At 35.2% G+C, this 63,354-nt stretch overlaps 8 protein-coding genes and 2 pseudogenes across 8 annotated transcripts; all 10 read left to right on the top strand.

Moving 5' to 3' along the window:
* The first annotated feature begins 1,993 nt into the window (after window positions 1–1,993).
* On the top strand, window positions 1,994–4,954 carry LOC107405866 (putative wall-associated receptor kinase-like 16). The gene is made up of 3 exons (XM_016012963.4): window positions 1,994–2,964; window positions 3,233–3,355; window positions 3,560–4,954. The coding sequence occupies exons 1-3, from the start codon at window positions 2,145–2,147 to the stop codon at window positions 4,744–4,746; spliced, it is 2,130 nt and encodes a 709-aa protein (XP_015868449.1). The 5' UTR covers window positions 1,994–2,144; the 3' UTR covers window positions 4,747–4,954.
* A 3,861-nt stretch (window positions 4,955–8,815) lies between these two features.
* Window positions 8,816–9,649, top strand: LOC132799110 (wall-associated receptor kinase 2-like). The gene has a single exon (XM_048465074.2). It carries the CDS (start codon window positions 8,816–8,818, stop codon window positions 9,566–9,568), a length of 753 nt encoding a protein of 250 aa, XP_048321031.2. The 3' UTR covers window positions 9,569–9,649.
* A 648-nt stretch (window positions 9,650–10,297) lies between these two features.
* Window positions 10,298–15,044, top strand: LOC125419322 (wall-associated receptor kinase 3). The gene is given in 3 exon segments (XM_060819850.1): window positions 10,298–10,756; window positions 10,904–11,634; window positions 11,637–15,044. Coding segments are annotated over 3 exon segments (1,242 nt in total). The 5' UTR covers window positions 10,298–10,617; the 3' UTR covers window positions 12,009–15,044.
* Window positions 15,045–19,606: 4,562 nt separating this feature from the next.
* On the top strand, window positions 19,607–29,928 carry LOC107406092 (wall-associated receptor kinase 2). The gene is made up of 6 exons (XM_016013189.4): window positions 19,607–20,441; window positions 20,581–20,700; window positions 20,877–22,054; window positions 27,469–28,195; window positions 28,362–28,490; window positions 28,625–29,928. The coding sequence occupies exons 1-6, from the start codon at window positions 19,607–19,609 to the stop codon at window positions 29,815–29,817; spliced, it is 4,182 nt and encodes a 1,393-aa protein (XP_015868675.3). The 3' UTR covers window positions 29,818–29,928.
* Window positions 29,929–37,361: 7,433 nt separating this feature from the next.
* LOC107404615 (putative wall-associated receptor kinase-like 16) lies at window positions 37,362–38,722 on the top strand (annotated as a pseudogene).
* A 4,355-nt stretch (window positions 38,723–43,077) lies between these two features.
* On the top strand, window positions 43,078–46,531 carry LOC107406178 (wall-associated receptor kinase 1). The gene is made up of 3 exons (XM_016013289.4): window positions 43,078–44,108; window positions 44,287–44,475; window positions 45,139–46,531. Exons 1-3 carry the CDS (start codon window positions 43,220–43,222, stop codon window positions 46,347–46,349), a joined length of 2,289 nt encoding a protein of 762 aa, XP_015868775.3. The 5' UTR covers window positions 43,078–43,219; the 3' UTR covers window positions 46,350–46,531.
* Window positions 46,532–47,181: 650 nt separating this feature from the next.
* On the top strand, window positions 47,182–48,328 carry LOC107405797 (wall-associated receptor kinase 5-like; annotated as a pseudogene).
* A 1,909-nt stretch (window positions 48,329–50,237) lies between these two features.
* LOC107404619 (putative wall-associated receptor kinase-like 16) lies at window positions 50,238–53,029 on the top strand. Its single transcript, XM_060814622.1, is given in 3 exon segments — window positions 50,238–51,166; window positions 51,226–51,394; window positions 51,815–53,029. Coding segments are annotated over 3 exon segments (2,247 nt in total). The 5' UTR covers window positions 50,238–50,266; the 3' UTR covers window positions 52,993–53,029.
* A 3,910-nt stretch (window positions 53,030–56,939) lies between these two features.
* On the top strand, window positions 56,940–58,430 carry LOC107405775 (putative wall-associated receptor kinase-like 16). Its single transcript, XM_060814620.1, is given in 4 exon segments — window positions 56,940–56,952; window positions 57,160–57,188; window positions 57,285–57,995; window positions 57,998–58,430. Coding segments are annotated over 4 exon segments (1,074 nt in total). The 3' UTR covers window positions 58,319–58,430.
* A 2,539-nt stretch (window positions 58,431–60,969) lies between these two features.
* LOC132799261 (wall-associated receptor kinase 1-like) lies at window positions 60,970–62,873 on the top strand. Its single transcript, XM_060816746.1, has 2 exons — window positions 60,970–61,141; window positions 61,535–62,873. The coding sequence occupies exon 2, from the start codon at window positions 61,543–61,545 to the stop codon at window positions 62,725–62,727; it is 1,185 nt and encodes a 394-aa protein (XP_060672729.1). The 5' UTR covers window positions 60,970–61,141; window positions 61,535–61,542; the 3' UTR covers window positions 62,728–62,873.
* The last annotated feature ends 481 nt before the right edge of the window (window positions 62,874–63,354 follow it).

Below are 63,354 nucleotides of genomic sequence, written 5' to 3'. Positions count from 1 at the left end.
TTTTACTATACTAAATTATATATAACTTAATTCTTGCTATTCCATAATAATAATAATAATAATTATTATAATAATTATAATAATCATGTTGTTGAATATGGAAAAGAATGAATATTTGCTTGCTCATCAAATATATATATCCAATGCTTGCGAAAAATGTAACTATGGTAAGACTAAAATGTTGTGTATGATACCATAAGGTAGCATAAAGAATTATGTAATTATGAGTCAAACAAAAGATTAAAAGTGATCAGTAAACATTAAAAAAAAAAAAGCGATTAGTCAATAATTAAAAAGTAAAAGCCGTAGTGTAGTCGAGATCCAAATTAAAACAATTGAGCTCAAGAAATTATAAGCAAAGCAGTCAAATAAGGAGGTTTTATATTTAAATTAATATGAATGTGGATTTGGTTATTTCCTAATCATATTAGCTGTTATTTGCTTAATTTAAACTCTATAAGATTTATTTAAACGAGTTTGATTACCAACTAAACGAATTACTTATATTTTATATTAGCCTATAAACTATGCTGACTAAACCCAGTCTTTTCAGTCTTTCTCCTCCGTATGTAAATAAGCTGGCCAATTTATACTTTAGTTTTTATGTGTAAGATGTCGATTCAAAAGAGTCACCTGTCCCACCATATTTTTGTGTTGTTTGTGAGATATCAATATTATATCAGTGGTAGGATTTGAGAAAACATATAAAAAACTGCACCTTGACTATTACCCAAAAAAATAAAAAAAATAAAAAAACGCACCTTGATTATATAGAAACAGAGAGTACCTTAGCATGATGTTTGCTGTATTTATGTATTTATGTATGTTTATTATATGTACATCTACATGCATTGCAAATTATTTTCATTTCAAAAATAGAATTATTTATTTATTTTTTTGAAAGGGTTGGGGTGGAGAGGAGATGGGACGTTGAATGGCATCTACTAGGTGAACAATATACTACCGGAATAGCTCCTCCAACCCTCATGAACCAAATTGATAAACACTCTGTTTCTTTGTAGTTACTATATATCTATATATATATATATATATATTATATTTGCTTTATTGATAAACAATAATTCTTTCGTTCTATATTTTGAAGATTAAAATTATATTTAATATATATATATATATCTATACACACACACACATATACATATATATACATTGATTTATTTCTGTATTGTACAAATTGCAATATTGCGAGACAACGCTTCGCTTGCTTAAATTATATGACCGCGACATCACAGAGAGAGAGAGAGAGAGAGAGAGAAGATCCATATTCATGTTCTAATTATTGTATAATATTGGATATAGAGCTTTATTAGCACTACTTGATCATAGGTTACTGAGCTTCAAAATTTTTTTAAATGCATATGGCTTGTACTAATTTCTCATTAAAGTTAATTGAGTTTTAGAACACTTGCTGTGGTAGTATTAAAATCACTCTGAGATTCGGGTGATTGAAACGGCACTGACCAAGCGCTAGGCTACGATATGCAATTTTAATTAACTAGCTAGATCAGTAAATAAAACTTAGTTGAATGAGCCTTAGCTACCATGTTTGCAAAATTGTCATTGCTAACTAATTTTGGAATAATACTAAAAGTTCAATTTCTTTTAGGATTTATTCAGAGGAGTAGTGAATAGAAAAATAAGAATTTATATATAGTTTATAAAATGATGACCCTAGAGCGAAGTCATTTTTTATCCATCCTCTAAATTATTAAGCATAGAAAAGTATGCTAGTTTTCAAATTTTTCTTGATATAGTTACAGTTTTCATACGTAGGTTCCAACCCATAAGTCATGATTATCGACCATATTTTATTAAGTTTCAAAGTAAAAAGAAGGTGGCCCCATAGCAATTGAAAAGAAGAAGCTCTTTGAAAATTATTGATCATACCTACGCGTTACATATCACAAATATGTTAATATATCTTGTTGGTTTATTATTATTTTTCCATATATATTAAAAAACTTCTCAACTCAGCCATGGTTTTGCAGCGTGGAATAAGTCTTTATTCTTCAATTGACTTACCAACAAAAAGCTTTCAAATTTAAACAGAGCGACAACAAAAGTTAAAGACCCCCCTTCTCTCGTCTGATCATCATCCAAGATTAATATCCAAATTGGCGGCCATGAGCATGAGGTTTCTTGAAATGATGCTTATAATGATATTGCCAGTGTTGCTGATCATATCATCATCATCAGCTGAACTAGTAGACCCACCCGATGATTGCAATAATAGTCAGAGTTGTGGAAACATGGAAATTGAGTACCCTTTTAGCACCTCAGAAAAGTGTGCCATGGCCAGCAAATTTTTCATCAACTGTAGCACAGGGGAACCAATACTAGGTAATAATCTCTTGGTTACCAACATATCCATCCAAAATCATGAGATAAGCATAGAGGGTTACGTTGCAAAGGCTTGTTACGATCAGAAGGGAAACAAGCCTTTCCTCCGGGTGCCTTCCTATACCATCTCCAGCTCCAAAAACAAGTTCATTGTCATCGGCTGCGACTCTTACGCCTATCTTCTTGGGAGGTACCAGAATGATAACAATAGCTACTCCATCGGCTGCACAACTACATGCACCGGCATGGAAAGAGTCTCCGCCAATGGTATTTGTTCCGGTATTGGTTGTTGCCAGACTGACATCCCTGCTGGCCTCCAGAACACTGAAATCAAAGCCTATACCTTTTACAACCATTCAAGGGTGAAGGATTTCAACAACTGCACCTATGCCTTCGTTGTCGAACAGGGTAGGTTCAATTTCTACCAATCTTTTCTTGAAAACTTCACTCCTGAGAGGCAACCACTGGTGCTTGAGTGGGCCATTGATAATGATACCTGTGGAGGGAATGCCACTGCTTATAACTTGGAAGGCCGCTCTGGATACTATTGCACATGCAACCATGGCTACTTTGGAAACCCATATTTATCCAACAGTTGTACAGGTATATGCTTAATATTTATATGGATGATCTTATCACTTTCTTTAAATAAGAATTTTATTTCATTAGCAATTGAACAAATCTTAAAACCATAGAAAATAAAATGTAATATCTTCTTGATTGATTAAGAGATTCACATTATTTGTCTTATGAACTTCAATGCTTCGTTCTATATTCCCATTTTCTGCCATTGATAGGCGATGATAGTTTTAGAAGTCACTAATGATCATTCATATGTTTCTTTTTGGGTCAATGGCTTGTATACATGCAGATATTGATGAATGTAAGACATCTACCGCTCATAGCTGCTCTGCAACCGAGAAGTGTGTTAACACACAAGGGGGTTTTAAATGCGAGCGAAAAGATCAACTACTAGTGATTAAAATCACCGTGGGTATGTATATAACACCAACATATCCTCTCATCAGTTAGTTTGCTATATATAGTGTACCTTATTAAATTATACACCGGAGATTTTGCATCCAATGGTAGAATCCTGTGATTGAAAATTAAGTAATACTATCAATGAAACTTATTAATTTTAGTACTTGTGATTTTATAAATGACCTCTCCCTCAAAATATTTTTTACAAATATAGGAGTTGCCGCTGGCCTTGTTGCCTCAGTCATATGCAGCTCATGGCTATACTTGGTCTTCAAGAAGAGAAAGCTGATCAAGCTTAAAGAAAAGTTCTTTCGGCAGAATGGTGGAATTATTTTACAACAAAAACTCTACCAACAACAACAATATTCCAACGAGACTGCCAAGATCTTTAGCGAACAGGAGTTGATAAAGGCTACCCTTAACTATGACACAAGTATGATTATTGGACGAGGAGGTTTCGGTACAGTGTACAAAGGATTTTTCGCAGACAAGAAGATTGTTGCCATCAAGAAGTCCAAGAATGTGGATCAATGCCAAATTGAGCAATTTATCAATGAGGTGATTGTGCTGTCCCAGATTAACCATAGAAATGTTGTTAAACTGTTGGGTTGTTGTTTAGAGACACAAGTTCCTCTACTTGTATACGAATTCGTCCCGAATGGCACTCTGTTTGAGCACATACATGATGCTAACAAGGCATCCAATTTGCATTGGAAAGTTCGTCTAGGAATAGCAGCAGAAACTGCTGGAGCATTGTCATATCTGCATTCTGCAGCTTCAACACCAATCATACACAGAGATGTCAAGCCCTCCAACATACTACTTGATAATCATACTGCAAAAGTTTCAGACTTTGGAGCGTCAAGGTTGGTTCCACTTGATCAAATTGAAGTTGCAACAATGGTGCAAGGAACTCTTGGATACTTAGATCCTGAATACTTGTACACAAATCAACTAACGGATAAAAGCGATGTGTATAGCTTTGGAGTTGTACTGGTGGAGTTACTTACAGGACGGAAGGCTGTGATGTTCGATAAGCCGGAGGAGGAGAGAAATCTAGCTCAGTATTTCCATTATTCCTTGAAAGAAGGTCGGCTTTTTGAAGTCGTTGAGAGTAATATAAACAAGGAAGAGAACAAGAAGCAAATTAAGGAAGTGGCAGAGCTAGCAAACAGGTGCTTGAATTTAAGAGGGGATGATAGGCCTAGCATGAAAGAAGTAGCAATGGAATTGGAAGGACTAAGAAAAACAGAGAAGCATCCTTGGGTTAATGAGGAGGTGAATATGGAAGAAATTGAGTACTTGCTTGCTGAGACATCAAATGCCAATGATGGCATCATTACAACTTCTGCATATGACAGCATTGGAGACCATGTAACATTGGAGTTCTCTGGGAGATGACCAGATATTAAGAATCACTCGTACTGCTGTGGATGTTAGATCTGTGTCATTTTTTTTTTTCCTTTAATAATATCTGTAATAATTGTTACTTTTATTTTTGTTTGAGACGTTAGAATAATTTTGTTTGATAGCAAAAGTAAAATTTCTTTTTGGTTAATATATGATTGGATTAGCTAAAGAAAATAAAAAAATTAAGATTATGATTGTATACCCTTCTTGTTTACTGGCCGGCCATTGTCTGATCTGATCTTGGTTAAACAAATTCTAAATAGAAATTTATATTTAATATGTCATTGTAGAAACTAATTAATATCCTCATATATTTTAGACATGGGAGACTAATTATATATATATATATATATTGGTTAAACTTTACCATGTAAATTGTATACATCACTAATTTAACTAAATTATGAATAAGAGATTTTTAATAGGAGATTTACTTTATATATATATATATAGATGGAGAGCTTTCACGATGGGGACTGTCCACAAGCAGATCTCATCCAAAGTTGATATTTTTGGGAGAAAAATATTGATTTTGTAGTATACACTATGTATATATACACAGCAAAACCAATACTTTTTTGTTTTAGACAGACCGGTCTGAACAATAAAATTACTATATATATATATATATATACAATTTTATTAAAAGACGAACCAATCCTCCACCATAAAGGGCATGCGCTCCATATGATGTGGGATTGATGTGCAGTGCATCGAAGCATAACTTATATATATATATATATATATATATAGAGAGAGAGAGAGAAGCATTCACCACACAATATGGATTTTTGATTTATTTTTCTTTTCAAAAAAGATCTTGTACTCTCCGAAAGTTCCAAACATTGAGAATGTAAAAGTGTAGAAGAAAATGAAGAATGGCAACACAAATTATTAATTTTATTATTTTGTTTCATTTTATTTTTGGTACTTGGCAATGGTGGGGTAGGCATTTAAAGGTAGGTTTGAAATAGTTTTGTATTAAAATGGAGGGACAAATTGGATAAGAAACTGAGATATGTTTAGGCCAATGACTATTCAAAGCCTAACCATGCACATATTTATGCATGTATCTACAGCTGGTCCATTTATATATCTTTGTTCCCCATTACAACTCGGTGTGGGAACCTTTTGACATGGTATCAGATAAGATCATGCATGAAAACAAGCAGAGCAGGAAACTCCATAATCACTATTTCTAGAAAATCAAGGAAATGGGAAAAACTTAATATTCTGTAGTAAAATTGATTACGGGAGCTGAAAATACAACCTTAACTTGAAAAACAATTCCAAACTGCAGTTAAACTGAAAGCGTGTGTGTATATATATTTAATAATATTAGACTTATCAAAATATTTATTAAATTTATTTATTAAATAATATAGCAGATGATATGATAATTTTTAATTGATTTATTTTTTTAATTAATTAATTTATTTAAAAATTTACTTTTTAATATTTAGGTTATTTGAATATACCAAATAATAACATTTTAATAAGTACAATTTGTTAAATAAATTTAATGAATATTTTAATATCTAAAACATTACTGATATATATTATATAGTTGGAGAAGCAAACTTAGGCATGGTAGGAAAAACCTGGATTTATATATTAACAAACATCAAACAGTGTTAAAAAAGCAACCATGACTCTCATAAAATCAACAGAATTCGAAATGTAGTCCTTTTTATCTTTTTAATATACTCTAAGTATAACTTGATTCTTGTTTGTTTCAACTATGTATCCATAACGATTCAAAAAAAAGAAGAAGGTTTCAACTATCGTATAATATATTTTTTTTAAAATTTAATATATACATTAAATAAGTAGTCTTGGTTTAATATGGAAAAGACTTAATTTTCAGGGGAGAGATACTTTTAATATTTCTATTTCATCTTTATACAGCCCTATTTAGGACGAAATGTCAAAAATATCCACATATATGTATATATATATATATATATATATATATATATATATGTATATTTATTTATTTTTTTTGGTTTCCAAACCCAACCCATTTACTGTCATGTGTTTTAGTGGGGATGAAAGGTGATCTGATGAGCAAGTATACTGGGTTTCAAAATCTCGTAGATCTACTGGAGGATATAATTGTCGACATTCTTCAAAAACTTCAAGTCAAAACTATGGTCCCGATGCGTTTTACCCAATTTTTGCTTCGCTAAATTAATGCTCGTAAAGTGAGTTTTTGTGGCATCACAATAACTAAAAATATCCCATTTTTTCCATGCTTGAGGGGGTATGGGAACATCTACAACGTTCGAAAACTATAGTAAACTAATTTTGTCAATAGTTTTTGGCTTCGAAACATCCATGATTGAGCAAATCGTTGGATATTGAAGACAGTCCGCGATTGATTTCTATTAGAGAAGAAAGAAAGAAAAAAAATGAAGATTTAAAAATTGGGCATTTTTGATATTTCAAAATAATGAAACTGTGTAGGTAAATTTGGCAGTGCGATTAAAAATTCTCTTTGTAGGACTATAATGGTGGACTTTATTGGGAGATAAATATCAGAGATGGACCCTGGAATGTGAATGATATTATATTGATTTTTAATTTTTAAAATCCTTTATTTTTTCTATTTTATTTTATTTTATTTTATTGTTTTTTGGCTGCCCCCTTTGCCCACCCCACCCATGACTCATCAACGCAGCATGTATTGGCTTGGGTAACAGCGCTCAATCAAGTGAGCTAGGCTGCTTCGGCTTATTTAATTACTAGTATGGATTAATTAGATAATTTATTGTCCTTTTTTGAACAAAAGATAATTTATCGTCTGTTAGTGTAAGATTTGAAAGAAGCACATAAGTATGATTTAGATAAGATTAGAAAGTGATGAGTGAAATAATAAAATAATAACTCTTTTGCTCTATTTTTGAAGTTATATGGAAATTATATTATATATATATATACACATTTATATGTATATATATTGAACTGTTGCTGTATTGCACAAACTGCAATATTACAAGGCAACGCTTTGCTTGCTTAAATTATAGGACCGTAATATCGGGAAATAAGAAAAAATCCATATTCATGTGTCAATTATTCAATAATTTATAAATTGATTAATTAACTCGTTATGTTAATTGGATAGGTAGAGCTCTATTAGCACTGCTTGCTTATACGTTATTGAGCTTCAAATTTTATTTAAATGCATATGGCTTATACTAATTTGTTATTAAAATTAATCGAGTGTTAGAATACTTGCAGTGGTAAAATAAAATCACTCTGAGATTGGTGTGACTGAAACATAACTGACCAAGCCTAAGCTAGCTACAATATGCAACTTTCAATTAACTTCTCCCCATATAATATGATCACTAAATAAAAACTAGGTGACCGAGTCTTAGCTACCATGTTTTTACAAAATTGTCATTGCTAATTAATTTTGGAAAAATATTAGAAGTTTAATTTGTTTTAGAATTTATTCAAACGAGTAGCGACTAGAAAGAATTTATATATAGTTTATACAACGACTACCGTGTAACAAAGTCAAGCACGTACGTCTTTGTCCATCATATTAGTTTTAAGTATGATAGTATTTTTTATTTATTTTATTTTATTTTTAAAATTTTCCTTGAGTGAGCTAGTTACATTTTTCAGACATAGGTTCCTACTTCCAACCCAAAAGTCATGATTATCCACCAAAATGTATTAAAGTTTCAAAGTAAAAACAAAGGTAGAACATAGCAAATGAAAAGAAGTCACAAATATGTTAATATATTTTCTCAACTTTCATCTATTTATTTTTTCATATACATTAAGAAAACTTCTCAACTGAGCCATGATTTTGCAACGTGGAATAGGTCTCTAGTCTTCCATTGACGTGCCTACAAAAAGCTTTCAGATTTCAACAGATCGGCCACTACAAAAAATTAATGACCACCTTCTCTTCTGATCAATAATTAGCTAGATTAATATCCAAATTGGTAGGTAGCCGTGAGCTTGAGGTGTCTTGAAACGATGCTTATGATGGTGTTAGCAGTGTTCCTGATCATATCATCATCAGCTGAACTAGAAGACCCGCCAGATGATTGTCATAACAATAAAAGTTGTGGGAACTTGGAAATTATGTACCTTTTGGCACCCAGACAGGTGTGCCATGCCCAGCAATTTTTTCATCAACTGCAGCACAGGGGAACCCATACTAGGTGAAAATTTGTTGGTTACCAAGATATCCATCCAAAATCATGAGATAGGCATCGAGGCGTACGCTGGCAGATCATGTTACGACCAGGATGGACAACTGATATACGAAAACCGGCCGACCCTGACTTTGCCCTTTTATGCGATCTCCAGTTCCAAGAACAACTTCATTGTCGTCGGCTGCGACTCTTATGCCTATCTTCTGGGGAGCTACCAGAATGACAACAACAACTACTCCACCGGCTGCACTACTACATGCACCAGCATGGAAAGAGTCTCTGCCAATGGTACTTGTTCTGGTATTGGTTGTTGCCAGACTGACATTCCCGCTGGCCTCCAGAACACTGAAATCCAAACCTATAGCTTTACCAATCATACAGATGTAATGCATTTCAACCCCTGCAGCTATGCCTTCGATGTTGAACAGGACAGGTTCAATTTCTCCCAAGCTTTTCTTGCCAACTTCACCCCTGAGACTCAGCCGCTGGTGCTTGAGTGGGCTATTGATAATGATACTTGTGGAGGGAATGCCACTGCTCATAACCTGGATGACCTTTCTGGATACTATTGCACGTGCAACCACGGCTACTCTGGGAACCCATATTTGTCCAATAGTTGCACAGGTATATATTTCTAGAATTCATATATGATGTGCACAACCAAAATTTGACAGTTTATCAAACACCGCATGTGCACTACGTATCCACCAATAGGTACTGGACACCAAGAAATCTCACAAAAACCTTAATCAAATAATATAATCACAAGATAAAGGCAAATCAAGCAGCAACCAACCAAGAACAATAAATCAAACATAAACAAAGATTAATAATGGAAAGAAAGAACAAAATACCTAAAAAAATTTATTACTTCAAGAATCATGCAAATCCTAGGAGAAACAACCCAATAGCTTTTCCTTACCCCTTTTTTTTTTTGGCCCTGCTGTCCCCTTAGCCCCTCATCCTGTGACTTGAACCGGTAACTCGAACCTGCGCCGTCCTGAACGCAGGTAGTGGCACTCTCCAATCGAGAGCGAGCTAGGCCACTTCGTCTTTCCTCTCTTTCTCAATTTTTTTTTTGGTTGGTTCCATCCGGTGACTCGCCAACCAAACCAGGCCACTTCGTATCTCTTTCTCAATTTTGTGTTTCCGCGAAAAATTATTCATTAAACAGGGACAAGAAGGTCTTTTCGGTGCGTCAAACGACCTGTGCTGCGCCCGCGCCCATGTGGCTGCATGGTGCAGCCCGCCCTTGTGTGCCCACCCTGCACGCTGCCAGCAAGCTGCAGCTGCCGAACAGCGCACCCTGCACCACCGTGCCGCGCTCCCACGCCCCTTTTGCTGCCCATTTCCTCCTTTCCTCATTTTTTCCTTCAAAATCACATATCAAGCCAGCTTAACTTCAATTTTGAGTCAAAAATTCAACAATATGGATGCTATTCTTATTACTTTTTCTTTAAATTATAATTTTAATTTTCACAAGCAGTTGAACAAATCTAAAAACCATGAAAGTAAAAAGTAAAATCTTCTTGTTTGATTAAGGAAAGGGACTCGCATTAATTATTTGTCTTGCAAATTTCGATACTTCGTTCTGTATTCCATGCCATTTTCTCCCACTAATTGGTGATGATAGTTTCAGAAGTGGTCACACTTACGACCATTAATATGTTTGTTTCTTTTTTGGTCAATGACTTGTATATATGCAGATATCGACGAATGTAAGACATCAACTCATAACTGCACAGCAACCGAGAAGCGTGTTAACAAACAGGGGGGTTTTAAATGTGAGCCAAAAGATCAACTACTTGTGATTAAAATAACTGTTGGTATGCATACAACACCAATGGGATACACACATTGCTGCTTTGTATCATATCTTCTCATCACCTAGCTTGCTATCGAAGAAACTTATTTTAGTAATTGAAATTATAATGAATGACCTCTCCCTCAAAATATATTTTTTACAAATCTAGGTGTTGCCGCTGGCCTTGTTGCCTCAGTCATATGCAGCTCTTGGCTGTACTTGGTCTTCAAGAAGAGAAAGCTAATCAAGCTTAAAGAAAAGTTCTTTCGGCAGAATGGTGGAATTATATTGCAACAAAAACTCTCCCAACAACAACATCAATATTCCAACGAGACTGCCAAGATCTTTAGCGAACAGGAGTTGATAAAGGCTACCCTTAACTATGACACAAGTATGATTATTGGACGAGGAGGTTTCGGTACAGTGTACAAAGGATTTTTCGCAGACAAGAAGATTGTTGCCATCAAGAAGTCCAAGAATGTGGACCAATGCCAAATTGAGCAATTTATCAATGAGGTGATTGTGCTGTCCCAGATTAACCATAGAAATGTTGTTAAACTGTTGGGTTGTTGTTTAGAGACACAAGTTCCTCTACTTTTATACGAATTCGTCCCGAATGGCACTCTGTTTGAGCACATACATGATGCTAACAGGGCATCCAATTTGCCTTGGAAAGTTTGTCTAGGAATAGCAGCAGAAACAGCTGGAGCATTGTCATATCTGCATTCTGCAGCTTCAATGCCAATCATACATAGAGATGTCAAGTCCTCCAACATACTTCTTGATAATCATACTGCAAAATTTTCAGACTTTGGAGCTTCAAGGTTGGTTCCTCTTGATCAAATTGAAGTTGCAACAATGGTGCAAGGAACTCTTGGATACTTAGATCCTGAATACTTGTACACACATCAACTGAATACTTGTACACACATCAACTAATGGAGAAAAGCGATGTGTATAGCTTTGGAGTTGTACTGGTGGAGTTACTTACAGGAAGGAAGGTTTTGATGTTCGATAAGCCGGAGGAGGAGAGAAATCTAGCTCAGTATTTCCATTATTCCTTGAAAGAAGGTTGGCTTTTTGAAGTCATTGAGAGTAATATAAACAAGGAAGAGAACAAGGAGCAAATTAAGGAAGTGGCAGAGCTAGCAAAAAGTTGCAGGAATTTAAGAGGGGATGATAGTATTAACTCAATACAGAAAAACCATTTACACCATCAAGAAAGACAGAAACACACAGAAAACACACACAGATTTTTACGAGGTTCGATCTAGAAAAGATCTACATCCTTGGTGAACTCCATCCAAGAAGTTCTTGCACTATGAACAATGAACAATGATCAATACAGCAACTTCTCTTTCTCTATGATGGTTATCTATACCCTGTAAACCACCCATGAAACCCCTTTTTACAACCACTCACCCAGAATGGCCTAATCGGTCTAGAGAAAGAGATGATAAACTCAGAGAACAAAGAAGTTTACAACCAGAAAAGAAAGAAGAACAAGAAGCTGAAAATTGCTTTTGATCGAGAGCTTAATTGAATGAATAAATTGGTTCTGTTTCTGCAGTTTCATATCCAAAATAGAAAACTAACTTGCTGACTCATCATAACCACCTTTTTAAGTGCAACGACACCGTTTCACAACTAAAGCCATAAGAAATGTTGACTTTTGACCTCCTCTCAATTGAATCACAACTAACATACTCCACCTTGATTCAAGTGAGAGGGAAAATTGTGCAAGACTCCTTGGACTTCTCAGTTCACTAATTTTAACCTCTCGCCAGGTTCAACTCTTAACAAACTTTTGCAAGTTTCAAGTTTGCTAACTGGAAGCACTTTAGTTCGCATATCTGCTGGATTATATGCTGTTGCAATCTTCTCCAAGCCAATAACTACTTCATTCACAACATCCCTTGTGAAATGATACTTCACCTCAACATGCTTTGTTTGATCATGATAAACTGGATTTTTACACAAATGAATTGAGCTTTGACTATCTGAATATACAATAACTTCTCCTTCTAAAAGCTTTAACTCTTGCAGCAAACCCATTAACCATAAAGCCTCTTTCATAGCTTCTACAGTAGCAATATATTCAGCTTCAGTTGATGATAAAGCCACTCTTGACTATAGCCTAGACTTCCAGCTGATACAATTATTGCAAAGTATAAATACATAAGAACGGGTTGACCTTCTTCTATCTCTATCACCTGCATAATCAGAGTCTACATATCCTTTGAGAACCACACCTTCTTTGCAGTGACTAAATATTAAGCCAACATCACAAGTCCCCTTAAGGTATTTCAAAAGCCATTGAAGAGCCTCCCAATGTTTTCTTCCAGGATTTGCCATATATCTACTAAGAACACTAATTGCATGAGCTAGATCAGGCCTTGTATAGATCATGACATACATGACAGACCCTATTGCACTTGCATAAGGCACATTATTCATGTCTTTCTCTTCTTCTTCGGTTTGAGGACACAAACTGGTAGATAGCTTGAAATGATTCCTAAGTGGTACATTTGTTGAATTTGCAGCACTCATAGAAAACTTAGACTATATTTTCTGAACATAATTTTTCTGATTCAAGAAAAGATGATTCTTTAATCTGTCCCTTTCAATATTCATGCCTAAAATTTCCTTTGCTAGTCCAAGCTCCTTCATGTCAAATTCAGCCTTCAAGTCATACTCAATGACCTTGATATTCTCCATACTTTGACCAGTCAATAACATGTCATCGACATATAATAGTAAGTAGACTGACTCATGATAGTTTTCACCCTTGTAATATAGACAACTATCATAGCTGACCCTTTTAAATCCAACTTTTAAAACATAAGTGTCAAATCTCCTATACCACTGCCGAGGTGATTGCTTCAAACCATATAATGACCTCTTCAGCAAGCAAACCATCTCCTTACTTGAGTTTGAGACCTCAAAGCCTTCAGGTTGCTTCATATATATAATCTCATCAAGCTCACCATGTAGAAAAGCTGTTTTCACATCAAGTTGTTCCAGCTCCCAAATGAAATGAGCAACTAATGATAAAATCATCCTTATAGTTGTGTACTTCATCACAAGTGAGAAAATTTCAGTATAATCTATCCCTTGTACCTGTGTGAATCCCTTGGCAACTAATCTTGCCTTAAATCTGACTGGATCAGCACTTGATATCCCCTCTTTCACTCTAAAAATCCATTTGCAGTCAACTACCTTCTGAGTTGCAAGTTTTGGAACTAACACTCATGTCTTATTCTTGTGTAATGACTCCAATTCTTCTAATATAGCCTTATACCACAATCTGGAATGCTTACTCTTCATAGCTTCAGAATAGGACTTAGGTTCCTCATCAACAAGTTCCTAAAAACATACTAGAGCAAACATAGTGGAGTTAGAAGAAATAAATGTGACAAGAGGTTTTACCACTCTCCTTTGCCTATCTTTGGCCAGGTGGTAATGTTGGAGAGGATTAGTGCCTTCAGCAATTGATTCTTCTTCAGTTTCTTTATTTGGTTGCTCATCTGCCAATTCTAGAAGTTGTATTTCAGCTTCAATTTCCATTTGGATTATTTGGTCCTCCTTTGCCTTCATATATGGCTCCACCTCAAACTAAACTGACTTATCCTTGGTAGAAAATACTGTCCCTGCATCTTTGTCACTCAAGCAGGGCATAATATTCATTAAAAATAACATCCCTACTTATGATGGTTTTAAAGCCTTTCAAGTCTCTCGCCCACGGCCTATAACCTTTAACTCCCTCGGGATAACCTAGAAAAACACACTTTAATGATCTAGGTTCAAGTTTCCCTTCACTTTGATGAGCATATGCTGCACATCCAAAGATTTTTAGCCTAGTATAGTCTGCTGGTTTGCTTGTCCACATTTCTTCAGGAGTTTTAAATTTTATAGCTGTTGATGGACACCTATTCACTAAATAAGTTGCTATCATGATAGCTTCACCCCAAAATGGTTTTGGTAGGCCATAACTTAGCTACATACATCTAACTTTGTCTAGTAAGGTCTTGTTCATCCTCTCAGCAACTCCATTTTGCTGAGGGATATAACTAACTGTCCTATGCCTAAGAATTCCAACATTTTTACGGAAATTGTCAAATTCAAGGTTACAAAATTCCAGCCCATTATTAGTTCTTAACACTTTTAAATTTTTTCCCTGTTTGGTTTTGAGCTGAAAAATGCCAATGTTTAAATTTAACAAAAGCCTCACTTTTATGTTTTAACAGAAAAACCCAAACTTTTGTGGAAAAATCATCCACAAGTGAAAGAAAATACTTGTTACCTCCATGTGTAGGTGTGTTGGCTGGTCCCCATAAATCTGCATGTGCATAATCCAGTATTGAGGTAGCTTTATGTGTTCCTAGCTTGAAACTCAACCGATGCTGCTTCCCCAATATGCAGTGTTCACAAAATTCCATCTTGCTGATTTTGTTCTTGCCAAACAACCCTTGCTTGTTGAGAATCTGAAGAACTTTCTCACTGATATGTCCTAATCTCTTGTGCCAAAGCTGAGTCTCATCCTGATTTGAAGCCATAGATGCTGCATTAATTCCAGTTACTGTTTTTCCTTGCAAAACATACAACCCATTTCTCTTGATTTCTCTCATGACAGTAAGAGCACCTTTACTAATCTTCGTTAACCCATTTTCAGATTTATAGCTAAAACGTGATTCATCCAAGACTCCAAGTGAAATGAGGTTTCTTTGCAGCTCAGGAACAAACCTTACATTGCTCAAGGTTCTTATCACTCCATCACTCATTCGTATAGGAATATCTTCAATTCCAGTCACATTGCAAGCTTGATTATTGCCTAACAGCATTTGACCACCATTTAAGTTTCAAAAATTAACAAACCAATCTTGTCTTGGATACATATGGAAGGTACATCCAGAATCTAGAATCCATTCTTGACTGATTTGATCCATTAAGACAGCCAAGACATCTCCAATGTCATCCTCATTGCTTACTACAGCAGCATCTCCATTCTCAGAATGTTTCTCTCTATTTTATTTATTTATCCTCTTGTAGCAATCTTTAATGAGACGACCTTCTTTCTAGCAATAATAACATTTCCTTCCTCTATTTCTTGACTTAGATCTAGATTTATCTCTAGATTTTCCTTTAAGATTGTTATTAAAGACTTTCGAGTTTCAAACAGGATTTCTTCCTCTAGTAACCAGACCTTCCCCACTAGTGTCAGGCCTCTAAATTTTCATTTCCAGCTCTTTTGCTCTCAAAGAATTTATAACAATATCTATAATTAAGATCTCTCTACCATATTTAATTGCATTCTTAATATCCTTATAACTATCCGGAAGAGAATTCAGTAAAATCACAGCATGGTGTTCATCAGTGAACTTTTCATTACAGTTGGCAAGATCCAAACCCAATTTATTAAACTCATCAAGATTCTCCTTTAAGTCCTTTGTTGGATTCATCTTGAAACCAAAGAACTTTTCCAGCAAATATATTTTATTTGGCAATGATTTAACCAAATATAATTGCTCTAATCTACTCCAAATTTCAGAGGTAGTCTTAGAATCATTTACCTTCCTTCATATGCTGTCAGAGAGATGTAAAATTATAGTGCTGTAGGCAATTTCATTCATGTCTTTCCTCTGCTCTTCCGTGAGACTCTCTGGAAAAGACCCATCTATGGATTTGGCAACTTTTTGTTGCACTAGGACTGCTTTCATCTTCTGCCTCCATAAAAGAAAGTCTCCTTTTCCATTGAAGATCTCTAACTCTACCTTTGACCCCATTAAGCCTTCTGGTTCGTCACTCAGGAATTTCTTCAAACAGATGGTAGGCACACGTTTCTTTCTTGTGAATGAGTAGTAGAAACAGCTCTGATACCACTATTGAATATTAACTTAAAACAGAAAAATCATTCACAGCATCAAGAAAGACAGAAACACACAGAAAACACACAAGGATTTCTACGAGGTTCGATCTAGAAAAGATCTACATCCTCGGTGAACTCCAAAAAAGAAGTTCTTGCACTATGAACAATGAACAATGATCAATACAGCAACTTCTTTTTCTCTATGATGGTTATCTATACCCTGTAAACCACCCCTGAAACCCCTTTTCACAACCTCTCACTTTCTCAAAAAACCACTCACCAAGAATGGCCTAATAAATCTAGAGAAAGAGATGATAAACTCAGAGAACAAAGAAGTTTACAACCAGAAAAGAAAGAAGAACAAGAAGCTGAAAGTTGCTTTTGATCGAGAGCTTAATTGAATGAATAAATTGGTTCTGTTTCTGCAGTTTCACATCCAAAACAGAAAACTAACTTGCTGACTCATCATAACCACCTTCTTAAGTGCAACGGCACCGTTTCACAACTAAAGCCATAAGAAACGTTGACTTTTGACCTCCTTCAATTGCATAACAACTAACGTATACATTACTGATGGGGAGGCATTTATGGGGTATTTAGTAAAAAGGAAAGTATTGAAGGAAACTGATTATTGGAAATCAGTTTTTTGGGTTCAGTTTCTTGAAAATGAGTTTTCTTATAATTTTTTTTTACAGTGTTTAGTTAATTATAGAAGAAAATAGGATTTACAAGTAATTAAATAAATTGGTATATTAAATTTAAAGTATAAAATTATATTTAAAAAAATATGCAATATCAGTTTCTCAGATAATTTTAAAATGACACTTCTTTAGTAAAATTCACTTTTCCTGTCAGTTTTCTACATTACGAGATTTATTTTCCACTGGAACTTTTAAATTTTTTCTTTTAAAAATTATCTAAACAGGAGAAAATTTCACTTTCCTAAGGAATTTTAAATTCCCACTAACTTTATCACTATCCAAACACCCTATTAAAAGTAGGTTGGAAATGGTTTTGCATTAAAATGGAGGGACAAATTGGATAAGAAACTGAGATATGTGCTTCTTATCCCAAAAAAAAAAAAAAAAAAGCTGAGATATGTGTAGGCCAATGACTATTCAAAACCTAATCACGCACATATTTATGTATGTATCTACAGCTGGTCCATTTATGTACTTTTGTTCCCCATTACAACTCAGTGTGGTAACCTTTTGGCATTGTATCAGATAAGATCATGCATGAAAACAAGCAGAGCAGGAGACTTCAAAATTACTGTTTCTAGAAAATCAAGGAAATGGGAAAAACTTCATGTTTTATTAGGGAGCTCAAAATACAAATTTTATACACTTGAAAAACAATTCTAAACTGCAATTAAACTAAAAGTGTCTGTATACATATTATATAGTTTGAGAGACAGACTAAGGCATGGTAGGAAAACCTGGATATATTCACAAACATCAGGCAGTGCAAAAATGGTGGAACTTTGAAAGACACTAGACAACCGTGACTCCAATAAAACCTACAGAATTCGAAATGGAGTCCTTTTTGTCCTTTATAACGTACTAAAGTATAACTCGATTCTTGTTTTGTTAGCTATATTTATAATGATTCAAAAAAACAAAAAAGTTTCAACTATCATATAACATATATTTTTTAAAAATTTAATATCTACATCAAAGATGTAGTCTTGGGTTAATATGGAAGAGACTGAATTTTTAGAGACTCTAATGGTGAACTTTATTGGGAGATAATCGTAGATGGACCGTGGAATACCAATCATATTATATTGATTTTTAATGTTTAAAATCTTTTTTTTTTTTCTATTTTCGACAATTTTTTTTTAGAAGCTTGATCATTAATTACTAGTACGGATTAGTTAGATAATTTATAATCTTTTTTTTTCCGACAAAAAGATAATTTGTCCGTTAGTGTAAGATTTGAAAGAATTATGTAAGTATGACTTAAACAAGATTTAAAAAGTGACGAGTAAATCATCAAGTGTATAGTATCCCCCACCTGAAGGACCACACTTTTTATGCATATTATTAGTTTGTATCTATACCTCTATTTCTTTCTTTTTTTTTTTTTTTTTTTTTTTGGATATTGCGATTTTTTCTTTTCAAAATTGAAGCGATTCATTTTCTTTGTCGAGAAAATAAAAAGTTACAAAAAATTTGGTGCACCTGGTTACGGCCGGTTTGTGAAGAAAAGGTAAGGCAATATAAATTTAATGACAAAGTAGAAGAGGTGGACGTATCCAAATTATAAAAAAAAAAAAAAATTTGCAGCTGAAGAAATTATAGGCTAGCAGTCAAAATCTCACATTAAGGGCGATTTTTTTATTTAAATTAACGCGGATTTAATTATTTCCTAATCATTTTTAAGTGTCATTATTAATTTAAACCCTGTCTATATGATTTATTTAAACGAGTATGACTACCAACTAGCTAAAAAAAGGGCATATATTATATAGCCTATATGCCATTTTTTTAGCTAGTTGGTAGCTATAAATTGACGATGTTTCTCTCTTCTATATGTATATAAGCTAGAGCTAGTTATTTTATTTTTTTGGGTAACTAGAGCTAATTAGTTGATAATTTCCTCTCTTTGCACTAATATTTTTAGTTTTTTATTTTTTATTTTATTTTATTCATTATTATTATTTTATTTTATGTAACTTGCAAGATTCCGATTAAAAAAAAGTCACTTGTCCACCATGTTTTTGTCCTATTTGTGAGATATCAATATTATATTAGTTGGTGATCTGAGAAAATTTATAAAAAAACTGAACACGTGGATAGATTTTCAACTAGCTAGCATAGCAAGTAATTAATTACAAATTAACAACAAAAATGAATGAGTCCTCAACTTAGCCATTGACTTGGATGCAGCGTGGGACAAGTCTTTAGTTATAGTCAAAAGAGACTTCCATTGATATGCCTATAAAAGGACCACTAATCCTTGGGAGGTTTCCATTCACATGACCAAAATTTCAAAAGGGCGACCATGGCCATAATGATCTTGGCAGTGTTCCTTATATCGTCGTCGTTTTCCTCACCATCAACTTCAGCTCAACTCTTAGATCCATCGCCAGCTGAATGTGATCGTCGGTGTGGAGATGTAGACATTCCATACCCCTTTGGCACCACCGAAGGCTGTGCCTTGGAGAGCAAGTTTCTGATCAACTGTAACAAATCAACCGGCGAACCTATACAAGGTAAAAATCTGTTGGTCACCAACATATCCATCGAACATCACGAAATAAGCATCGCCACGTATGTTGCCAGAGCTTGTTACGATCAGGATGGACGACGTGTAAACAGAAACCGGCCTACTCTCAGGGTGCCACCCCAGTATACCATCTCTAGTTCCAAGAACAAGTTCACTGTCATTGGCTGCGACTCCTATGCCTATCTTTATGGCAACTACAACAACGATGATAACGACTACTCCACTGGTTGCACTACTAGATGTGGCAGCATAGCAAAAGTGTCGGCCAATGGATCTTGTTCAGGCATTGGTTGTTGCCAGATCGACATTCCCGCCGGCCTCCAAAATGCCGAAATTGCTACCATGAGCTTCGATAATCATACAAAGGTTGCGGGGTTTAACAACTGCACCTATGCCTTTGCGGTGGAACAGGGCAAGTTCAATTTCGCCCAAGCTTATCTTGCCAATTTTCCTCAAGAGAGGCTGCCGCAGGTGGTTGAGTGGGCTGTAAGTAATGATACCAGCTGTGGAGGGAATGCCACAGCTCAATACTTTGACGACTTGTCTGGATACTATTGCCAATGCAACACCGGCTACATTGGAAATCCATATTTGACTGATGGTTGCCAAGGTATGACATTACTTATTTACTAATTGCTTTCTTCCAGTATTATTATTTTGTAATCTCAATATTATTTCCTATTATTTTTGACACAAATAAGCATTGATGACAAAACAATTCAATATATATATATATATATGTTTTGCAGATATTGATGAATGTCAGACTTCCAATCGCACTTGCACTTCATATGAGGACTGTGTTAACCGACAGGGAAGTTTTATATGCAAGAAAAAAGGCAAACTGGCTGTCATTGAAGTCACCATTGGTATGTAAATTTATATCCATATATGTTTGCATGCGTAAGTATCATTTAGTCTAGATATATGCATTTCTGTGTATGTTCGTGTCTTTGGTATTCTTCTGACTTGGCTTGTTTGTTAACATGCATTGACTAATGAACTAATAAAATTGACATGTCACTTTTTTGAAAAATTAATCTAGGTACTGCAATCGGCCTTATTGCCTTACTTATAGCTAGCTCCTGGATATACTTGGTTTTCAAGAAGAGAAAGCTAATGAAGCTTAAAGAAAAGTTTTTTCAACAGAATGGAGGATATATTCTACAGCAAAAACTCTCTCAGCAGCAGGAGTACTCCAGTGATACTGCAGCCAAGATCTTCACTGAAGAAGAGTTGAAAAAGGCCACCCTCAATTATGATGACAGCACAATCATTGGCAGGGGAGGTTTTGGTACAGTCTACAAAGGATTTTTAGCAGATAATAAGATTGTTGCTATTAAGAAGTCCAAGATTGTGGATCAGACCCAAATTGGGCAATTTATCAATGAGGTTATTGTGCTTTCCCAAATTAACCATAGGAATGTGGTTAAACTCTTGGGGTGTTGTTTAGAGACAGAAGTTCCTTTACTTGTTTATGAATTTGTCCCAAATGGCACCCTCTTTGAGCACATACATGATGAGAACAGAGCATTCAATTTGTCTTGGAAAATTCGTCTAGGAATAGCGGCAGAAACTGCAGAAGCATTGTCGTATCTGCATTCTTCGGCTTCAACACCAATCATCCATAGAGATGTCAAGTCCTCCAATATACTTCTTGATAATTACAATGCAAAAGTTTCAGATTTTGGAGCTTCAAAGTTGGTTCCAATGGATCAAATTGAAGTGGCAACAATGGTGCAAGGAACTCTTGGATACCTGGATCCTGAATACTTGCATACTAACCAATTGACAGAGAAAAGCGACGTTTATAGCTTTGGAGTTGTTCTTGTTGAGCTACTAACAGGACGAAAGGCTGTGTCATTTGATAAGCCGGAGGAGAAAAATTCAGCCAAGTATTTTCTTTCTTCATTGAGAGAAGGTTGGGTGTTTGAAGTTATAGATAGTAATATAAACATGGAAGAGAACAAAGAACAAGTCAAGGAAGTGGCACAGGTAGCAAAAAGGTGCTTGAATTTGAGAGGTGATGAAAGGCCTAGCATGAAAGAAGTAGCAATGGAACTACAAGGACTAAGACAAATGGAGAAGCAATGGTGGGTTAATTCGGAGTCAAATAATATGGAAGAAATTGAATACTTGCTTGGTGAGACGACATCCAGTTCATACCAACAGTACAGAGATGTTAGCAATATGACTGCAGCATACGACAGCATTAGGGACCATGTCAGTTTGGACTTCTCTGGGAGATGAGCAAATTAAGCGTATATAATATTAATGCTATTGACGTTTGATCACTTATCGTCATATTGTTATAATATTTATTCTTTTTTAATATACAATTTTGTTTCCAATTTTGCAATATGGTAGTTTTGAAGAAATTCATTAGTTAGACTTTTTTGTTTGGAAGAAGCTCTTATTCATATGTATATATTTCTATAATATTGGTTTTTCCCAAACAAATAATATTAATATATATTGTTGAAAAATTTGTTTAAAAATTAAAGTATTATTTTGGACTAATGAGCTGTCTCATGACGGATCTCGGGAAGAATCAGCCGGTGGATAAAATTAGACAGTATCCTTCAAGATCAAGAGTATGTCTTCTGTCATAATCCTAATTAATCTTGTGAGGATATCCAAAAACTCATAATATAAGGCAAATCAATATAATTTTTTTTTGTCACTACAATAATTTCTAATTTAAAAAGAGAGGGATGTGATATATCAAATTCACAATCTTATAAATATGGATGTGAAATACAATACCAATTAAACAAATTTTACTTGATTTTGAATGATAATTATTATATAAATATATTACATTTCTAATACCCTAAAATCCTAATGTGTACTTTTTGTATATATATATATATATATAGTCTACTGTGCTTCATAGCAAAATTATATATATTATATTATTGATTTTCCGTTAAAGGTTTGATGGCACTGTGCAACTTGAGCAACTGTATTGCGCATGCTGCATATTGTAAGCCAACGTTTACCAGCTCTTCTTTCCAGGATGAAAATATGCAGGGCCTAGTCAACTTGTTTGTATTTGTTAATCATATGGGGAGAGAGTTAAAAATTGAATATTGTAGACTAGGCTTGGTCAGGGATGTCTTAATCACACGAACCTCGGTGTGATTTTAATATATCCACAGGAAGTATTATTATTATTATTATTTATTTTATTGCTATTTAGATTATTATTTATTTTAAATTGAGTTTAAGTTTAGAATTATTTAAACTTTTTATTTGTTATAATAAATTGTTTGTTGTCTCTATCAAATTAGTACTAGCCATAAGCATTTAAATACAATTGCAGCTCAACAAGTTTTGTCTTATATATACAATAATTAAATAATCAATATGGATTCACTTTCTTATTTTAATCAACATGTGTAATTAAATAATCAATTGTTTGTGCACTTTCTGTTTTACCCTTTTAATTATTCATTTTCTTCATCCTGCTGATCGATTTCTACTTGCTTTTGTTGTCTGATTTGTTTAGAGAGAAATGAAGCATGTTTGGATATGGGTTTACTTAATTTAATTGGGTTGAAGAAAATGATGGGTGATGGGTTTTGTTGAAATGGAATTTTACTTCTCTCAAAATATGAAGGTGTGGAAAGCTAAAGGGCCAAAAAGCCAGTGCACACATATTTACCGCGGAAGAGCCCAAAAAGCCTGTGGCAATAAAGTCACCTTGTCATTTAAAAGTATGCTAGTTTACACTTAAATTTCCTCCTTGAGATTGATATGGTCCTGACATGGATTCAAACCCACAAGTCATGGTAGCGCATAACATTGTATGAAGTTTCAAAGCAATAACAAGGTAGCGCAGAACATTAATTAAAATAGAAAATATGCATGGATGTAATTACATACATATCAGGTTCAGGAATCTGTTAATGCTATTATTATTATTATTATTATTATTTTTCACTTGAAAGGAATGTGTATAAGAAATCTGTTAACGTAGCCTCTCCAATGTACGACATGTGTTTAACAAATGAGGTCTTCTCTCTCATGGTGGCAAGGTTGCCATCTCCTTTAAAGAGACACCAAAAGCATGAAAACAAGATATAAAGTTATGAGTTGTGGAGGTTAGAGTTTCTAATCCCTAGAGATTGGATGACTAAATTTGTATGGTGAACTAACTTAGAAACCACAAGACTATAAAAACACGTGTCCTGGAGGGAATCTTACTCTAATATTTATATTAAATATATATATATATATATATATATTGTTTCATTTCTTACCCTAATGTTTATGAACTTAAGTTTGAGCATTCAATATGAGGTTATATATACATTCGAAATGTTGAACTTGCTTTTTTTTTTTTTGGTAAAATAAAATGTACATGCTTTGAGTCTATTAGCGGGTGATATTGGGTCAAAATTGTCCATGGGTCATTCATCCCAACCCCAACAAAAGTTAATAGGTGCTACAGCGACTCTGAAAGCTCAAATATGGGCTTAAGCCCACTAAGGGAGCCCAATTTTGAAGGTCCAACTAAGCCAGCATGCCAAGCGAAGTAAATTTAATAAAGAAGGCTATGTGAAAGGAGAATCAAACCTAACGTTATTAGTCCAACCAAAGCAAGGACGATCGTAAATAGTAAGTAATGAAGAAGCAGGTTCTAAGTATTTAATATAAACAGTAGTTATTGGTCCAACCAAAGCAAGGACGATCGTATATAATAAGTAATGAATGAAGAAGATGACTCTAAGTATTTAATATAAACAGTAGTTTTCATTTCCAATTATTGGAACCGATTGAAAAAGTCATGATTGTCCTCACGCCATGACTTGCATTATACTGAGGAATAAGTCTTGGTCTTCTTCTAGTTCCCAGCTGGCAGCTGGGATATGCCTAGAAAAGAATATTATAAGCTTAATCCAACAAAGCCAAGCCGCAAGCTCAACCTGGAAGGTCCAACAAAAGGGCTGGGACCCACCCAAAATTTGAGGAAGGAGGGAGAGCCGCGTGTGAACGGAAAGGACATAAGCATTAAAGCATCGATGCAATTTCCAACGTAAAGACTGGAGAAATGAAGTCAACTTTACCAAGATTAGTCCGGCCATGCAATTGCAAGGACGACGATAATAAGGAAAGAGAGGGGTAAAGACGGAGAAATGAAGGGGAAGATGAGATGGGAAGAGAGAAGAGAGAGGGAGCAGAGGTACTCAGGCTACAATAATATTGTAGCCAACCTTGACGTACGTGCCCGAGTTTCCAAAATGAAAATTACGTGTAGGACTCAATAAACTATTTTTCATTTTATAGCCATCATATGGGAAGAAATTTGAAATAGCATATTGTAGAGTAGTCTTGGTCCTCATGTTTCAATCAACACCAATCTCATCCTCTCAGTTTGCTTTTGGTAATAATATTATCCAATTAATTTTAATAACAAAGAGTATAGAGACGTTAGCAATACAACTGCTGCATACGACAGCATTAACGACCATGTCAGTTTGGACTTCTCTGGTGGTTGAGCAAATGAACCATATATAATAATAATGCTGTGGACGTTTTATCACTTATCGTCATGTTGCTATAATTTTTATACTTTTTGAATATAAAATTTTGTTTCCAATGTTGCAATATAGTAGTTTTGAAGAAATTCATTAGTTAGACTTCTTACTTTGGAAGAAGTTCCTATATGTTAATATGTATATATTTCTATAATATGGTTTTTCCAAAGGAAATAATATTAATATATATTGTTGAAGAATTTGTTTAACAATTAAAAGTATTACTTTGGACTAATGAACTGTCTCATGACGTGGCTTGGGAAGAATCGGACGGTGGATAAAATTAGATAGTACCCTTCAAGATCAACGGTATGTGTTCTGTCCCATTCCTGATCACGTTAAGGACATCCAAAAACTTATAATATAAAGCAAATCAATATAATTTTTTTTATCACTATAATAATTTTTAATTTAAAAAGGAAGAGAGTGTGATGTCTCAAATTCACATTTCTCATAGTCTTATGAGTATAGTGTAAAAGTAACACCAACTAAATCAATTTCATTTCATTTTAAATGATAATTATTGCATAAATATATTACATATCTGATATCTTAATGTATAGTTGTTACATAAATAGATATACAGTGCGATGTGCTTCATGGTAAAATTATGTATATATATATTATTGATTTTTCGTTGAATGTTTAATGACACTGTGCAACTTGAGCAGCCGTATTGCACATATTGTAAGCCAACGTTTACCAGCTCTTCTTTCCAGAATGCAAATACCCGGGACTTAGTCAACTAGTTTGTATTTGGTGATCAGATGGGGACAGAGTCAAAAATTGAATACTGTAGACTAGGCTTGTTCGGGTATACCTCAATCTCACGTACCTCAGTGTGACTTTAATATTACCGCAGGAAGTATATTTTAATATTAATTTATTATTATTATAATTTTTTTGAACATTATTTACTTTAAATTGAGTTTAAGTTTAGAATTAATCATAAGTTTTTATTTGTTATATAATGAATTGTTTGTTGTCTCTATCAAATTAGTACAAGCTATAAGCAGTTAAATAAAATTGTTTGTGCACTTTCTGTTTTACCCTTTTAATTATTCAACCTCTTCATCCTGGTTGATCGATTTCTACTTGCTTTTGTTGTTTGATTTATTTAGAGAGAAATTAAACATGCTTGGACATGGGTTTAATAATTTAATTGGGTTGAAGAAAATGATGGGGTGATGGGTTTTCTTGAAATGGAATTTTACATCTCAGCAAACTATAAGGGTGTGGACAGCTAAAGGGCCAAAAAGGAAGTGCACAAATATTTACCGCAAGAGCTGAAAGAGCCTGTAGGAATAAAGTCACCCTGTCATTGCACAAATTAGACTTTAATTGTTTTAGGATTTATATTCAGAGGAGGAGTACGTTGTCATGGCTAGGAAAAACCAAAGTGAATGGAAATCCATCGAGATAGTGATAGTTTTGATAGAGTCCAACCACCCATAAGTCATGACTATCTCCACCATATGAAGTTTTCAAAGCATTAACGATGTAGGGCATAACATTAATGAAAAGAGAGAATATGCATGTATGAACTACACACACACATATATATATATATATATATATCAGGATTCTTTTTTTTTTTGGCTATGGCCCCAGGTCTCCCCTTCTCTGCCCAGCGTCCACTGGCCGGCTGTGGTGCTCTGACCACTGAGCTCCCACGCGAGTCTTCTATATATGTCAGGATTCAGGAATCTGTTAATGCCATTATATTATTATTTTTCACTTGAAAGAAAATTCAATGCAGCCATGACTTGTTGCTCGCGTGGAATAAGTCTCGAGTCTACTTCCTTTTTTTTTTTTTTTTTAATATTTTTTTTTGGGATCAAACTGTTCAAAACTTCTTCCATTGATGTGCCTATAAAAAGCTTTCAAAATTAATTTCCATGTAGCTACTGATCACACAACAAAAATCAAAAGTGATATCTTCTCCTCTGACCCCGTCATCAGCGAAATTCCCAAATGGGGCTTCGTGAAAGAATATTGCATATTATCATCACTATTAAACATATAATCGTCTTGGTGTTTATGATGTTCGTATCAGTAGCAGCAGCTCAAGAGATTAATTGCTATAATGATCAGTCATGTGGCAACATGACAATTCCCTACCCCTTTGTCATCTCAGAAAGCTGTGCCCTGGAGAAGAAATTTTTCATCAACTGTAGCACCAAAGAACCAATGTTAGGCGAGAATGTGTGGGTCACCAACATATCCATCCAAACCCATGAGATAAGCATCACGTCATATGTTGCTAGACTTTGTTACAAGACGAGTGGAACCGGAGAAACAAACCGGCCGTCCCTCAGGGTGCCCAAGTTTACCATTTCTAGTTCCAAAAACAAGTTCACTGTCATCGGCTGCGACTCCTATGGATATCTTTATGGTAATGGAAAGAACCAAAACTACTCCACCGGTTGCTTCACCAGATGTGAAAGCCTCGATACAGTTTCGGCCAATAATTCTTGTTCTGGTATTGGATGTTGCCAGATTGATATACCTTCAGGGTTTAAGAATATTTCATTGGAGGCCTATAGCTTTTCCAATCACAGTGGGGTGATGGATTTCAACCCCTGCACGTATGCCTTTGTTGTTGAAAAGGACAAGTTTAATTTCTCCCGAACTTATCTTGCCGAGTTCCCGGAAGAGAAGCAGCCGTTGGTGCTTGAGTGGGCCATAGATAAGGCTGCTAATCAGTACATGTGTGGAAAGAATGCTACTAAAGAAGATAAGGTGGGCGACGGGTCTGGATACTATTGCAAATGCAACCAGGGCTACGTTGGAAATCCATATTTGCCTCATGGTTGCCAAGGTATAATACGTTTATTATTATTTTGCAATTTGTATTTCACTCCAATTTCTTCTCCCCCCCCCCCCCCCCCCTTTTTTTTTTTTTGACCGTTGATGATGATGATCATTTTATAATGTAGTCTTGCGAGTTCCCTAATTAATTGATGCTATTTTCCAATGATTTTCAGATTTCGATGAATGTCAGAATAATCATCATAATTGCACTGTAAACCAGTACTGTGTCAACACAGAAGGAAACTATACCTGCCAACCAAAAAATCAACCAGATCAACTTCTTGTGATTAAGATCACCATTGGTATGTAATGAATAAATTCCATATGCATATATATATATATATATATATATGTATATGATATACAGTTCCATATTATATATATGTCTTCTTCTCAACATCGATCTAAAATCAAATCAATTTTCTTACAAATATAGGTGTTGCAATTGGCCTTGTTGCCCTAGTCATATGTAGCTCTTGGCTACACTTGGTCTTCAGTAAGAGAAAGCTTATAAAGCTTAAAGAAAAGTTCTTCCGGCAGAATGGTGGATTGATTTTACAGCAAAAACTCTCCCAACAAGAAGACTATTCCAACGAGACAGCTGCCAAGATCTTCAGTGAAGAGGAGCTGAAAAAGGCTACACTTAACTACGATACAAGTACGATCATCGGACAAGGAGGTTTTGGTACAGTCTACAAAGGATTTTTGGCAGACAAGAAGATTGTTGCCATCAAGAAGTCCAAGAATGTGGATCAAACCCAAATTGAGCAATTTATCAATGAGGTCATCGTGCTGTCCCAGATTAACCACAGAAATGTGATTAAACTCTTGGGTTGTTGTTTAGAGACAGAAGTTCCTCTACTTGTATATGAATTCGTCCCTAATGGCACTCTCTTTGAGCACGTACATGATGCTAACAAGGCATCCAATTTGCCTTGGAAAGTTCGCCTTGGAATAGCTGCAGAAACAGCTGGAGCATTGTCATATCTGCATTCTGCAGCTTCAACACCAATCATACATAGAGATGTCAAGTCCTCCAACATACTTCTTGATAATCATACAGCAAAAGTTTCAGACTTTGGAGCGTCAAGGTTGGTACCACTTGATCAAATTGAAGTAGCAACGATGGTGCAAGGAACTCTTGGATACTTAGATCCTGAATACTTGTACACAAATCAATTGACAGAAAAAAGTGATGTGTACAGCTTTGGAGTTGTACTGGTGGAGTTACTAACAGGAAGGAAGGCATTGATGTTCGATCGGCCAGAGGATGAGAGAAATCTAGCTCAGTATTTCCATTGTTCCTTGAAAGAAGGTCGGTTGTTTGAAGTCATTGAGAGCAATTTAAACAAGGAAGAAAACAAGGAGCAAATTAAGGAAGTGGCAGAGCTAGCGAAAAGGTGTTTAAATTTAAGGGGGGATGATAGGCCTAGTATGAAAGAAGTAGCAATGGAATTGGAAGGACTAAGAAAAACAGAGAAGCATCCTTGGGTCAATGAAGAGGTCATGAATATGGAAGAAATTGAGTACTTGCTTGCTGAGACTTCCAATGCAAATGACGGTAGCATTACAACTTCTGCATATGACAGCGTCAGGAACCCTGTATCATTGGACTTCTCTGGGAGATGAGCACATTCGGCATATATAATATCTAATGTTATGGACATTGTATCACTTGTCGTCATGTTGTTATCATTTTTGTTCTTTGAATATAAAATTTTTGTTTTCAATGCTGCAAAATTTCTGTAGAAATTTGTTAGCCCCTATGTATGTATGTTTATATTTCTCCGTCATTGTAATTTTTTTTCCCCCTAAAAATTAAGATATATAATAATATTGTTGAAGAATTTGTTTTAGAATTAAAGTATTATTTTGGACTAATGAGTTGTCCCATGATGGGCTTTTGGAAGAATCAGAACGTGGATAAAGTAGACCGTCTTAAGGATCAAGGATATGTATTCTGTCAAAATTTTTTTCTTGTACGATATTTGAAAAAACACCATATAAAAAAAAAAAAGAAAAAGAAAAAGAAAAAAAATTATTGACTGACTGGGTCATAACTCATGACAAGAAGACTATCAAAGAAGCAAACATGTTTTGAAACTGATTTTGGTCGGAATTTTTTATTGTATTTTTATTTTTGTATTTATTCTCATTATTCTTATTTTCATATTAGCTCTGTTGAAGTTTTGTGAAATATATGCTGATTTGGTGTTAAGGTTTGATGGCATTATGCAACTTGAGCAACTGCATTTCACAAGCTGCAATATTGTAGGCCAACGTTTCCTTGCTCTGCTTTCCAGAATGAAAACATGCAGGACTCAATCAGCTTGGTTTTATTTAATGATCTTATTTAATGATCATAAAGTTAAAATCTGCACGTTACTGTAGACTTGTCTTGGTCAGTAATGTTTCATTCACACCAATCTCAGTCTGTTTTGAGGAAGTATATTCTAACACAAAAATTTGAAATTAATTTAATATCAAACAATTAGAATTGAATGTACTTAATACAGTGATTAAATGATTAATGTGGGGACTTACTTATTCATTATCAGATAATTTATTGTCATTGCTAGCTAATAAATTCTGATTTTAATTGTTTTAAGACTTATTCAAACGCGGTGTATATGGTTTTTAAAATGAATCGGGAACAAAATGCAGTCTCTCTAACAAAATGACTCTGTAACAAAAATTCAACTTACTTGTAGCGTGGGATAAGTCCCGGTCGAGTCTTTCATTGATGTGCCTATATACAAAAAGCTTACCTATTTCCATACTCACACAACAAAATTAAAATCTCCTTCGATAAGCCAAATCCAAATTGGCAGTATGCTTATGAATGCTGTGCAGCAGCTGAGCATGGTGTTGGCAGTATTTTTCCTGATCATATTCATAACAGCATCATCGCCATCAGCTCAATACTAGACCCGCCTGATAATTGTGATCGTATGTGTGGAAACGTAGAGATACCTGACCCATTTGGCACCTCGGAAAGCTGTCAATTGTACCTCTGAGGAACCAACACTCGGTGATAATCTAATAGTCACCAACATCTCCATTGAAATCATGAGATAAGCATCATGTCATATGTTGCTAGAATTTGTTACAAATGGAAATGCAGCAACCGACCCTGTCTCAGTTTTCTCATGTTTACCATTTCCAATTTCAAAAACAAGTTCACAGTCATGGGCTGCGACTCTGTTGCATCTCTTTATGGTAACCAAAACAATGATAATTACTCAACCGGCTGCTTCACTAGATGTCCAAACCTTGATACCGTGTCCGCAAGGGATCGTGTTCAGGTATTGGATGTTGCCAGATTGATATCCCTCCTGAACTCAAAAACATGTCGGTTGAGTCCTTTAGCTTCGACAATCACGAAATGTTTCGTGGTTGAAAAAGATCAGTTTAATTTCTTCCATCTTATATTGCCTATTTCACCGAGGAGTTGCTGCCTTTGGTCCTTGTGTGGGACATAGATAGTGATGCCTGTGGAGGGAACCCGTCTGGATACATTTGCAAATGCAACAATCGCTACGCTGGAAACCCCGTATATGCTTCATGGTTGCCAAGGTATGTACATATAATTGTTTGATTAATTTACTGACTACTTAATTATGAATAAGGCTCTGCACCATTAATTATGAATAGGGCTCTGTACTATTAGGTACATATTATTTGCGCTATTTTCCATTCCTCTTTTTTCCATTGATTGATGATATATTGATCATTTTTTTTTTCAATGATTTACATGCAGACATTAATGAATGCAACAGTACTTCTCAAGTTTGTGGTGCAGACGAGAAATGTGAAAATAAAGAAGGGAGTTATGTTGGAGACAGAGGACTAAAGGAGAAACCAAGAAAATTGATTTTTATTAATATAAAACAATTGGTACACTCTCATGTATAAAGAGAGCAACACACTCACTCACACAAATGAGCAACACACACTAACACACTCACACTCACTTGATTTTTGACTTACACTAGGACACAAAACACCTTTTCACACTCTTCTCACTCAAAGGACACACACTCACACTCACACATAAGCACTCTCTCTTTTTTCTATTGCTTTTGGACATGACACTTAACTCATACATCATCACCTATTTATAGAAGAGAAAGTCGGTTGTGGATACTTCTAGAAATATTTAATTATAGATATTTTTCTCACCACTTCCAAGGCACTAGTTGTTCTCCATTTTTAAAGAGAAAACAAGATAACTCTAGATTCTTCTAGGGAGCTAAGTCGGCATTGATATTTATCAATACTCCCCCTCAATGTCGACTCTCTTGATTGATTCTCTATTCACCATGTTGAGCATTTCTCTTAACTTTGTAAGCTTGGTAATATTGAGTGCTTTAGTGAATAAGTTTGCCGCTTGATCTTCTGTTTTAACGTGTTGCATTTTAATTTCTTCTAACAGTACTTTTTCTCTGATAAAATGATAATGTATCTCCACATGTTTTGTCCTTGCATGAAATACTGGATTCTCCGCCAATTGTATTGCTGATTGGTTATCACAATGGAGAGAAACTGCATAGTCAACTTGTTGATGTAAATCTTTAAGTAGTTGTCTTAACCACATACCTTCTTGGCCTGCCATAGCAGCTGCTCTATATTCTGCTTCTGTAGTTGACAGAGATACAGTTGGTTGTCTTTTACTGCACCAAGATACTGCTCCTGAACCAAGGCTGAATATATATCCAGTAGTCGATCGTCGTGTATCATGATCTCCAGCATAGTCGGCATCACAGTAACCAACCAACTTGCATTCCTCTCCTCTTTTATATAGAAGCCCCAAGTTTATAGTGCCTTTAACGTACCTTAATATTCGTTGGACTGCTTCCAAGTGAGGTTTCTTTGGACTTTGCATATACCGACTTACAACTCCAACTGCAAATGAAATATCTGGCCGCGTCAGTGTTAAATAGATAAGACTTCCTACCAATTGTTGGTACATAGTAGCATCCTCCAAGTCTTTTCCTTCATATGCAGATAGCTTAGCATTCACCTCCATTGGAGTTGATATTGGCTTGCAATCCAACATTCCAAATTTTTGTAATAGATTCTTTGCATACTTTTGTTGACCAAGAAATAAACCTTTCTCTGTTCGGTCAACTTCGAGTCCAAGGAAGTGCTTGAGCTCCCCAAGTTCCTTCATCTGGAAGCGAACTGATAAATTTCTCTTTGTTTGAGAGATTTCATCTTCATGATCTCCTGTGATAATTAAATCATCCACATATACTAGCACTACTGCTAGTTTTGTTCCTTCAGTCTTCACAAATAAACTAGAATCTGCAGAAGATACTATATATCCACTTTGAAGAAGGAACTCTGCAATCTTACCGTACCATGCCCGCGGAGCTTGTTTTAGACCATAAAGTGCCTTCCTTAGCTTGCACACGTATTCTGGATTAGTTTTGCTTTCAAAACCCTTTGGCTGTATCATATAAATTTCTCTGTCTAGATCTCCATTCAAGAAGGCATTCTTCACGTCCATCTGCCACAGCTTCCAGTCTTTACTTGCTGCAAGTGCTAGTAGAACACGTACGGTAGTGATCTTTGCTACTGGACTAAACGTCTCATCATAGTCTAGTCCATATTGCTGTGAGAATCCTCGTGCGACTAAACGAGCTTTATATCTTTCAATTGATCCATCATGATGAGTTTTTATCTTGTAAACCCATTTACAGGATATGGGTTTTACAGTTTTAGGTTTAGGCACCAAATCCCAAGTTTGAGATTGATTTAATGCAGAAATTTCTTCTTCCATAGCCTTTCTCCATTCATGATATTTAGATGCTTCTTCATATGATGTAGGTTCTTTTATATCCTCCATTTCTGTTATTACTACATTAGCGTACCTGGGATTTGGTCTTCGTTGTCTGCTAGATCTTCTTGGTTGTGGAGTTGTCTCTTCGTCATTTTGTTGAAGATTCGACCCGATGTTCTCTGGTATTCCTTGATGTACACCAGACCGCCAGGGACTTTGAGATGATATCGTAGGCTCGCTGCTACAGTCGGCTCGTCTTCTCCTTCATTTGTTAGCTGGCATGCTTCATATTTTTACTCCCCCATATTTTGTTGCAGCTTGACCTCAATCTCCTTTGAATTTGGCAACTGTGTATTTTGAGGTGCCCACCAAGAAGATGCTTCATCGAACACCACATTTCGTGAAGTATAACATTGCCCAGTATTAGGGTCACAACATCTCCACCCTTTTCTTTGGCTATCATATCCGACAAAAATGCATCTTATTGCCTTCTTATCAAACTTCATGCGTAAGTGAGAAGGCACAAACACATAGCAAACACAGCCAAAGATTCGAAAGTGGCTTACTGTGGGTTTTATGTTCCACAGTTTTTCAAAGGGTGAGAGGAATTCTAACTTTGCTTGAGGGAGCCTATTAATCACATGAGCTGCTGTATTCATGCACTCAGCCCAAAATCTTCCTGGAACATTTTTTGCATGTAGCATGCTCCGACATGTTTCTGCAAGATGTCGGTTCTTTCTTTCCACAATACCATTTTGTTGCGGAGTATTTGGACACGTCAATTGATGTCTTATTTTGTATTCTCTTAAATATTGTATAAATTCTCTTGAGGTATATTCTCCCCCATTATCTGTGCGTAGGCATTGTATCCTTTTGCCTAATTCTCTTTCTACCTTTTCCTTAAATTGCTTAAATTTTGAAAAGGTCTCAGATTTTTCTTTCATAAAGAAAACCCAGACGTACCTTGAAAAATCGTCAATGAATGTCACCATATAATGCATGCCTCCAACTGATGACTGCTTGATACGCCCGAAGACATCAGAGTGAATGAGTTGCAGAGGCTCTTTTGCTTGGAACTTTGAATCTTCAAATGGTAGTTGATGTGCTTTGCCGTATTGACACCCTGCACAGATTGTGTCGACACCGACATCGAGTTGGGGAAGACCCTTGAGCATTGACTTTTTCATCATCACCTTCAACTTTTTGTAACTGACATGTCCTAACCGTGCGTGCCAAAGGTCTGATGTCTCGTTCCTTCTTGTCTTGTTTACGTAGGCAGACTCTGCTGACATCACATAGATAGATTCCAATCGCCGCCCCTTCATTGTTGGTGTACCAGAGATTTTAAGGTCTCGATACACCTTAACATCCTCAGGTCCAAACAATACATAATTTCCTGAAGATGTTAGTTGAGCTACTGACAACAAATTCTTCTTCATTCCTGGCACATGATAGACATCTTGCAGTTGAACTTGATGGCAACTAAAACGAGGCATGATTGCTGCCTTACCAACGTGAGCTATCGGCAATCTTGAGTCATTTGCCGTTACCACCATACGCCCTCCTTTATACTCTGTCATGCTTTGCAGCTTCTCTTTATCTCCCGTCATATGATTTGAACTTCCAGAGTCTATAATCCAATCATTTTTATAATCAATGCGTCTAGGGATAACCACTGCGAGTGCCGTTTCCCTTTCTTGCATTGAACTTGAGCCATCCATGAGCTCAGCAGTAGCCAAAGATGCTTCAACATCCCATTCATCTTCACTTATATTATTTTGAGGCTCTGGGATAACTATATTACTTTCTGTAAATTTCTTCCTTAGTCTACAGTTTTTAATATAATGTCCTTTTCTTCCACAGTTGAAGCATCTTCCATCATCTCTTTTATTTTCAAAAAATCGTCCATTATTTCTTTTATTTTCTAAAAATTGTTGTCTATTTCTATTATTCCGTTGTTCTCCTCTAAAATCTTCTCCATGTTGATTTACCTTATTAAATTTTTGTTGTTTGGGTCGGCCTTTTCTTCTGCCGCTAAAGAGCGCTTCTTCATCGCTCTTTAGTGAGACCCCAGCCATTTGTTTGATCATATTTTCTTGATCAATAAGTAAATTTTCTAATTCAATCAATGAAGGTTGGACTGGCCAACCTTGAATGGCTGAAATAAATCCTTTAAATTCGGGTCTCAACCCATGTAAAATTATTCTCCTCATTCTAGATTCTGTAATAGGAGAACTAGGATCTAACTCAGTAATTTCGCGACTAAGAGTTTTTACCTTGTTGAAATATTTCTGGATTGTCATGTCGTGCTGTGTTGTTGACAGTAATTCACTCTCGAGAAGCTGCAACCTTGTGTCGTTCTTCCTTGAGAAGAGTCTTGCAAACGTGTCCCAGGCCTCTTTTGGCACTTCAGTATCCCGTATGTACTCCAACATCTCTTCTTCAACTGTAGATTTAAGGGCAAACATTGCCTTACCAGCTTTGACATTCCACTTCTTCAAAGCCTCAGCATCCTGTGGTTGCTCGACTTCACTGCCAGCTATGATCTCCCAGAGATCTTGGCCCTTCAAATATGACTTCATGCACGTTGACCACGTGCCGTAATTCTGACTATTGAGCTTCTTAATACCTCCACCAACTTGAAGGTCTCCCATTATGGTTGCTGAAAATTCCCGCAGCACTACGTAAACTTAGTCTTGACTGCGTGACCACGAACAAGAAGCTCCCACAAAGTCGAACTTGGACCAACCACGCTCTGATACCAAAAATGTTGGAGACAGAGGACTAAAGGAGAAACCAAGAAAATTGATTTTTATTAATATAAAACAATTGGTACACTCTCACGTATAAAGAGAGCAACACACTCACTCACACAAATGAGCAACACACACTAACACACTCACACTCACTTGATTTTTGACTTACACTAGGACACAAAACACCTTTTCACACTCTTCTCACTCAAAGGACACACACTCACACTCACACATAAGCACTCTCTGTTTTTTCTATTGCTTTTGGACATGACACTTAACTCATACATCATCACCTATTTATAGAAGAGAAAGTCGGTTGTGGATACTTCTAGAAATATTTAATTATAGATATTTTTCTCACCACTTCCAAGGCACTAGTTGTTCTCCATTTTTAAAGAGAAAACAAGATAACTCTAGATTCTTCTAGGGAGCTAAGTCGGCATTGATATTTATCAAGTTATACTTGCAGGCCAAAAGATCAACTCCTTTTAAATAGAGTCACCGTTGGTATGTATTATTAACTAGCTAGGAAATTAGATTAATTTTAAAGGGATAAAATATATATAAAGGAATAAATTTACATGTATAAAATTTATTTAATTCATATATATAATAGAGAAAATTTCAATCCAATGTTAGACTGTAGTAAGATTAAAAGGAAGGAATTAGCAGCAAAACTTGATTATTCAACTTGAGATCGATTAGTATATAAATGACTCATCATCAAATATTTGTTACAATCCCAAGGTGCCGCAGTTGACATCGTTGCCTTGGTTGTGAGTAGCTCTTGGCTATAATTGGTATTCACGAAAAGTAAGCTCATTAAACTTAAAGAAAAGTTCTCTCGACAGAACGGAGGATTCATTTTACAGCAAAAACTTTCCCAACAATAAAACTACTCCAATGGGACAGCTGTCAGAATCTTTACAGAACAAGAGCTAAAAAAGGCTTCACTCAACCATGATGTTAGCACAATCATTGACCGACGGGGTTTTGGTACAGTGTAACGAGGATTTTTAGCGGATAACAAGATTGTTGCCATCAAGAAGTCCAAGACTGTGGATCAAGGCCAAACAGAGCAATTTGTCAATGAGGTTCTTGTGCTGTCCCAGATTAACGATATGAATGTGGTTAAATTCTTGGGTTGTTGTTTAGAGACAGAAGTTCCTTTGCTCGTTTACGAATTCGTCCCGATGGCACCCTCTTTGAGTACATACATGAGGAGAACAAGGCATCCAATTTTACCTTGGGAAGTTCGTCTACAGATAGCTTCAGAAACAGCTGACGCATTATCATATCTTCATTCTTCGGCTTCTAACATCAATCATCCATAGAGATGTCAAGTCCTCCAATATACTTCTTGATAATTATACTGCAAAAGTCTCGGATTTCGGTGCTTCAAGATTGGTTCCAATTGATCAAACTGAAGTAGCAATAATGATGCAAGGCACTCTTGGATCCTGAGTACTTGCACACCAACCTGCTGACAAAGAAAAGCGATGTCTATAGCTTCGGAGTTGTCCTTGTGGAGCTATTCAGAGGAAGAAAGGCTTTGTCATTTGATAGGCCAGAGGAGGAGAGAAACCTAGCCAAGTATTTCCTCTATTCCCTGAGAGAAGGTCGGTTGTTTGAAGTCTTTGAGAGTAATATAAACAAGGAAGAGAACTACGAGCAAAATTGAGGAAGTGACAGAGGTAGCAAAGAGTTGTTTGAATTTGAGAGGGGATGATGGGCCTAGCATGAAAGAAGTAGCAATGGAATTACAACGACTGACAAAAACAGAGAAGCATCCTTAGGTTAATAAGGAGGTCATGAATATGGAGGAAATTGAGTACTTGCTTGCTAAGACTTCCAATGCAAATGATGGCAGCAAGACAACTTCTGCATATGAGAGCATTAGGAACCATGTAGTGTTGGACTATTCTGGGATCTAAGCAATTAATTAAGCATGTATAGTCATGTGGACATTGGATCTGTGTCATACGTCATTTTTTTTTTTAATTTTTTGCAATTTTTTATTTCAGTGCATAATATAATTTCTTCTTCTTATTTTTTTTTTTTGACTGATTACATGCCCCCAGGTATCCTTTATCCTCTGGTAGACTATACAGCATAGAAAACGTAGGTGGGGTTGCTATTATCAACTGAGCTACCACACTCGTCTATATAATTTCTCTTTTGGTCATAGAATATTTGTAGTTTTTCCCCTATGCAACATAGTCTATCTGGAAAATGTCAATAAATATCTTTCCATATGTGGTGAGGCGTAATAATTTTCAAGAATAATCAGTTTTGTATGCTTATTTCCTGCCAAACATTACCTAATTAGTCAAGTCTACATAAAAACCATCAAGCAAAAGGGGATTTTTTTTTTTTTTTTTGGTTGAATAAGCAACAGGGAACTATCTAATAAACAAAAGGACATAAAATTGCAATAAAATACCCATAGACATAGCTTATTTGCTTGCAGCAATGGAATTATGAAGAATAGAACATTGACCAATTAAAAAGAGAAACAGACTCAGATTTGCTCGCACTTCTGAAATTCCTAGATCCAATTTTCTTATGGCATTTATTCGGGATCATACTTCGAAAAATAAAGACCAAAACTTGAAAAAAAAATAAGAAAAAGTTATGATGACAAAAGTCAAATAAGAAATTATGATGAAAAAAGTTAAATTGTTGGCGCGGTACTCTTTCTTGGAATATTAAATACAAATAATTTTCAAACAAGGGCGTCCAAAACTGTGCTTTAATTGTGGAATTTTTGTGTCGTTTGTACGACGTCTCTAAGAAAATGCTTTTGTCCCAAAAATACTGCTATAATTTTTTTTTATTTTTTTTTAATAAATTGGAGAGAAGAAGAATGTTGGCATTGGGCTTTGAATATAGAAGGTGTGGACATCCCAAGAGGACGATAGCTGTTATACATGTATCCAAAGCCCGAAATATTTTGGGCTTAATGTCACGGGCCTAACTTTTCCAACACTCCCGTGCGGCACTTAGTACCTCCCTTGCTAAGTAAGCCTTGCTCACAAGCTATGAAAATGCGGAAGCTAAGAGTGAGAGAGTAGGAAGTAGGAGAGTTTGAGAGAATGTGGAGAATACTTGTATTACTAGAATGCTTGGATTCTTGGATATCTTAGATGTGTTACAAATGAGAGAGTCCAACCCTTTATATAGAGGGCTTGGCATGTAGGAAGATTCTAGATATGTACATATGTCACCTATCTAGTTAGGGTTCTAGATTATTCTAGGGTTATGTACAAGATATTTACATGGATATTCTAGAGAGATTCTCATCTCCATTAGTCTAGGTTTCTCTTGAATCCTCTAGAATATTCCGGGCTTCTCATGGATCTTCATGGAGAGTGTAGAACCTTCCGGTTAAACCTCAAGGGTTTTACTCCTTTTTCGCGGGACGTGACATTAAGCCAGCAAGGCTCAACCTGGAAGGTCCAACCAAAGGGCTGGACCCCCACCCAAAGTTTGTGAAAGGAGGGAGAGCTGCGTGTGAATGGAAAGGACGCAAGCATCAAAGCATTGATGCAAGTTGCAGCGTAGAGACAGGAGTACCGAAGTCAACTTTACCAAGATTAGTCAGACCATGCAATTGCAATGACGACGATAACAAAGAAACAGAGGGGTAAAGGCAGAGAAATTAAGGGGAAGAGACGAGAGAGAGAGAGAGAGAGAGAGAGAGAGAGGAGAGGTACTCAGGCTCCAATAATATTGTAGCCAAACTTTGACGTACGTACTTGATTTTCCAAAATGAAAATTACATGTAGGACTCAATCAAGTATTTTTCATCTTTTAGCTATCATATGGGAAGATATTAAAAATTGCATATTGTAGACTAGTCTTGGTCACTGATGTTTCCATCACACCAATCTCATCTTAGTTTGATTTTGGTATTATATTATCCAATTGATTTTAATAACAAATTAGTACCTGCAGCTCATAGGTATTTAAATATAATCCACAGCTGATTAAATTATAAGCAAGCAGTAATAGAGTCTTGAGCCAACTCCTGCAACCATGATTGGTTAAATTGTATATATGATTAATAATTCTCAATGCTTAACTGACTTTGTTTTAGGACTTTTTCTTAGGATTAATTATTTATTTGTAATTATACAATTTAATTATTTAGTGTAGTTGGCTCAATTGATATACTTTTTACATCTTTATCTATAAAGTTCCCTTTTAAATTATGAATCATTGTAGATGATAAAAAAAATAAAAATAATAATAATAATCAAACAAAAACTAGCTATTTTGAACTCGATCAACTCGGTTATGTCAACCTTTACATTTCCTACTTTTCCTATACAAGCACTTAAAGGCTTGATCTAGTGGTTTTGCGCTAATTCTAGTCTTTTAGAATTGGTGAAATTTTCTTTTATTTAGTTAAGAAATATATTGTATTCCTTGATAAAAGAAAAAAAAAAGTTTTACTATTTCAATTTTTGAATTAAAGGAAAAAAATTAAAAAAGAAAAAAAGAAAAAAAGAAAAAAGAAAACTCTACTATACCAGTTGCCAAGCTAATTTTAATTTTCAAGGAAAACAACTGGCCATTTATATAACCATGGTGTAAGTTAATGTGTATATATATATATATATATATCTTGTGGTCTTCTGGTTGAGATGGTTTGGCATAATTTTGATCATTAATGAAAGGTCACCAAACCAATGATCATTAGCGCAGCCGATGACTTAGCAGCGTGGAACAAGTCTCTGGGTCTTCTTCCCATAATCAAGTGTTGAGTCTTCCCTCGATGAGCATAGAAAAAGGGAGCACCATACTGACAGGGTATGATTAATTTCCTCATCATCTGATCCAAAATGGCAGCCATGACCTTCTGCTTTGCTGAAAGGACGCTCATTATCATATAACTACCGATCATGATCTTCATATCAGCAGCAGCGGCTCAACAAAGACCCGCCTTCCAACAATATTCATTATAAGATGCTCTTTATTTTTATTTTTTTATAATCATTTATTATTATGTTTATTTTTCTCATTCTTTAATTGCATTCCTCTCAATTATTTATAATTAAAAGATAAAAATATAAAAATTAGTAATTAAAACATGAAAATTGCTTGAGAATTTGTTCCAATATTAAATGAAGTTATATAAGAGCATATCCAATGAGCTCTCTACTAGTTTCACTCTATCCAAAACAGAGATCTAACTCTAATTCTTAATCTCAAACAAGCTCTTTATATTCACAAATTAAAATAGAAAATGTGTTTTCTTGTTTGGTGGATAAAATAAAGAATATGTTTGATTTTATAACTGTTTGATTTTTCAAATGTAGAGAGTTAAATTTATTTTTTAAAGTTAAATTTTTAATGCTTTATTTATTATATTGTATTTTTCTTTGTACTACTATCATTTTATGTTAATTAAAACAACAAAAAAGAAAATATTCTTTCTATGCACCACTATCACTTTATGTCACCGACATGCACGAATAACTTATTGACTTTGGTTTATGGAAAATTAAATAAATTATAATTGAATAAATATCCGTGGAGTTTTTTTTTTTTTTTGAACAAGTTGTCAAGTGACAACTCATCTATTGCTTGCAGCGTGGACTAAGTCTCGAGTCTTCCCCTACACTACAAAATGATGGCCATATATATGTTTAATATTACTAGCTTTTTCAGTCATGACAAAATAATCTCCTCTGGTTAAGACAGAAGACCATATGCTTACCGGAGAGGATGCTAATAAAAGGCCTAATTATTATTACATTCTTTTCTGCGAAGAAGGAAATTACACATTGTTATACCTCTCTAACTACCCATGAATTATATGTTAATTACATAATTTCTCTCTCTCACTCTCTCTCTAAGAAGGAAAATTCGATGAAGGTTTCCATGGTTAAATAGGTCTTCAAACTGAAAATTTGTTGTAGCAACTTAATGCATGTATATGAAGCATTTTTGTTGATGTATTTATTTTCACTTTTTTTACAAACCAAAAATAAAATCTTGTACTAGTGCACAGATTTTAAATTTTTTTTTTTTTTTTCGGTTGTCAACATTAGTACTATTTTAAGTTGGTTCGAGGATTTCTGTTCATACTTGATAGGAAAGTCAACTTCTAAAATGGAAAAAAAAAAAAAAAAAAGCAATTTCGCAGAAGCCCGCTCAACTGGTTAATTTGATAAGTTAGCTTGACTGGTTCATCATAAAAGATATATATTTATATAACAATTAATATTGTTTGACACGAAATCTATTTCCTTGAATATTCAGAATATTAATTAGATTCCTAATAGCTTAAATTAGCGTCCCCCAAGTCATAATCCTAATCAGGAGTCGGTCTTCGTTGTCAGCTATGTATACTTTAGTGGATTCCAAATAATAAAATTATAAGCAGCAAAGCTAGTTCTTCCTTCTTCTTCTTTTTTCTTTTTTTTTTTTTTTTTTAACATATATATACAAACATATTTTGATTTGATCCCAGCGAAAAACCATGGCTTTGAAACGAAGGAACTTGCAGCAACTGCTACTGGTAGTACTAGGAATATTATTATCACTATCAGCAACAAAAGCAACATCCCAAATAACAAAACCAGGCTGCTTAGAAAGCTGTGGCTCCATCAGCATTCCTTACCCTTTTGGCATCTCCAATGGGTGTTATCATGATGAATCTTTTCTGGTCATCTGCAACAGCTCTTTCAATCCTCCGAAACTATTTTTCCCTCAAAGTGATGTTCCCATAATCAGCAATATATCACTAGATGATGGTGAGCTTCGAGTGGCGAGCCCCATATCCCGGGAATGCTACAACAAGCTTGGCAATCTCACAACCACTCCAGATGAGTCCACCACAACCATGGGCACCAATTCCAGATTTCCCTTATCGACGCGAAACAAGCTCACTGCCGTTGGCTGCGACACGCTTGGCCTTATAATGGGTCTGAGTGGAAGAAACTATACTACTGCATGTGCTACGATGTGCAATCAAATTGAGGATGTCACAAACGGTACTTGCAAGGGGGTTGGTTGTTGTCAGATGTCTATTCCTGATGGTGTAATCGATTATTTTATTTCTGCTTCAGGATTGACCAATAACCACACTGATGTACACAGTTTCAATCCCTGTAGTTTTACTTTTGTAGCTGAGGATTACAACTTTTCGTCCTTGGATCTTCTCAGCTTACGGAACCGGGATACCGTTCCTGTGGTGCTGGATTGGAGTGTTGGAAATGAGACTTGCGAAATTTCTGAACGGGACATGTCTTCGTATGCATGCATCTCAGCGAATAGTGAGTGTCTCAATTCCAGCAACGCCGGCGGATACCGCTGCAGGTGCTCCCAAGGTTACCATGGAAACCCCTATTTGCTTGATGGTTGCCAAGGTAGGTGCTTAAATCATCCTAGCTAGCTCTAATTAATTGATTTCTCAATATTATAATTCATTTAATTTCACACCTTTCGATAAATTAATTACCTAATTCTATTCATAGGCAATATATATATATATGATTGCTTATTCTTCCTCATTTGAGTGCCTGATCTTGAGCTCTTAAAATTTAGATTTGGATGAGTGCGAGAGTAATCCAAACCCCTGCGCTCACGAGGCAACATGCAAGAACTCAATTGGGAGGTTTAATTGCTTATGTCCCAAGGGTTACGAAGGGGACGGGAAGAGAAATGGAACAGGGACAGGGTGCACAAAAATTGGTCGTAAGGATCAGACTTCATTAAGACTTGGTATTGCGCTGGGTAAGTGTATATTGGTCCTTTTTTTTTTTTTATAAATTTTTATAAATTTTTTTTAATTATTTAAGTATTTGGGTCTTCCATCAAAGTCACTCAACCTTACCATATTATGTAGTAAGAAACTAACTATAATTTCAAACTTTGGAGGCCCAGTCTTTTGGTCCACACACTCAACTTCTATGTGTTTCACATACAAGTAACGTGCATATACATGGAAGTTTATAGTTAAGATGTACAATATTTAAAATCCCATATCTCTATATAAATCATTGTATATATATGTATCCCATGATCACGAGTTACTGGAGATCACATTAAAAACAACATTATTAGAATAAAATTTACAAACATGAGTGTCATAATTAAGGGTTTTTTTTTTTTTTTTTTTTTTTTTTTTGTAGTTTATTTTTCGCCTATGCATTAGGATTGATTTTGATAGAGACCTTTTTCCAGTACAGCTGTTTGATTTTAATAAACACCGTTTTTTCTCTTTGAATTTCCTCATGGGCATAAATGACTTTCCTTGAAATTACGAAGTACTAAAGATTTAGGTCAATCAAAATCTAAAATCTGAATTGGTCATTTTTAATTTATTTAATTGTTTGGTTATTATATATTATTGGACGATTTTTCGATTTTAATAATAAATTCAGTTACTATATGCAGGTATATGTGTTGGCCTATTGGTACTAGTAGTTGGAGGTTCATGCATTTACTGGGAATTGAGGAAAAGAAAGCTCGACAAACTTAAAGAGCATTTCTTCCAACAAAATGGTGGAATTTTGCTTCAACAGCAACTCTCTCAGTACAGAGGCTCTGTAGATATGGCCAAAGTTTTTACCATAGAAGAACTCAATGAGGCCACCAATAATTATGATGAAAGTAGGATTCTCGGCCAAGGAGGATATGGGACTGTATACAAAGGAGTGTTAGCAGACAAAAGGATGGTTGCCATTAAGAAATCCAAAATTGGTGACCAGAGCCAAATCGAGCAATTCATCAATGAAGTGATTGTTCTTTCCCAGGTTAACCATCGAAATGTGGTGAAGCTAATTGGTTGTTGCTTGGAGACAGAGGTTCCCTCACTAGTCTACGAGTTTATTACAAACGGGACACTTTCTGATCATATTCATAACAAAGGCAAGTACCCGTCGCTTTCTTGGGAGTTGCGTCTGAAAATAGCAACGGAAACTGCAAGTGCACTTGCATACTTGCATTCCTCAACTTCCATGCCAATCATCCACAGAGATGTTAAGGCTGCTAATATACTCTTGGATGACAGCTACACAACTAAAGTTGCTGATTTCGGAGCTTCAAGGCTGGTTCCTCTTGATCAAACCGAATTAACCACTTTGGTGCAGGGAACACTGGGATATTTGGACCCTGAATACTTCCATACCAGCCAACTAACAGAAAAGAGTGATGTCTATAGTTTTGGAGTTGTGCTGGCAGAGCTACTAACAGGGGAGAAGGCACTTTCTTCTAATAGGGGAGAGTGCAATAGAAATCTGGCATTGTTCTTCGTGTCATCGGTGAAAGAGGATCGTTTACTTCATATTCTTGAGAGTCATATAGTGGCTGACGATGAAAGAACTATTGAACAGGTGAAGGTGGTGGCTAATCTTGCAAAAAGGTGCTTAGGGGTGAGAGGAGAAGAGAGGCCTAGTATGAAAGAAGTCGCATCAGAGCTTGAGGGACTAACCAAGGAAATGCATCCATGGAGACAACATGATCTGTTACGATCTGAAGAGGCTGAGTATCTTCTAAAACCTTTTGATGTAAGTGAAGATGAGCATGGCGCCAGTTGCAGCACCACAACTGCTGGGTTCGATAGCATGAAAAATCATATAATAATGCCATATGACGATGGGCGATAAGCTGTTTTTATGTAATTTTTTAAGTTTTTATTATTATTTAATTATTTTAGAGGGAGGATTGCTTACTATGTACGTATATTTTATATCATATTATGTAAATGAGAAAAAATGGAGAGAAGTAATTTGCTTAAAATGTAAATGTATTTTTAACTACTACTAAAGATTTAAAATTGGTTGTTACTATTATTATCTTCTGCCTTTGTTTTTTTTTTTTTTTTTTTTTCCTGTACAACGTGGCCATTTTAGATTCTAGTGCAAATTAATATATATATTTTTTGATATAAAAAATCTTGTCTATCTTTTTGATTCTGTCAACTGTGTGTAAAGGATCAACGATAATGGTAATAATAAAATATTATATGTTTCTTGCCCAAAAAAAAGAAACTTGCACAACTCACATGAATTATATATAATTTGCCGCACGACTACATAAGCTCGCCATCTATTTCTTAAAAAAAAAAAATAAGAAAAAAAAAAAAAAAACATCTTTTGTCAAGACGATAATGATTTGGTTGGACATGTTTTCAGTCCAAATCCTAGAATTTGCAACGTTTTCTTTTTTGTAAACCAATTAAACGTTGCATGGAAAAGTACTTAACTTTTGAAAGGGCAAGCGAAACAAAATTACTTTCAAAGGGACTCACCTGGTTACCTTACTTGGACTCGTTCATCAACCAAATATGTTATTATCCTTAATTATAAGACAAATTTAATTTACGTCCAATCGATTACACTAGTGCTGGTGAGACAGAAACTTAAAAGTAAAACCAGTGAAACAAATTAATTAGTTTTACTTTGAGACTTACCACTATTTGTAAATTATTCTATATGAGGTGCTGCAATTGGCCTTTTTGCCTTACTCGTGAGTATCTCTTGGCTATATTTGGTCTTCAATAAAAGAAAGCTCGTCAAGCTTAAAGAAAAGTTCTTTCAGCAGAATGGGGGATTTATTTAACAGAAAAAAACTGAACAAATCGGGTACTCTAATGAGACAGCCAAAATCTTCACGGAAGAAGAGTTGAAAGGGCTACACTCAACTATGATGTGAGCACCATCATTGGCCGGGGAGGTTTTTATACAGTCTACAAAGGAATTTTAGCAGATAAGAAAGCTTTGATTGCCATCAAGCAGTCCAAGATCGTGGATCAAAACCAAACGGAACAATTTATCAATGAGGTTATTGTGCTATCCCAGATTAACCATGGGAATGTGGTTAAACACTTGGGGGTTTTGTTTAGAGACGGAAGTTCCTTTACTTGTATATGAATTCATCCCTAATGGCACCCTCTTTGAGCACATGCATGAGGAAAACAAGGCATCCAATTTGCCTTGGGACGCTTGTCTACAAATAGCTGCAGAAACAGCAGAAGCATTATCATATCTGCATTCTGCAGCTTCAACACAAATCATACATAGGGATGTCAAGTCTTCCAACATACTTCTTGACAATTAGACAAGGTTGGTTCCGCTTGATCAAACTGAAGTGGCAACAATGGTGCAAGGCACTCTTGGATACTTAGATCCCGAATACTTGCATGCAAATCAATCGACAGAGAAAAGTGATGTCTATAGCTTTGGAGTTGTACTTGTTGAGTTATATAACAGGACGGAATGCTTTGTCATTTGATAGGCCAGAGCAGGAGAAAAACTTAGCTAAGTATTTCCTCTATTCCTTGAGAGAAGGTCAGTTCTTTTAAGTCCTTGAGAGTAATATAAAGAAGGAAGAGAACTACGAGCAAACTAAGGAAGTGGCTGAGCTAGCAAAAAGATGCTTGAATCTAAGAGGTGATGATAGGCCTAGCATGAATGAAGTAGCAATGGAATTAGAAGGACTGAGAAAAACACAGAAGTATCCTTGGGTTATGGAGGAAACTGAGTGCTTGCTTGCTGAGTCTTCCAATGCAAATGATGGTAGCATTACAGCTTCTGCATACGACAGCATAAAGAACCATGTAGAACCGGATTTCTCTGGGAGATAAGCAATTGATCAAGCATAATACTGTGTATATTGGATTGGTTTCCTATTGTAATTTTGTAATATTTGAATCTCTACCTTTGTTTCAGACTTTATAATAATTATGTTTCAGGGAAAAATTTAATTCTATTCTCTTTTTAGTTCATAGTTTTTGTTCTTCCTTTTGGTCATATACATGTATATGTTGCTTTTTTTTGGGGTAAGATGGCCATATGTTGTTTACCTTCATACATAAGGAGAATAAAAAATTCATATATGGTTGGCCTAGTGAAAAAGAAGAAATATTATGATTGGATATCTGATCTCGAGTTTATAAATGAGGTTATTGTTTCCTGAGTTAACCATGGCAATGTAGTTAAGCTCTTGGGATGTTGTTTAGTGTTTGGAGACTGAAGTTCCTGTTCTTGTGTAGAGTCGAATGGTTAACTGATCCCAAACAAGCAGATATATAGCAGATGATCAAGATCCAAACCAGCAAGCATATATTTAATATAAACCAGAAAGATAACACAGGAGAACATAGATGAAAAATAAAGAACAAGAAGGAGAACACCAAGATATAACGTGGTTCGATTACCAGATGGATAATCTACATCCACGGGGCTAGCAAAAGGAGAGATCAAATATTATTGATAGAGAGAAGTGCTTACAAGCTCACAACCAATCCCTTTGTTGTTTGTCAAGAACAAACCTCCTTCGTGACCCGAGAGCCACACTGATATTTTCACACTTCACTGCTTTCTAACTTAATGGTTAAGATTCGCACACTTCCATTCACACATTCCTAACAAATACTAGAAACATGTATGGACAGCTAGGAGCTAAAATATTTATTTAGTCAACAGGTCTGAAGCTTTCTCAATACCTAAAATGCTTTTAGTGCCACATCAGCAACAACTTGTTTACGACTTTGTCCCAGATGGTACCCTCTTTGAGCACATACACGATGAGAACAAGTCATCCAATTTACCTTGGGAAGTTCGTCTTGGAACAGCAGCAGAAAAAGCTGGAGCATTATCTTAATTATCTGCATTCTGCAGCTTCAACACCAATCATCCATAGAGATATCAAGTCCTATACTGCAAAGTTTCAGACTTTAATCGTGATTGGTTAAATTGTTTATATAATTATAAGCAAGCAGTGATAGAGTCTAGAGCGAACTCCTTCAATCGTGATTGGTTAAATTGTAGATATAATTTAATAATTCTCAATGCTCAACTGACTTTGTTATTAGGATTAATTATTTATTTGTAATTATACAATTTAATTATCTAATGTAATTGGCTCAATTGATATATTCTTTATACCTTCATCTATAAGGTTGTCTTTTAAAACTAAAATTGTTGTGAATGATAAAATAATAATAATAGTAATAATCAAACAAAAATTGTTTATTTTGAACGCGGCCAACTGGGCTATGTCATCAGTTACATTGCCAACGTACTATACAAGTATTCAAAGGCTTGACTTAGTGATTTTACACTAGTTCTAGTCTTTTAGATTTGGTGAAATTTTCTTTTATTTGATTGAGAATATATTGTATTCCTTGATCAAAGAAAAAAAAAATTTCTGCCATTTAAAATTTTGAATTAAAGAAAGAAAGAAAAGCTCTACTATACCAGTTACCAACGTCGTTTTAATTTTCAAAGAAAACAATTGGCCATTTATATAACTATGGCGTAAGTTAATGCGTGTGTGTATATATATATATATTGTGGTCTTGTGGTTGAGATTATTTGGCATAATTTTGATCATTAATAGAGGGTCACGAAACCAATGATCATTAGCTCAGCCGATGACTTAGCAGCGCGGAACAAGTCTCTGAGTCTTAATTAAGTGTTGAGTCTTCCCACAATTAAGTGTCGAGTCTTCCCTTGATGCATAGAAAAAGGAAGCACCATGTCTACGGGGTTTGATTAATTTCCTCATCATCTGATCCAAAATGGAGGCCATGACCATCTGCTTTGCTGAAAGGACGCCCATTATCATACAACTACTGATCATGATCTTCATATCAGCAGCAGCGGCTCAACAAGATCCGCCTGACTGCCAACGGTGGTGTGGAGACGTAGAGATTCCGCACCCATTTGGCACCACCGAAAGCTGTGCACTGGACGCCAAATTTCTCATCAACTGTAGCAATGGAGAACCTATACTGGGCGAAAATCTGGAGGTCACCAACATATCCATTGAAAACCATGAGGTGAGCATCATGTCGTATATCGCTAAACTTTGTCACAAGAATGGAGAGGAACAAAACCGGCCGTCCCTCGAGGTGCCTAGGTTTACGATCTCTAGTTCCAAAAACAAGTTCACTGTGGTCGGCTGCGACTCCTATGGCTACCTTTATGGTAATTACAAAACTCAAAACAACTACTCCACGGCCACGGGTTGCTTCACTAGATGTGTAAACCTTGATAGAGTGTCTGCCAATGATTCATGCTCGGGCATTGGGTGTTGCCATATGGACATCCCTCCTGGACTCAAGAATATATACGTGAAGCCCTTTAGTTTTTATAACTACACAAAAGTGATCATGGATTTGAACCCTTGTACCTACGCCTTCGTTGTTGAACAAGGCAAGTTTAACTTCTCCCAAGATTATCTTCTAAACGGATTCACTCCGGAGAAGCTGCCACTGGTGCTTGAGTGGTCAATAGATAATGATACGTGCGCTGCCGCTCGTCATCAAGCAATTCCCTCATTTTGCCCTTGCGAAGGGAATTCCACTACTCATTACCTCAACGACAGCTCTGGATCATACTATTGCAATTGCATACGCGGCTTCAATGAAAATCCATATACGCCCCTTGGTTGTCAAGGTTCCTATACCTTAATTACCTATTATTAAAATTTTCCTAATTGTCACTACTTTCTTCTATAATTTAATTATTTAAAAAAAAATTAATTGTATTGTTTTGTTTTCGTGAATTAATGATTTTTGCAGACATTGACGAATGTCTTGCTTCTAATAACTGCACTGAAAAGGGCCAGGAGTGTATTAACCAAGCAGGGACTTATACTTGCAAGAGTACAAAAGATGGACAACTTGTTGCAAAAGTCATATTTGGTATGTATTCATATATATATATATATATATATATAATCATATTTTGTCTTCAACACATATAGACCTCATAGTAGCTAGCTAGCAGACGTTCATCTTGATCAGTTCATTCAATATTCATGAAATGCAAATATATGTATAAATTATGACATGGAATAAAAGGGGGAGTATATAAACAACTAATTAACTTTATATTATTGTGGTGGTGGACTACTTTCCATTCAATTAATACACATACAAAGGAGTGAAATTTTCCATCCAGTACTGGTAGAAATTAATTAGTGGATGCATAGCATGATTAAGATTCAAAGTAAGAACTGTGCTGAAATTCAATATGAATTTTTGAGGTTGTTTATAAATGACTTGTTAGTTTATATTAATTTCTCAATATATATATATATATATATATATATCTATATCAAGGTGTTGCAATTGGCATTATTGCCTTCCTTTTGAGTAGCTCTTGGTTATACGTGGTCTTCAAGAGGAGAAAGGTAATCAAGCATAAAGAAAAGTCCTTCCGGCAGAATGGTGGATTTATTTTAAAGCAAAAACTCCCTCGAGAAGAAGACTACTCCAATGAGACAGCAAAAATATTCACTGAAGAGGAGTTGAAAAAGGCTACAGTCAACTATGATGCCAGCACCATCATAGGCCGAGGAGGTTTTGGTACGGTCTACAAATGATTTTTACAAGATAACACAATTGTTGCCATTAAGAAGTCAAAAATTGTGGATCAAAGCCAAACCGAGCAATTTATCAATGAGGTTATTGTTCTCTCCCGAATTAACCATAGGAATGTGGTTAAACTCTTGGGGTGTTGCTTAGAGACAGAAGTTCTTTTACTTGTATATGAATTCGTTCCTAATGGCACCCTCTTTGAGCACATACATGATAAGAACAAGGCATCCAATTTACCTTGGGAAGTTCGTCTGGGGATAGCTGCGGAAACTGCTGGAGCATTATCCTATCTTCACTCTGCAGCTTCAACACCAATCATCCACAGAGATGTCAAGTCTTCCAATATACTTCTTGATAACTACACTGCAAAGGTCTCCGACTTTGGAGCTTCAAGGTTGGTTCCAGTGGATCAAATTGAAGTAGCAACAATGGTGCAAGGAACTCTTGGATACTTAGACCCTGAATACTTGCATACAAATTATTTGACAGAGAAAAGCGATGTTTATAGCTTTGGAGTTGTTCTTTTGGAGCTACTAACAGGACGAAAGGCTCTGTCATTTGATATGCCGGAGGAGGAGAAAAATTTAGCCAAGTATTTCCTTTATTCCTTGAGAGAAGGTCGTTTGTTTGGAGTCATAGAGAACAATATAAACAAGGAAGAGAACAGAGAACAACTTAAGGAAGTGGCTGAGCTAGCAAAGAGGTGCTTGAATTTGAATGGAGATGATAGGCCCAGCATGAAGGAAGTAGCAATGGAATTAGAAGGACTAAGAAAAACACAGAAGCATCCTTGGGTTAATGCAGGGGTGAATATGAAAGAAACTGAATACTTGCTTGCTGAGACATCCAATGGGAATGATGCAACTGCTGCATATGACAGCATAAGCAACCATGTCGCACTGGACTTCTCTGGAAGATGATCAGCAGAGCAACGCATATATAATTCCCCGCAGATTGGATTAATTAGCGTGCTATTGTAATATTAAATCTTTTACTTTTTTTTTTTTTCAAATGTTTAAATAAGTTTGTTTTAGAAATAAAGCAAAGCACAATAATCTTTGTGGTTTATAATTTTTGTTTTTTGGATGAATAGAAAGCTAAAGGCTACTTGGTAGTCGCTCAATTTTATTTGAAAAAGTTGTATATATTTTAGAGTAAAACATCATTTCAAGTTATTCAGCTTTAGATTAATTTCCACTGGCTTCGCTCGATTGGATTAACGACAAACTTGCATGTCGTTTTTTTGAGGCTAAAATAGGTATGCTCTATGGGTGCAAAGAGTAAAATTATAACTATATAGTTATTGTCTGTAGAATGTAGCGTAGGTAGTAAAAAAATGTAGTGTGCCTAGAACCATTCATTTTAAAAATGTACAAATTTAATTTTTAATTTCTTCAACAAAATATTCTTACATTTTCTATGCAGCATTATTATTTTATATTTTTCCATACATAATAAAAACAAATTTAAAAAGTATTGTTGAAGTGGTTTTATGAATTCCACTATATATTTTTAAATATTCTTTAAGATGCTCTTTAGAAAATTAAATATGCTTTTCAAGATAAAGATTATTATTAGAAATGCTCTAATATATAAAAAATGAATTTGACTATTTATATTTAGAAAGTTAAACTCACTTTTTATTTTAAAAAATTAAAATAAAAAGTGAATTGGAACTATTTTATTAGAGCTTCGTTCTTTAAAATAAAGAATATAGAAAGGACAAAGAGTCTTTTGGTTCTTTAAAGACATTTTATTATTTATTTTAAAAAATCATTCTTATTTTTTATAACTTTAATGAGTTTTTTAAATTGAAAAATAAAAATAAAAAGTAAGATTTGATTCTCTATATTTGAAGCGCTAAACCTACTTTTTATATAAAGTTTTTAGTAAAAGCATTTATTATTATATAATTTTTAGTGCACACTTACAATTAAATTTATTAATTATAATTCAGATTTCAATTTTTTTTAAAATACTACTTTGATGTAGGGAGAAAAAAAACAAAAGAGAGAGAGAGAGAGAGAGAGAGAGAGAGAGAGAGAGAGAGAGAGAGAGAGAGAGAGAGAGAGAGAGAGAGAGAGAATGTGAATTATAATGGTTTTTTGGGACATGCTAAATGAAGAGAAATTACAAAGATTACTGTTGGAGTTGGATAAAAAAATCACATTCTCTATGTTTTAAGATTTTTCAAAATATCAAAAATCACACTCTTTATATTTTAAGATTCTTCAAAATATTTTTTATTTTGAAAATTATACTTTTTAAAATAAAAAACACTATTGAAGATGCTTTTAAAGGGTCAAGGGAATCTTTAAATTAAATGTATTATGTTTAAATAACTGATGAATTCTTTAATATTGATTTTTTAATATAAAAATTGGTTTAACTCTTTAAATATAGAGAACAAAATCTACTTTTTATTTAAATATTATATTGATATAATTTAATGTAACACATATTCTCAAGCCAATAATGTAATAGTTAAACAATAATTCATATAAAAAAGAAAGAAGAATTATAAATAGAACAATAAATGTTTATATAGATTTTTAAAATAAAGGATATTGTTGGAGCGCTTTTTAAAATTTCACTCTTTTTATCAAAAGTAAATAAAAGTTTATTTTTTCTTTTCTTTTTTATCAAAAGATACTTTTTATTTTAAAGAGTTTATTTCTTCTTTCTCCCTGAAAAAAAAGTTTATTGAAATCCTTTTTTTTTTAAAATTTAATTTGAGCATTGAAGTCTATAATACAACAATTATTGTTTCCTGAAACAACTTTCTGAATCCCCCATCTTCAAAATAAAAAAAAAAGTCTTACTTTGTATTAATTTTACTTAATTTGAGGTTACTTTTTGAAATAAAAAAATTTAGGACCTAGTCATCCAAATGATGTTGCATTCACTAATTATTCTAATTAAGAGAATGTACTACTTAATAAATGCAACGTGTGTAGTTTACCAATTGAGCAATATCATTTACAATAAATAATTTTCTGAAGGTGGAGAGACTGTATATTTACCCTGCAATTTGCTAATTAATTTTTTTTTCAGCTAATTAATCCGTTTACAGTATTGTTAAATATTTAATTGGGTTCTTATTCAATAATATAAGACTAGCGCTTACTTGCGCTTGCTGCTTTATTTTTTTTTTTTCCGATTCAAAAACACAATAACACTTTTATATTAATTTCAGATAACATTAATTAATGCAACTAACGGCTATATATATATATATATATATATATATGACTTTGACGATGTTTTCCATATAGATTCAACCCAAAAAGTCATCATCACCAACCAATGATATTGTTCTAAGAGTTTTGAAGTAATTAAATTACCAGCTAAGTACCACGACAATTCAAAAGAAAACCAACTCGCAAGTTATATAAATGTCATCCACGAATAACTTATTGACTTTGGTTTATGGAAAATTAAGTAAATTATAATTGGATAAATATCTGGGAGTTTTTTTTTTTTTTTTTTTTTTTTTTGTGAACAAGTTGTCATATGAAAACTCAGCCATTGCTTGCAGCATAGACTTAGACTTAGTCTCGAGTCTTCCCCTACATTAGAAAATGATGGCCATATATGTTTAATTTTACTAGCTTTTTCAGTCATGACAAAATAATCTCCTCTGGTTAGGATAGAATGAAGTTCATATGCTTACTTGAGAGAATGCTAATTTTCATACAACAGCTAGTGATCATCATGATATTCATATCAGCAGCAGCAGCAGCATTAGCAGGTCAGCCAGATCCGGCTGATGAGTGCCGACGGTGGTGTGGAGACGTAGAGATTCCGTACCCATTTGGCACCACCGAAAGCTGCGCACTGGGCACCAAATTTCTCATCCACTGTACTACTGCCGGCCAACCTATCATAGTTGGCCATCTAGTTGTTACCAACATATCCATAGAAAACCATGAGATAAGAATCGAATCGTATATCAGTAAAGTATGCTACGAGGATGGATTGGAAATTATAAACCACAAATCTCTCACGGTGCCTTTGTTTACCATATCCAGTTCAAGGAACAAGTTTGTTATTGGCTGCGACTCCTACGCCTATCTTTATGGTAATTACACCGAACGTGTATTTAACTACTCCACCGGCTGCTTCAGTAGATGTACAGACCTTGACAAGGTGTCGGCCAGTGGATCATGTTCGGGCATTGGTTGTTGCCAGATTGACATCCCTCCTAGACTCCAAAATGCATACGTGCTTGCCTCTAGCTTTGACAATCACACTAAGATTGGGTTCAACCCCTGCACCTACGCCTTCGTGGTTGAACAAGACCAGTTTCGTTTCTCCCGAGACTATCTTCGAAACTTTTCACAAGAGAGAGTCCCCCTGGTGCTTGACTGGGCAATAGATCATGATATGTGCGACATCAAACCAGGTGATCAGAGTCAAAATTAAAAAGTACCATTTTGCCCATGCGGAGCCAATGCCGATACCCGTTTGCTGAACGATGGGTCTGGATCATACTACTGTGTATGCAAAGCCGGCTTCCTTGGAAACCCGTACTCCTCTCATGGTTGTCAGGGTTTGTACCCCAATTTCCTTCATTATAATTAGTTGCAACAATTTTGTCCTTAATTGTTCATGCTTCGGTGTTCCTTAATTATGAATATCATTAATGTTGTTTTGTTTTTTCCGCGACGTCTGCTTGCAGACATTAATGAATGTCAGGATTCTAATCCTTGCTCTGCACTTGAGGACTGTGATAACCAACCAGGGACTTACACTTGCAGACCAAAAGATCAACTACTAATTGTGATTAAAGTCACCGTTGGTATGTAAATCCATTAATAATCCATAATTCCATATGATATATGCTGATATATATATATATATATAAATGAAATTTAAAAGTATTAATTGTACATTACTTTATATGTAACTGTGGACTTTATACTTTCAAATAAAAATATATATATATATATATATATAACAAATTTAATTTACATCCAATCGAAGACAGTAGTGCTGGTGAGACTGAAACTTAAAGTAATACCAGTGAAACAAATTAATTAATTTTACTTTGAGACCTACCACTATTTGTAAATTATCTGTATTAGGTTCTGCAATTGGCCCTTTTGCCTTACTCGTGAGTATCTCTTGGCTATATTTGGTCTTCAATAAAAGAAAGCTCGTCAAGCTTAAAAAAAAGTTCTTTCAGCAAAATAAGGGATTTATTTAACAGAAAAAAACTGAACAAAACGGGTACTCTAATGAGACAGCCAAAATCTTCAAGGAAGAAGAGTTGAAAAGGGCTACTCTCAACTATGATGTGAGCACCATCATTGGCCGGGGAGGTTTTGGTACAGTCTACAAAGGATTTTTAGCAGACAAGAAGCTTGTTGCCATCAAGAAGTCCAAGATTGTGGATCAAAACCAAACCGAACAATTTATCAACGAGGTTATTGTGCTATCCCAGATTAACCATAGGAATGTGGTTAAACTCTTGGGGTGTTGTTTGGAGACGGAAGTTCCTTTACTTGCATATGAATTCGTCCCTAATGGCACCCTGTTTGAGCACATACACGACGAAAACAAGGCATCCAATTTACCTTGGGAAGTTCGTCTACGAATAGCTGCAGAAACAGCTGAAGCATTATCATATCTGCATTCTGCAGCTTCAACACCAATCATACATAGGGATTTCAAGTCTTCCAACATACTGCTTGACAATTATACTGCAAAAGTTTCCGACTTTGGGGCTTCAAGGTTGGTTCCACTTGATCAAACTGAAGTGGCAACAATGGTGCAAGGCACTCTTGGATACTTAGATCCCGAATACTTGCATACAAATCAATTGACAGAGAAAAGTGATGTCTATAGTTTTGGAGTTGTACTTGTTGAGTTACTAACAAGACGGAAGGCTTTGTCATTTGATAGGCCAGAGCAGGAGAAAACTTAGCCAAGTATTTCCTCTATTCCTTGGGAGAAGGTCGGTTGTTTGAAGTCCTTGAGAGTAATATAAAGAAGGAAGAGAACTACGAGCAAATTAAGGAAGTGGCTGAGCTAGCAAAAAGATGCTTGAATCTAAGAGGGGATGATAGGCCTAGCATGAAAGAAGTAGCAATGGAATTAGAAGGACTAAGAAAAGCACAGAAGTATCCTTGGGTAAGTGCAGAGGTAAATATGGAGGAAACTGAGTACTTGGTTGCTGAGTCTTCCAATGCAAATGATGGTAGCATTACAGCTTCTGTAGAACCGGATTTCTCTGGAAGATGAGCAATTAATCAAGCATAATCCTGTGGATATTGGATCGGTTTCCTATTGTAATATTTGAATCTCTACCTTTGTTTCAGGCTTTATAATAATATGTTTCAGGGAAAAAGTTATATCTCTTTTCGGTTCATAGTTTTTGTTCTTCCTTTTGGTCACATACATGTATATGTTACTTTTTTCTTTGGTAAGATGGCCATATGTTGTTTACCTTCGTACACAAGGAAAATAAAAAGGTCATATATCGTTGGCCTAGTAAAAAAGAAGAAATATTATGATTGGCTACCCTTGTTGGCCATGGTATATGATCTTCTCTCGAGCAATTTATAAATGATGTTATTATTTCCTGAGTTAACCATAGCAATGTAGTTAATCTCTTGGGATGCTGTTTAGTGTTTAGAGACTGAAGTTCTTGTACTTGTGCAGAGTAAAATGGTTAACTGATCCCAAACAAACATATATATAGTAGATGATCAAGACTCAAACCAGCAAGCATATATTTAATATAAACCAGAAAAATAACACCAGAGAATAAAGTTGAAAAATAAAGAACAAGAAGGAGAACACCAACATATAACGTGGTTCGATTACCGGATGGATAATCCACATAGCAAAAGGAGAGATCAAATATTATTGATAGAGAGAAGTTTACAAGCTCACAACCATCCCTTGGTTGTTTGTCAAGAACAAACCTCCTTCGTAACCCGAGAGCCACACTGATGTTTTCACACTCAGTGCTTTCTAACTTGATGGTTAAGATATTTAGGCAGGTATGAAGCTTTCTCAATACTTAAAATGCTTTTAGTGCCACATCAGCAACAACTTGTTTACGACTTTGTCCCAGATAGTACCCTCTTTGGCACATACATGATGAGAACAAGTCATCCAATTTACCTTGGGAAGTTCGTCTTGGAATAGCAGCAGAAAAAGCTGGAGCATTATCTTAATTATCTGCATTCTTCAGCTTCAACACCAATCATCCATAGAGATATCAAGTCCTATACTGCAACGTTTCAGACTTTGGATCTTCAAGGTTGGTTCCACTTGATCAAATTAAAGTAGCAAAAATGGTGCAAGGAACTCTTAGATACTTAGACCTTGAACACTTGAGTACCAATCAATTGACAGAGAGAAGCACTGTGTATAGCTTTGGAGTCGTACTTGTTGAGTGACCAACAGGACAGAAGGCTTTGTTGTTTGATAGGCCAGAGGATGAGAGGAATCTAGCTCAGTATTTCCTTCATTCCTTGAAAGAAGGTCGATTGTTTGAAGTCATTGAGGATAATATAAACAAGGAAGAGAACAAGGAGCAAATCAAGGAAGTGGCAGAGCTAGCAAAAGGGTGTTTGAATTTAAGAGGGAATGATAGGCCTAGCATGAAAGAAGTAGAAAAGGAATTGGAAGGACTAAGAAAAACAGAGAAGCATCCTTCGGTTAATAAGGAGGTCATGAATATGGAAGAAATTGAGTACTTCGTTGCTGACACTTCCATGTAAATGATGGTAGCATTACAACTTCCGCGTATGACAGCGTCAGGGACTATGTAACATTGGACTTCTCTCGGAGATGACCAAATTAAGCATTAATATTGTGGACATCTGATCTTTTTCTTTATTATATATTATTTTTTTAAACTTTTTTTAATATCTGTAATAATTGAATCTTTAACATTGTTTGAGAGACGTTAGAATAATTTTGTTCGAGAGCATTATCTTTTTGGTTATAAATATGATTAGATTACGGAAAGAAAATAAAGAAATTAAGATTATGACTGGAAAGACTCCTTATTGACTGGTAATTATCTGATCTTATATTGGTTAAACAAATTCTAAATCGGAATTTAAGAATAAATATGTCATTGTAGAAACTAATCAATATCTTCATGTATTTTAGACATTGAGATTATATATGTGTATACGCACATGCCGAATGTACTGTATTGCTAGCGATCAAGTCTCTATGCGTTGCAAGCCGTATTCCAAATAGAGTTTGACTATTTACCACAAAAGCAGACTTTAACTTCAATCTCACAGAAAGAGGGGGAAAAAAATGAAGAAGAAGAAGAAGAAGAAAAGGACCTTGGCTTTCCATTAAAAAAAAAAAAAAAAAACACATGCAAAAGTATCAGACGTCAATTATCAATTTTTTTTTTTTTTTCGTGTGGGGGGGAGGTTAAAAAAAAACAAGCTATCAGTTTACTTAGAATGCATATAAGAAAAAGCCAGCTCAGTGTGCAAAGACAAAAATGCAACAAAAATGTGGAAAAATATTAAATATTTATCAACTTAAATGTTATTACGGTTTCAATTGGGATAGAAATTTTAAGGCATTTTGCTTTCATTGTCCTAAAATTATACTGCTAATAAAATTAAAAAGAAAAATCAATAGAAATTGAATCAATGAATAATTGCACCAGCCTAATAGTGGTGAATTAAGTCTTTTTCTTCCTTTGAATATGTTTGAAATACATGGTTAAAAAATAAAAAAATAATAATAAAAAAAACTATATATTTGACTCCCCTATTTTACTTTTGGGTAAAAATCATAGCCTAATTTAGCTAATTACTATTTTTTCATCAGATTTTTTGGACGTGAATTTAGCATGAAGGGAAACATGAAGCAAAGAAACAGCAGAGAGGGCCATGAAGGTAGCAAAACCTCGGCATCAATACTTGATGCAGAGGCCTTCGTAATCCCATCTGATCCGAGATCTCCTTCTGGGGGTGGCGTCTAATGTAGTATTCTGCATCAACATCATCTCACTCTCCATCCTTCTCTCTCCCTTCGTCTGATCTGGATACCTTTTCTTTGACTCCATCCCCATTTACTGTATGATTTATTTTAAATGTTTCTTATTCTCTTTTTTGTTGTTATTCTATTTCAACCAAAATGATTCAATTGAATCCTTTTTACAGCTAGTTAAATCATGTATCATGTGTTTTACCTATGTATGTATAATCAACCTTAGAAACCAGCACATTACTACTTCAAATTAATGAATCCTTCAAAATCAAATAACATGCATGATTAATTGTTTCATATTTATTAATTTCCTGCATAATTTTTATTATAATCTAGTCAAGATGCTCCAACATTACCATTCAAATGATATGTACCTTCTTGGTAATTTAATGAACCTATGCTAATTTGCAACTTGCTTACCTGGAAGGGATCGACTAATTAAACAAATTCTTAACTTATTGCTACTAATTGATCATGTAGGTGCTGCAATGGGGTTATTTACCATAATCATGGGTACCGCTTGGTTACATTTGTATCTCAAGAACAGAAAGCTATCCAAGCAGAAAGAGAGATTATTTCGTCAAAATGGCGGGTTAATTCTGCTTCAACAACTTTCTGAACAGAAAAATTACAATGAAGCAGTCAAGATCTTCAATGCAGAAGAGCTAAGAAAGGCTACTTTCAACTATGATGACAGCACAATCATTGGCAAAGGAGGTTTTGGAACAGTTTACAGAGGAATTTTACCAGACAATAGGATTGTTGCCATCAAGAAGTCCAAGGTTGCAAGTCAAGACCAGATTGAGCAATTTATCAATGAATTGCTTGTGCTTTCCCAGATCAATCATAGAAATGTGATCAGACTCTTGGGCTGTTGTTTAGAGACAGAAGTTCCTCTACTTGTCTATGAATTTGCTTCCAATGGCGCTCTCTATGACCATATACATGAAAAGGGAAAGGCCTGCAATTTGCTCTGGGAAACTCGTCTAAACATCGCAGCAGAAACTGCTGGTGCACTATCATATTTGCATTCTGAAGCTTCATTACCAATCATTCATAGAGATGTCAAGTCTGCAAATATACTTCTTGATAACTACACTCCAAAAGTTTCGGACTTTGGAGCATCAAAATTGGCTCCAATGGACCAAACCGAGTTTGTAACAGTGGTGCAAGGAACAATTGGATACTTAGATCCTGAATACTTGCATACCAATCAATTGACTGAGAAGAGCGATGTGTACAGCTTTGGAGTTGTTCTTGTGGAGTTGTTGACGGGACAGAAGGCTCTCTCATACGATAGAAGTGAGAAGGAAAGAAGCCTGTCTATGTATTTCTTCAATGCCTTGAAAGATGGAAGGTTATTTGATGTGGTTGAGAGTCATATAGTGAATGAAGGAAACAGAGAGCAAATCAAGGAAATGGCAGAGCTTGCAAAAGGGTGCTTGAATTTGAGAGGGGATGATAGGCCTACTATGAAAGAAGTAGCAATGGGATTGGAGAGAATAAGAAAAAGAGACGAAAAGCATAGGTGGGGTAGTAATGCAAATTTGATCGATTTGGACAAGATTGAACACTTGTTTGGTGATGAGATGCCTAATGCTTACGGCAAACAAAGTGATCAAACTCAAAGTACTATAAGTTTCCCCATTCCGTCGGACTTCAGTGGGAGGTGAATTTGATCCTCACATTATACAATTTTTCTTTCTTCTTTTAAAATTTTCCCATCTTTTTGGCCCAAGTTGAAGAGATTAATTATTATCCCCTATACTGTACACTTTGATGCTCTCAGTTTTCTCTGTGTTCATGTTTTATAATACATAAACCATGTTGACATTTATAATATCTATTTTTTCAAATTTCGAAGGTCTAAAGGATCGATAGGCCACGTTTTCACGGTTTCTATTCATAATGGAAATTAAAATCAACTGTGCTTTTACTCTTTTGTTCCACAGTTCATATTTGTATTGAAAATCAAAATCAAACAAGTTATATTTTTACCCTTTTGTTCCACACAAGATTTCTATTCCTGTTGAGCTTATCTTAGGACATGTGTATTATTTTTTAACAGATAGGCCACCCCAACCAAACTCTCTGACAATGTCTTCCACCAGGATTGGCCTGCCTAGAGCTGCGTCATCTTTTTTTATTTATTATTATTATTCCACCTCAATAACCTTTTGGCATATCATAGCAGATAAGCCTGGATTTGATGAGCTAACAATGATTCATGATGCAAAACAGGACACAGTTGCTTTACTGAAACATATAAACTAAATTGATCAGGAAGCTGGAATTTCGAC

Source organism: Ziziphus jujuba, chromosome 1 (genome assembly GCF_031755915.1).
Source record: "Ziziphus jujuba cultivar Dongzao chromosome 1, ASM3175591v1".
Taxonomy (NCBI): Eukaryota; Viridiplantae; Streptophyta; class Magnoliopsida; order Rosales; family Rhamnaceae; genus Ziziphus; species Ziziphus jujuba.
The sequence above is the reverse complement of the archived record's forward strand: the minus strand, read 5'-3'. Positions and strand labels throughout refer to the sequence as shown.

Bases quoted from the DNA above. Each gene is read 5' to 3' on its own strand.
- LOC107405866 (XM_016012963.4), top strand. From the start codon at position 2,145: ATGAGCATGAGGTTTCTTGAAATGATGCTTATAATGATATTGCCAGTG. The intron at 2,965-3,232 runs GTATATGCTTAA...GTATACATGCAG, and splicing joins TTTATCCAACAGTTGTACAG to ATATTGATGAATGTAAGACA. The intron at 3,356-3,559 runs GTATGTATATAA...TTACAAATATAG, and splicing joins AGTGATTAAAATCACCGTGG to GAGTTGCCGCTGGCCTTGTT.
- LOC132799110 (XM_048465074.2), top strand. From the start codon at position 8,816: ATGATTGTCATAACAATAAAAGTTGTGGGAACTTGGAAATTATGTACC.
- LOC107406092 (XM_016013189.4), top strand. From the start codon at position 19,607: ATGGCCATAATGATCTTGGCAGTGTTCCTTATATCGTCGTCGTTTTCC. The intron at 20,442-20,580 runs GTATGACATTAC...TATGTTTTGCAG, and splicing joins TTTGACTGATGGTTGCCAAG to ATATTGATGAATGTCAGACT. The intron at 22,055-27,468 runs GTCAGTTTGGAC...TATAATGATCAG, and splicing joins ACGACAGCATTAGGGACCAT to TCATGTGGCAACATGACAAT.
- LOC107406178 (XM_016013289.4), top strand. From the start codon at position 43,220: ATGGCTTTGAAACGAAGGAACTTGCAGCAACTGCTACTGGTAGTACTA. The intron at 44,109-44,286 runs GTAGGTGCTTAA...CTTAAAATTTAG, and splicing joins TTTGCTTGATGGTTGCCAAG to ATTTGGATGAGTGCGAGAGT. The intron at 44,476-45,138 runs GTAAGTGTATAT...TACTATATGCAG, and splicing joins AAGACTTGGTATTGCGCTGG to GTATATGTGTTGGCCTATTG.
- LOC132799261 (XM_060816746.1), top strand. From the start codon at position 61,543: ATGGGGTTATTTACCATAATCATGGGTACCGCTTGGTTACATTTGTAT.